Genomic DNA, 65337 nt, shown 5'->3' with positions numbered 1-65337 from the left:
ATATATTAATTTTTGAGACCTGAAATCACCGTTCAAGAGCATCTAAAGATCAACTAAGTCTGCAAATAGATGGAATATTTCAAAAAAAAAAACATAACAAAAGAAAATTTGCATAGTCCAGAAACAAGGGACGTCAACATCATAAGAGGTTCTGAAGATTGTCCGAACATGATGCTCTCCCTCAAAATCATCCTGAACCGCTAACTAGAGCCGAGATCGTGTGTCAATCACTGAAAGATATTCTGCATTTAATTAAAAGAAGAGTACAAGAAACATCGATACATCAAGAAGTACTGATAAATATCATAGGTCAACTAACTTAACAATGTATAAGTAAGCAAGCCAAACAAGTATTAAAGCGATCATAACAGAATTCATAACCAATGATATCATTCAACTAAACACATCATGCATCATCACATAATTACCACTCACATATTTACTTTCACTGACTTTCACACTTAGTTTCACCAAGAACTCATCAACATATAAATTCATCATAAAAAACTCGATGAATATGTATCAATGCATGTATGCAAGATATGCACATCATCTCTTACTCTTCTCAACCTCTTCATCAATATCACATCGTACCAATGCGATACCCGATTATTATTACAACATATCATATTTGTATCGGCGTGATACCCCACTCATCATCACAATATATATTTATACCGATGTGGTACCAGACCTGTCATCGCAACATATCATTACAATTCAAAGAAAATGCAATGCAATCATTAATTACAAATCATGCTAGAAGGCAATCATAAATGTCAAGTTCACAAACAAGCTTAAAACTAAGAAAGTTTAAGTGCTACATTAAAATCATAGCTACCACAGCTCCTTTGCTCAAAGTCACCTTTAATCCACACTTTTGTCCTTTCGATCTCTTTCTTGATCTATAACAACAAGAACATACACTCATCTCAATAATTTTTTTCTTTTTAACTGTTAGAGATCAACAATCACTAATTTTTGCCATAAACTTACCCTATTTCATCATTTTAGGATTTTTTATCTCTAAAACTTCATGAATTCTACTTGTAGTAGCATATACAACCATAATTCTAGTCTCATTAGTGTTTCTAGTCCCGTTAGTGTTTCCTAATACCCTATGATAACTTCATATTGAATATATAAATAATCCTATCATTTTCATTGATTTTCATAAACTAGAATTAAATTCCAAAAATTCATCATTAATTCATTATTTAGTGATTTTCTAAGATTAAATAAAGTAAATTCAAGTTTAAAATGTAATTACTTACCTCTAAAGATGAAAAACTCCGCAAACCCTCTGAAAATCGTCTTTCATATGGCTCTATAGATCTTTTCAAAAAATGGGGAATGATTGAGTTATTTTATTTTTAAAAACTAGAATTTTATTGCAAGTTACCGCTACAGTGGTTCATACCCTTTTTCACGGAGGTTATTGTTGTAGTACTTGTTATCACCGCAATAATACCACTACAGTAGTTGATTTTTCTGAAGCTATGGTTCGAGGTAGAAACTTGGGACCTCTCTTCAGTTTTTCTCACTTTACAACACATACCCTAAATCATAACATCGCAAACCAATCCTTACACTATAAACATTATAATCGAAGTTCTATGACTCTTTTTCAGGTGTTGGAAGTTTCTATGGGCTCTTATGCTCGTTGACTATTCGACTATCGTATCAAACCCCGCTATTACCAATCATATTAATATCAAATTTTGTTCAACTACCACATCCTCAAGAATAAGTCAATCCTAGACTACCCTGAATTTCTCAAAAATTACTCTAACAGAGTGTAACTAAAAATTTTACCTCTTACTTCAGTATAACAGCAACTTAGGTCTTTAGATTAGATTGGCTGGTAGGGTGGGATAGAAAGAGTCCCTATCATAGAGATATTATATGAAATTATCTTATCCCATCTTTTATATGAGATAGCTTATCCCACCATTTATACTAAAATAATAGGATAATAAATCTGAAACTAAATAATACCATTACCAAACGCAAGATTAAACAACCTCATAAAATGTCCCAAATTATTATCCTTTATTCACCAGCCAAACAACCCTTTTTGGTTCGCTAGGATTATAATGCAATGGTTATTTGATATTATTGTAATGATTGATAATGAACTGTTCTATATCTATATTTATAATATATTAAAAGGGTGAAGATCCTTAGAAAATTTATTCAAACTTTTTTTCCTTCATTAAAAGTCTCTCATTTATACAAAATCCTCTTTTTACTATTTTCTCAAATTACTATTTAATTACAATTATAATATTATTTCCTAAAATATATGGGATTAAGAGTTTAAAAGATATGTTAAGAGTTTTTCTTAAATTAAAAGTCCTAAAATATATGATAGGAAATAATTTTAATCAATGTTTAATTTGCCTTACATAAAATTGTATCTTATTATAACTAAACTCATGTGTAGGAATTTACTTTTTCCCTTCACACGAGTAATCATTTTAGGAGTAGAATCTTTACTAATATTCTTATATTCATAATAAAGAAGAGACCTAATTAATATAGGCTTAAAAGAAAAAATAATAATACAATAAGTAGGAAACTTATTATATTAGTATTTATATTAAAAAAAAGGTTTAAAACATTATTAATAGGCTTGATACATAAGCATGCCCTTTAACTTGACATCAAATCACATCTATGACCTCCAACTTTGGGTGTGCACAAGTAGGCACTTAAACTTGTATAAAGTTAAACAAGTAGACACACACGTCCTATGTGACATAATACACGTAGGAAACCATGTAGGACAAGAATTTTTCACGTAGGACGCCACATAGGACATACATGTCTATTTGTTCAACTTTATACAAGTTAAAGTGTCTACTTGTGCACACTCAAAGTTGGAGGTCATGAATGTGATTTGAGGTCAAGTTAAAGGGCATATTTATGTATTATGCCTTATGCCCTTATTAATATTGTCTTTTTCTATTCTCCATTTAATTGATTCTTTCTAACCAGGTGAATTCTTTAAGCTATATTCATATTGTTTTATAACATATGATAATTTGTTCTTGATTTAGTTTATTGTTTTCATTGTTTGATTGAAGAGATACATTTTATTGTGATTTGAGGTAAGTTTTCTAAAATTATAGTATATTCGTGAAATTTACAACAAATAAATTATCATATATTTTTATAGTCAATTGTTAATTGAGAAGTGTTTTTGTGAAATCTTGATATATCTTATGATTGAAGAGACAAATTTACTTGTAAAGGTATGTTTTCTAATATTTTAATTACATTCTTGATAATTACAATCTTGATAGTATCTATGATTAAATAGATGAATTTATTTGTGATTTGAGGTAAGTTTTCTAAAATTTTAGTACATTCTTGAAGTTTACAATAATAAACTATCATGTATTCTTGATCGACAATTGTTTACTGTGAAGGATTATTTTTTTTTTTTGAAATAGTGATGGTATCTATGATTGAAGAGACAAATTTGCTTGTGATTTGAGGTAAGCTTTCTAAAATTTGTTTATTTTTTTATGTTTACAAAAATAAAGTATCATGTATTTTTTATAGACAATTGCTAATTGAGAAGTTTTATTTTGTAATTTTAGTATGTTCTTGAAGTTTAAAATAGTAAATTATCATGTATTCTTCGTAGATAATTGTTAATTGAATTTTTTTTGTGATTTTTGCTCATAATGACACATGTCCAATTATTGATTTGAAATTGACTTATTTACAAATTCAAATAAATTACTTGGACCATTACATTCCGTCACAAGAAATTGGTTAGTCATTTTGATTCTATATAAATTTAATTTTAAAATTTAATTATATGCAACTGTTTCACTTGTAAATAAACTATGAGATCTAACATATTATTATTATTTTCAATAATAGGTTCTTTTGATTGATTGGTACAAGCTATATAAATATGATGAACTTTTTGATTGACGAGAGACACACGTGCAAAGTACGTACACTACTCTTAGAAAAGTGATTCAAGTTTTTTGTCATTCATTAAATGATTTTGCAGTAAACACAATTGTCTTTCACCATTTTTTCTTAAATAATTATTATTACTTATTATATCAAATATTAAAGAATTTGAAATTAATTAAAGTTCTTATTGATTTAGGTAAGAAAGTGAAATTTTACCTTATATAGAAAATAATTTTTACAACCCAAAATAACTATAGATTTAGTCTAAAAATTATTATTTTAAAAATATATATATATATATTTAAATAGAAATCCTAAACAAACAACCATCAAAATTTGCCTAAATTGACTATATTTTAATACAATTCAATTTGGTCTAATACTAAACCCAATAAATTAAAGTTTCAGATTTACCGTAAATAAGGTTAATAATTTATACCAGTTATTTAAAATTTGTACTTAATAATATAATGTACACACATGAATTCTATATATATATATATATATATATATATATATATATATCGTGTCTTTTATTTGGTTTGTATGAATATATTAGTTTTATCTTGAAGTGTTTTTCATATTTCATAAATTAATTAATTTATTTCTTAATTCAAGATTTTTTTTTTTTATCATATCGAAGTGATTTTGTAAACTGAACTCCTTAAAGCAAGATACATGTGTGGGCGCATAAGATAAGACTAGTTATACTAAATAACCTTAAATCAAATGGTTATAAATGAACCACTTACCGTAAACGGGAACTTTTGCCTTCAAATAATTTCGTCTCTTGAAATGAAGTTAATTAAATGACATGATCAATGAGAACGACCAAGCTTATTTGACCTTAAAGCGTTGTAAACAGTTTAATTTCTATGTTAATACACATTCTTATTTCATATTCTTCCTTGCATTTAATAATTGTACATAAGATCCTGCCCAATATACTGCATGTATTATTTAACACCACCAACCCAATATCCTGTTAGTTATATGGTTACTACCAAAAGAAGTTAGGATATGGTGACCTTTTTTTTACTTGGCGTCCAACAAAATACTATATGAACAGTGAAGTTACGCAGGATTTTAGGTTCGAATTGTTGTGTCAACACCACGGTCAAATGAAACTTCAGGATATTGACAACACATACAGAATGGCCATAACAATTACTCCCTCCATTTCATTTGTTTATCTATTTTTGAATTGACAAAAGATTTAAGAAAGAAAATAAAGACGACTTAAATCCCATGGTCATAAACTAAATATGCATTAAATGTACCAAAATACCCTTGTGGTCTTAAAGATGACGCTGACAGAGTACAGAAAATGATTAATTATGATTAGCCAACCCTCTAAATTAGATGATATATGGTCCCATTCTAGGCGCAGATGTGGGTTGAAAATCAATTGCCATCCGAATATTTAAGGCAAACTATTGCATCCTTCATCGATATGTTGCAGTTTCCTTGATCTTATAAATAGTAGCTCAAACAGGAACAATAACATCAATTTTTTAGAGAGTTCTATCACAGCCATCTCAACACTTTAACCAGGCAACGGCAGGGGTTTTTGTCGTCCTTTACAAAGGCATATACATAGTAGGGGAGGGGTAAACAACCCCCTCCCCCTTCCAAAAAGAAAAATTAATTAAAAGGATCTCCAAGTAGGAACAGCACAAGAAACCTTATTCTTATAGTTCCACTCTTGTCGAGAGCTACATTCTCATCCAATGCTTCCGAAGATTAGCTGGCTCGGAGAGGGGCAGATCATTCATTATTCAGTCGCAGCTTTTCAAGTTAAACACATCAAGGAAACAAATAACAAAACAGGTGGTGCAGATTCCGTTTTCTGCAGCAAGAAATGGTGAGCTTATGTACCATTTTCAAAAGTTAACCGCACTCCCGAAACAGACTACTAAAGAGGAACAAGGGGACTAATGTAACACTTTAGGCATGTCGGAAAGATGCAACTAGTCACCTCTCAAGCAAGAAAACTGGGGTAACAAAGTCACTCTTCGAGGATTGCACGACCCAGGTTAGTGGCAAGTGCCAGCCTGACAGAACTTAAGGCATCAGATGGCAAGTCAGCCTCAACAAAATCTGGTCTCAATCTTGCCATGGACAACTCTTGCAGTTTATTCAAGAGAAGCTGAGTTTGAGAAACATTAATCAACGGCCGCTCTTGCCACATCAACAATTTCAACTGCGCAGGAAGAAAAAGAAGGGGAATGAGGTCAAAGATGAAACATGCACCAGCTATTAATAAACATATAAATCTGAAAGCATGGTGAACCTTTCAGCCTGAATTAAATAAGTAGATTGCCAACCCTCCCCCATCACCCCACGTACCCATTTTCTAACCCACTGGTAGACTGTCGTTTGAAAGACTTCAGAACAAATTTCACGCATAATAAATCAGTTCCAATTTGATAGGAACTAAGATTCATGTATTAAGGCCAAAGAATAGGGGTATTATCTACGCAATCAAATGGTAGAAGTGATACCAACGACTAGATTCTCTTTTCTTTTTTTACTTGAGGAAGAATTTAGCACCTAAGCGGAGCAAGAGCAAACTAATATAGAACCGCAATGAAGCATTATTCAAAACTAAAAAGGAAAAGAAATAAGAAGCTACATCAAACTCATAACTGAAAAGGAAAAGAAACAAGAAGCTACATCAAACTCATAACTGAAAACAAAACAACAGAAAAGAGTAACTACACCTTGGAATATTTACTAGCAATCTAGATCCCACTCATAAACATCATCTTCTTTCATGTCAATTTTTTTTAATTGCCTTTAGAAGCCAACAATTTACAACAATCACAAGAATTGCTTGACCAAACATCTGCACAAAGATGGGATATTGAATCTTATATCTTTTAGTACTGGAGCTTCCTACCTTGCATTTCTATGACCTACTTGGTACTATGACTGAGAAAAGAAAAAGAGAATTAATCAGGCAAGTTGAGCAAAGAACTAAATGCAATAATCAGAGAGGTACTCACTGAATCATATAGAAGAGGTAACCAAAAATCTTGTGGCGTGGAAGGATTTTTCATGAGCTGCAGAGTAGAAACAAAATAAATTGACTCAGAGGCAAAACAGAAGGCTTTGTTTCAAAGGTAATAGAGATAGCACACCTCATATCCAAACAACTATTTCAATCCAACCTACATGAACATTCGGGCTGCTAGGTTTCATTAACAAATCTTATGTTAATTTATTCAGTTTCTTAAGATAGCTGCTTAAGTGTAAATCTTATAAATCAACAAGGCCTCGATACCGAATGCAAAATCTTATACATCCGCAAAATGAAATTTTACATCACTCAAATGTTAAATCTTCATTATTATAAGAGGTGTCAGACATACAGAGACGAGAGCTTCAGCTGCACTACGAGCAGCATCAGTGAGCATATCACCGTGACCCTGCAGTAGAGATCTCCTAAAGTCCCTGTACCTGAATAATACAACAACAACAACAACAATTCAAATATTTGAAATGCTCCGACACCGTTTTCAAAGGTGACATCCACTAATTCAAAGTAAGTATTAAGCAATTACTTCTTCAGAAACTCAAGACCGCCAGCAGTTCTAGACTCAGAACCCAGCAACTCTATGAGACCTTCCCATTGCTGCAGCGAAAGAAAAGTAAAATGACCAAAGAGAAAAAGCCACCTATTTCTATAAGAAAGCGATGTCGCTTCAGAGTCAAACTACTAGACTTTGACTTGGAACAAATATCTTACAGAGCAATCAGATTCATGATAATCAAAATAGAGAACTCTAAGTGGTGAACCAATTCTACCAAATAAACTAAATCAACAAGCCATCTTTGGCTATCTTCCTTCTGCTTTACTGTTTCTCTTTTCTTCTTTTTGCTGAGGCTGGATTCACTTTAACCCAGATCCTGAGAAATACAAGCTTAGCAAGATTGGACTTCCACTTTTGAGGTTACTAACATTATAAGAATCACAGCTGGTTAATATTCAAGGGCTTCACCGTCCACTTCCCACATTGCTTAATCTCCTTAATCAAGCACCTGGTCAAGATTGCCCACCACCATCCATACGTCTGCACGTGGAGTACACATGTTTGTCATATAACAACAACAACAACAATCCCAGTGTATTCCCACCTAGTGGGGTCTGGTGGGGTAAGATGTACGCAGTCCATACCTCTACCTCTAAAGAAGTAGAAAGGCTGTTTCCGATAGACCCCCGGCTCAAGGCACGAGATACCACACAAACACATAGTAAAGCACAGAAGCAGATTACATAACATAAATACGGCACCCATAAGTAATATAAAACAGAGGAAAGCAGAGGAAAGCACACAGATTCGTAATAAAACATGGAACACGGAACACGGAATCATAACAGGAATAAACCCCCACCAAGTAATTCCCTACACTAGCGACCCAAACTGGCCCTAGTCCTCTGCCCTAATTCGCGTCCTCCAGACCTTCCTATCTAGGGTCATGTCCTCGGTGAGCTGTAACTGCTCCATGTCCCGCCTAATCACCTCACCCCAGTACTTCTTCGGCCTACCCCTACCCCGCCTAAAACCATCCAACGCTAGCCTCTCACACCTACGGACCGGGGCATCCATGTCCCTCCTCTTCACGTGTTCGAACCATCTCAAACGGGCTTCCCGCATCTTGCACTCCACTGAAGTCACACCAACCTTCTCCCGGATAGTCTCATTCCGAACTCTATCCCCTCTAGTCAGCCCATACATCCAGCGCAACATCCGCATTTCTGCCACCTTCATTTTTTGGATGTGGGAGTTCTTAACTGGCCAACACTCCGCTCCATATTAATAAAAATAATTAATATCTCTTCTATATCAAGAGAATTTACTTGACCGAGACCCAAAAAAGTACCAACCATTCATGTTGAACATGACATCCTCAGAACCCCCAAAAGCCACAGAAAGCCAAATAAATGATAGAGAGCGCCATGAACCAACAGAAACATAGGTAGAAGGTCATACATGTACTGACCATTTCTGAATCACGGATATAAATAGTTGATCTGGTGAGGTGGCAGACAAAGAGGGTGGTTGGCTAAAATTATAAGCTGGCCAAACTGGTTGATAAGCACTTGCTACCTTATCTAAGCGTTTGGTAAACATTCTAAGTGACGTTTGGTAAACATTCTAAGTGCTAATAAAGCCCAAACCAACCAAACTCGTAAGTTGCTCATCCATAAAAGGGCTCATAGACTTAAAATGAAGTCAACTATGACAAGATAAGCATACAACAACAACATACCCAGTGTATTCCCACAAAGTAGAATGACAAGATAAGCATATAACAACAACAACATACCTAGCGTATTCCCATAACGTGAGATGACAAGATAAGCATGTTGATGAATTTAGTGTAAAGAACTAATTATAGTATGCAAACAAGAAAAGACTAATGTAAGTGCAATTCAATATAGAGAAAATGATAATTTTAGTCCTTCATACATACACTAAGGACTATCTCAAGTTCATGTATATAAGGACCAAAATGACCACTTTCTCCATACATTAAGGACCATTTTGATCGTTTTCTCTTTCAATATACAACGAATACTTTTTCAACTGTCTTAGAGAAAAGACCATGATTGCATAGTGTATGCATTCCTCATCTAAAAACAAATCATAACTTTATTATATAAAACAAAATAAAGTCACTACTGTCAACAACTCAAACAACAACAACAAACCTAGTGTATTCCCACATAGTGGGAGGTTCTAAATTTCTTCTAGACTTATATCTAGCCCATCAGATAGCATGTTCTTCATAACGCACATACTTGGATAATTGGGAAAAACGTGGATACATAAAATGCCTGTGAAGTAATTAAAACAGTTGAACCATCTACCAAACCAACAGTCTAAAGAATGTATTCCTTTTGGAGAAAAGAAATAATAAGGAACACACTCAAGCAACATAACCTGCGAAAAATTGCAATTTAGAGAAATGGGTATAAACATGTATTGTTACAGACAGAAGTTAACACAGTTGTACAAGTACTAAGAAAATATATAAGGCACTCAACCACTGTAACCAAGTAATACCAACCTTGAATCCTTCATCAGAAGTCGACTTCCCAACGAAATCAAATAAATGTTTGGCAATTCTGTTTAAACGGAATTCATCACGAGCTTGCTGCAGCCAGAAAACACCAGAGCCTTTTCTCCCATGTTTCCAGTGATGCACACCAGCAATCTAATGAAAAATATGAAACACAAGGTGAAACTGAAGCACTTGTATGTTCGGAATAATCACAAGAATTACAGGGACATCACATCAGAGTAACTTTATTATTGTTCTTAAGAGAGTAACTACCGCTTAGAAGTTAATGATAGTCAATATGAATAAATCATGACATACCCTCATAATGTTTGAACTTACGGTGTCAAGTTCATATAGACGGCAGATCTCTATACTCTGCACAGAAAAGCAAAATTAACCAGGCAAGGATAAACAAGGAACCATTAGATTGAAATAAGGCTGCAGAGCAATATATTAGAGAGCAAAATCATGAGAGCAAGGAATCAAAAGAAAAGCCACCCTGGAAACAGTACCTTTAACAGAATCTGACTATGCTGTACAGGCTGCTTGTACAGCAAATTCTCCAATAATCCAATCCCTTGTTTTATGCATGAAGTCAAGTATATTGGCGCAATCTGAAGGGAAGTGAAAAAACAAAGATCCAAAATATATGAGTAGAAGAACCAAAATCTGAACTGAGTTTTAAGACAACGGTATTGTACTTCTCCACAAAATGAGCTTCCAGTATACAGGCTCAGCAAAAGCAGATTATAAAATTCTATGATGTATCCAAACTGTGTAAGAGTGTTAATAGGTAAAAGCTCTCCAGCATCTAGATATTGTTCCAAGGTTCAACTGAAGCTGTAAGTTATACATTGTCTCCAATCCGGAAACATCAAATTGTTATTTATACATTTTGGGGGACGTAGGATGTACACATGTTGAATCTCACTCATGTCTTTTGTGTTCCTTTACTTAGGGTGAAAGCTGAACCTTATGCACAGGAAGATAAATGAAGTGTTCAAGTAATAGGTTTTTTTTGTTTCTTGGGAAATGAGTTTTAAGTAAATGGTGCAAGTAAAAAAAAACAGGCATTCATTTGCCCAAGTTTGCATCCACACATACTTGCCATGTCAATGCATGAGAAGACAGTACTTGTGCATATACAAGTCTATGCAGTTCTTCTATGCTAACTCCCCCCAGTTTGGAACGCTCTTCATGCAAAAGAATATCTGCGTGAGTGCTCCCAGCTGTCAACAATTCTACAGCATGCGCCATCATCCTTGAGAGATGAAAAAAAGACTTGCATCAGGTGAACAAGCGGAGCACAAAATGCTGAAGTACTCAAGCCACTCATACAAAAAATACACAGAAAGAGAAGATTAACAAACCAGGGGCCAAATGATCTTGAGCACTCTGCTAGAACAACCTGAACATATAGGATATGCTCGTGAGTTCTGCACTACATTAAACATCAACTAAAAGTTAGAAGTTAAATCTTTAGAGTGGTTCACCTCAGTATTTTCTCCAAGAATTCCAAGTATAAGACCAAACAGCTTATGGGGGCTGGAAACTGGCTTTAATTGCATGCACTTCTGAGCAGAATTGTGCATGCTCTCTAGACCCTACAATACAACAATAGAATGTGTATTGTAACGAAAATGTAACAGAAAAAGAATCTTCTTGCTCTCCACTTTTGGATAATTGTGCGACAAAGAGAGAACTTTTTAGTGATTGCGACAAAGTGACTCAACCCAAGTGACCTTAGATGTTTAGATCAATTTGAAAGGGGAACTGACCGCAGTAAATGGCTTAATGTATAAGAAATGGGATATAAAAAGCTCCATCCAGTTGAAAGTTGCATTTGATAGAACAGTAGGATTTCCCAACATGATCTGGATCAAATTTTTCAGCCCTTCTCTCGTCTGCTGGTGATCACATTGAAGCCAGTAGGAACTACAGTCCAGTTTACTTATTTGTGTCCTCCACTTCTCCCAAGCCTAACAGCGAAAAAGGCATTAAATGCTGTCCAGTAAAGGCCACTGATCATTAGCAAAGGCCTAGATTACCTTCATGAAGTCAGGCTTGGTTTTGTAACACTCGCCTAAATTTTCTTCTCTCAGACTAGGACGCATTCTAGGCATCTTGGATATAAGAACAGCAACTGCTTCAACCAGTCCATTCTCCGTCTTTTAAGAGCAAGAATCAAACAGATTAAAAGAGAGAACAGGAAAGTTATAATCATAGTCCAGAGACCCTTTTTAGGGAGACATGGATGCTTCAGAAACTATCTGAGAGAAATCAAACAACATTCTCATGGATCCGCTTCACCAGCTCCCCTATCCGCAAGTGACCAATTGCCTAAACTTTATCTGATATTACAGTCACTTGCACAATCATGGAGAGAGTACTCTACCCACAGAGACTCATCACTTCAGTTGCAAAAAGAAATTATAACGTTGTCAATGCTAAAGATTAGTGATAAAAGGGAGGATAAGAAGTGATCTCGCAAGATGTTAAGAGGTAGCTTATGCAAACTAGAAGCTAAAGAAAGAAAAATGTGATCGAAAAGAAAAAGAAAATCCACTTTATCATCCTAAAATCCACTTTATCATCCTAAATGGCAGTGCCTCCTGTAGTTAGATCTCTCAGGAAAAAGACACAAAGTGATAAGACTTTGGAACTTGATAGAAAAGGTACAAGGCCTAATAAAATGTCAAACTGAAAAGACAAATCATTACTGCATTGATTAGGTATATCAATACAAGGAAGAGGCAAGAACTGTTCCCAAGTTAACTGATGTACAGGTCGTTTAAGAGGGAAAAGTACAAAATATGATATGTGAATTATCTAGGCTGAATAAAGCTATGCTAGATTGCAACTGATCATCACACGTTCAAAACTCTTGCCTCTTCTTTTTTTTTTTTTTTCTCGGAGGTTTAGTTCAAAATTCTTACCTCTCGACTAGATAATTGATCAAACTGGTAAGAGCCGTGCAAACGCAACAATTTTACCTGCAAAATTGGCAATCATAGACTTATGCATGCTCCTTAAACAAAATCACGATATAAGTAACATGAATGCACAGTTATAATGGTTGATATCCACAAATAATATGCTTACCACAGTTTCCAGCCAGCCAACGGCCAACGCTGATGACATTGCATCCCAGTAGTTAGGATCTTCTTCAACAACCTGCAATGAGCAAATCAATTGGAAATGAACACAGAAAGATGGAATGGCTACTCCTTCCATCATAGTTTATTTATCCTTCTTTGTACTATACCAAAATCCACTTCCTACGGGAAACATTGTCGTTACACCACTGATTATTTTTTGAACATCCCACCATGAAAGAAGTATCATTGACCCACAGTTTCATTGAAGAAAATTTCATTCTTCCAAAATGTTAATATTCACTCTACTTTTGAACTCACACCTGCTTAAATACAACTAAATTTTAATCTTTACATTTATAACTATCTCCAGTCAAATTAGGACCACTTAAATAGTGACTAATAATTTCTCCATCAATAATTGTGACAAATAATTTATCCATCAATAGGCCCAACAAATGTGAAGTTCACAGGGATATCAATTGACAGCTAAACCTGTACTACAACAAGTTCCTGCTGAAAATCCACAAGCTTTGAGTGAATAGTTGGCAGAGTTCCCGAGAATAAGGAAGTGTAGTCCTGTTGAATGAAACATGCATTAAGTTAGAAGAATAGTACAGTTTCACAGAAAGTAAGATCTGTGACATCTGGCGGAGAAAATCAAGGAAACTTATACAAAATAGAAAAAGAACATACAGCTAACCAATCTTGCAACCGTTCAGGAATCCAAGATTGAGAATGCTTGTCTATGTAAAATATCTCAAATAGCTCCCATGCAGCTTTCAGACACATTGGCTCTGCAATTTCCTAACAGACACACACAGCCACCAGATAAATACTAAAAAATAGCAAAGGTCAGAATCTGCATACAGCTAAACAAAAGTGTGATGACAATTACTCACAGTTACTATCAACTTGGGATCTTCGATAATTGATCTAGGAGACAGTTTTCGATCACTGAGCAGAGAACTTATCTCTTTGCTGTACTCTGTGACATGCTCCCACCTGATTACACGTAAAATGCAGTAACTGTCAGATAGTGACCCAATGAAAGGACATAACCACCCAGGCTGCCATAACATGGATTAAAACTCTAGCAGATCTCTAATAGAGAAAGAAACTTCAAGCTTCTAGACTTCAAACTCTTTTTTTCGGACAATTTTATGTGACTCAAAACTCCTGGTGTAGAAAGGGAAAAAGAATGTCCTCTGGCTTTCCACCATCAATTTTTCCAGAATTGCAGCACGAGCAATTGGATTAGAAAAATCTGGAAGTTCACAAGTATATATAAATGAACAAGAGGCACTAAGCTTGCAGGAGCACCTAGTCTGAGGTTTGCAAGGTAAAACAGTCAAATACCTTCGACATTTATTTTTAAAAATAAAACCCAATCTACTATATTAAAACATAATCCTTCTAAGTGAAATACCTATACTTAGTTAAGCCATTTCCTAAAAACACAAGAATAAAGAAGACCTTAGGAACCAATGAGCAAGCAAACAAAAAGTAAAATAACTTCAGAGTACATCTGCTTTATTTGGTCATTGAATTTCAAAAGAAGAGGCAAAAAGCAAGAAAGAAAACTGTTTGCTTTTCTTTCGTTAATTTTTGAGGAGGGAAGATGTCCAAAACAAAGCTTAGGGACTACTACAGCAATGAGACAAGACACTCAGTCAATCAACTCTTAGGGTGGTGTGACGTGATTTACTTCTCAACATAAGACTGATCTCTTCATAGGTTCCTACTGGGCACCACTGAAAGAAGTTTACAAACATCCTCAGTCCCACTTTGTCAAACAACAGTTTATTTGACAATTGATTCTCCCGTTTTATAACTATTTTAGATTCTAAAATTGTGGTTTAAAGTATGTTTTATGTAGCTCTCAAATAAACAAATCCAATTTTCAAAAATAAGAGATCAACTCCAAAAATTCGAAAATTCAACCATCCTATCAATCATTTAGGACCTATGGAGTCCTATAAATTCCTAAGGAGTCCTATATCATATTTAAGGTAGGGGCAGAAGTAAGGCTAGCTTCTAAGGTAACACGCGGTGCAAGACAGTATACTGAGGATCACAATTCCAAACTTCTAACAAAGTTTCGAGCATATGGAGAGCGAAATGCACAAATGCAGTGAGGAGGTGTGAGAGGTTGGTCACGATGGGTTTGAGGAGAGGTAAAGAAACGCCGGAGAAGGAGGTTGCTGTGAGGAGATCCTTGTGCTAGTGAAGATTGCTTCCAATGATCGGGAAATCCAAAATACAAAAAACATTGCTATATTTCCAACACTCCGGATAGGCGGAAAGATCTATGCCCATCCCCAACTTCCTTTCAATCCACATCGAAAAATTTAGGCTTTCTCTACTGGGAGTCATCAAAGGAGAAATGGGCATACACTGGTTCGATAAGCCAAGGAAAAACAACCACCGCTTGGTTTTGTTTTGACACTCAAGCGACCCGCCCTGTTGGGGACAGGTGATTGATTAGACAAGACATGTCACACTTGCAGCTTGTCGAGGACATGACCCTAGATAGGAGGATATAGGAGTCGAGGATTGGGATAGAAGGTTAGTAGGTAGCAGACCATTGTCTAGTTTTCCTTATCAAGTAATGTTACTATTATTACTCTCCTATTATCGTATTCTTCGATCCTTACTATTACCTGTTGTTTCCTTTGCTTCGCTTATCGTATTATTTGTTGTTGCTACTGGTCCTTCCCATTATTTTCATTATGGCTTCTTCACTGCATTCTCTTTTCATGTCTGCTATGAAATGTTTTACCTGAGCCAAGGGACAATTTGAAATGGCCTCTCTAACTTCCCAGGGAAGGGATAAGATTTTCTTGTACACCACCCTCCCCAAACCGCACTTGTGGGATCACACTGGATATGCTGTTCTTGTTGTTGTACCGAGTTTTGTGCCAAAAGGAGACAACAGTCCAACAAGCTTTGAGTTTATATGAGGGGAGTATGCTCTGGGATCTTACATTGAGAAGGAACTTTCAGGACCGGGAGATCAGCATAATTTGAAAGTTCACTTGAAATGGTTGATAACCACACTTCACCATTAGAATTCAGGCAGCCAGAATTTTTGAAGGCAGGGTAAGGTGTACAATTCTCAGTAAAGACTACATTGTTAAGCAGTAAGCTGCTTGCCAAAGAGGAATCGGACATCTCTTGTCAATCAATATGTATTCCTAGTGCACCAAGAAAAGTGAAAGTTAGGCACTTTTAGGACATTTTTACAAAGGTTTTAGGACAACGACAATTAGCCAAGTTATCAGAGCAAGGTGGACATTTAAAATGTATATGCTCCAACTTGAGGGACATGTTCGGACGTCAATAGCTATCAGTTGTGCATAAATGCAAATATCAAATTACAGATTTATATAGCAAGCATGATAAGATCAACTATCATAATGAATCTAAAGTTAGATAAGGATGCTAGCTAGATAGAGTTAGTAGGCATTTGGTCACAGATTCCAAATATTTTTCACTTTATTTGGAATTTATGAAGTTGGAGTTGAAGATGGTTATACTTTTTGCAAAGGAGAGAAGAGAGCACTTTTTTCAACAACAACGACAATATACCTAGCGTAATCCCACGAGCGGGGTCTGGAGAGAGTAGGATGTACTTAGGCCTTACCTCTACCTTAGGGTGTAGGGGGCGAACAAGTTTGGAGCACTTTTTCAAATTTAGAATCCAACTCTAAGATTGGATTTGGAAATTTTATAACCAAACACTAATTTTGACATAAAGTGAAAAAATTTTATATCCAAACCAGTGTTCTGGAAAGCGTGATGCGGAAAAATGTGACAAGGCTCTGCATCACACAGTAAGCGAAGCGTGAAGCGATGCGAACGCATCATTGAAGCGAAACACAATCTAAAAGAAAAAAGACTAAGGGCCTATTTGTTTGCACTTAATGGATTCCTGAATCTGAATGATTCAGACTTCAGACCATTAAGTGCATTTGTTTTTATTAAGATTTTAGCTCTTAATAGGTCTGAATGGGTCTTAATCATTCAGATCTGGAACCAAATCTTAATATCATTAAGAGGTATTCTTATGTTGAATAATATTTATCATCACTCTATCCACAATCACCAGTCACTACCACTACCACCTCTGTCACCACCACCACCAACCACTACCATCAACCGCCACCACCAACCACTTCCATCATCACAACCATCATTGACAATCAAAATCGCTACCAACCACTATTGTCAGCCGCTACAAAACCTACCACTTCCATTATTCTAATTATATCCTCCACTATCGCCACCCTAGCGCTAACACCAATTCCAACGCCACCACCATCATCAACCATTACTGGCCAATCCCTACTACCAACCAACTCATCTATCACAACTAGCACCATCGCTAACGAACACTAATACATCGTCAACCTCCACACATTCTTCAGCCACCACCACCATCATTGTCACTGGTATCGTCACCTCTACCACCACTTTAACCACTACCATCTATCTCTAACCATCTACACGATCACAGCTAATGGCATCTCCAACTACCACCAACACATAGTCAAACATCATACATTCATTTTCCAACCATCGCAATCAATACCTCCAAAAACTACCATCAACCAACTTCACATCACAATCACCACCACCGCTACCAATAGTCACCGTCATAACAGTCACTACAATACCAACCATCTTTGCCGTCACAACTATAACCACCAACATTACTAGTCACTAACATCAATCATTACTACCACCACCACCGGTACAAATCATCTGCACTATCACTAGGAAACATAAGTATTTTTTTCAATCAAATAATAATTTTGTTGTATTAATTCAAATATTTTCTTTATAATTAATTTTTTATTTGAATTATATTCTTTATTATATATACAAATAAATAAATTTTGCACATTCAGATGTTGGAAAACAAACAGTCTTACCCATTCAGTTTTCGGATTTGGAGACATCTTAATCATTCAAATGAGCATTCACATTCAGACGTCTGAGTCATAATAAAAACAAATGTAGCCTAAATAAAGCATTTGAACAGCAAGACAGAACTGAAAATAATCAACAATAAAGACAATATATATAAGCAGAAGTTTAAATTAAACATCAAAATCACAAGTTTGAACACCGAAACACCTGTTGCGAAACAAACCAGCAAAACAACACAACACAGACCACAATAGCAAAAACAATTCAACAAAATAGCAAAACTAACCAGAAAACAGAAGAAAAATCAAATCTAAATTTATAATGTTTCAACATCCAAATTTTGTTCTTTTAAAGCAGTGAAGAAGAAGAAGTTGCAGCAGTGGTAGTCCCAACAGTGAAGAAGAAGAAGTAGCAGGAGTGGACTTCAAAGTTAACCCTAGAAAATCACACCAGTGGCAGTCGCAACAGTACTCTTTTTTTAATTTAATTTAAAATGACTAAATATAAAATCAACATGAAGCGACTCCCTTTTTTTAATTTAAAATTGACCCTAAAAAATAAAATCAACATGATGCACTCGCATCGGCTCAATTCTAACATCGGCTCGCATCTCGCATAACACTGTAATGGGCCCGCTTCTCTAAGGTTGGCTCACATCATCCACACGCAGTGAGAGGGGCTCGCATCGCTTCTCATCATCACATTATGCGATGATGCAAGCTCATTCCTGAACACTGGTCCAAACGGCTCCTAGTGTTCCACTAGGAGTAAACTTTCCACTGAGTTTATAAATGTGATGTTGTATGTTGAACAAATCAGACTGGTTGAAAAAAATTTACAAGACATTTTCTCCCCTTTGGACTAACACTATAAAATGATCACATTGAGGAATTATTTTTCTTTTTTTAGGGAAAACCATTCTTATTTACCTAATTGAGGAAGTAACTTCTAATTTACAAATCAAATCATATGATCTTGAAAGTGATAAAGTGGTTGGAAAGGAAGAAAACACTCCCGTTGTACCAACTAAGAAGGCAACGAAGAATCCTTCAATCTCAAACACAAAACAATGAACGAATTTGCTCATTCACATTCCCTGCACTGAAAATTGCTTTGGTGTTGCCTAGTACCTGTTGCTGGTGGGAGGTGGTGGGGGTACCCCATTGAATTAGTCGAGTTGCACTCAAGCTACCTGAACAACACGTTTATAAAAAAAAAAAAAAATTGATTGATGTGGTTTAAGCTCGTGAATGTTTTCCCCACACTAAACACAAGAAAAATTCATGAGGTTATTTCAGGTCTATTTCACCTAAATCAAGTTACAGGTTTACCACTCCGGCATTTACTACTTATCAGAGAAAATAACAGAAAAACTTACCACTCTTCCTTGTAAGGAGTGGTATCCAACGACATTTTAGATGCTGCAGATAAAGAATGTTTCCGGCTCTGAAGAAGAGCGAAAGGAGTCACTGAACTGTACGCTTTTCTCCTCCATCTTGCAGCATCAACTTCCTCATTTCCGCTGTTACTCAGCTGCACCTCCACCACTCTTCCTCCAGCCTCGCCGTCTCCGACCGCCGTTTCCGACTGAGGCTTCTGGAAAACTGAGACTCGGAGAGTATTGCCACAAGCCCATGAAATGGAGAGTCGATGAATTGGGGATTCGACGCCGTGACGGAGAGGGTAGATGACCGCCGGTTGATTGTAAGTCTCCGAAGAGACTGGGACCATTGCGAGGTCATCCAATTTTGACGTCAGCCCTGGCATTTCGCCGGATTGCCGACCTAATATGAATGTTCTAGAAAATGCTTTTTCAGCCTATCTAGGGTTTTAGTTAGAAGGGGTTTATGGCAAAGGGAGGGAATGAGAGTTGAGAAAATTCTCTCTTTGAAATAATTGGAATTGGTAATTGTAAATCTAGTAATTATACAATCAAATAATTATGATGTCTTATAAATGTATTATTGCTATATAAATGTATTTGCCTATCTAATAAGATCTAGTTAATATTTATGAACATTTGAAGTATCTGTCTTTAGTTAGAAACTAGAAATATTTTTCATTATAAATAGAGGAGTTTTATTCGTTGTATTCTCAATTTGATGATACTCTATGTCTCTTCAATCCTCTTTGTCCCTTCATTCTTCTTCTTTTTTGTTTTATATTTTATAACATGTTATCAGCATGAGTCTCTAAATTTTAAAGCAAAATCAGTTGCCTTCTTCCCAAAACCAACATGTCATTGGTGCACAATTGATCGAGTGGAAAGAAAAAACTGGGAGGAAAAAGAGCTAAACTCCAATAAGTAAAGCTAAATACAGGATGTTAAGGTAACAAATTTTTAATAGCTATTTAAATTGTCTAGGTGGCAGATTTGTCATCAAAGTAGAATTAAATTTTATAATTGAAATGGACATCTTTGGAGTATGAAAGGTAAGTAAGACGCCTTAGAAAAATATGACTGAGTTGTTAGTATTGTATTTGCTATTATAGTTATTTGGCTACTGAAAAATAATCATCTAATTGCTTTATTTTCTTTTATGGTTGAACCAAAAGTACTATGATTATTACCTTTATCTTCTTACTGTAAATATATTCATATTTGCTAAAGGCGAGCAAAATCATTCTTATCGTCATCCTAGCAAAGTGAAATTATGCAACAAAAGATACGTAGATTCTTGATTTTACCATACACTTATTTGTATTTATTGGATTAGAGTCTCAATGCATCATGACGAAGATTTTGGGTTTAAGTCCCATCGAGTTATAGCCTAAGACGCTTTTATATGAATAAGATATTGAATTTGAATCTCAATACACCATATTGATAATATTATGATGGCTAAAGCAAAATAATAGGTATTTGGTGAAAAATCATGAAATTCAACCCATTGAATATGCTCTATTCCATGAAGTGAATGTGGTAGCAATATATGATGAGTCTGAAATATGACAACTTATTTCATTTTTGAGGTGTATGTGGTAGCAGCGCATAATATGTATGAAAGAAAACAACTAATTAAATGCACAAATATAAGCGTGGAGGGACAATATGATAATAATCAACAAAAGTGATAATATTTTCACACGTTTATTATGACTATAAGATATGTTAGAGAAAAATTCTCTGCATTATATGTATGCCTCGATTTGTTCTTTGCTCCTGAGTTAGCAATATCATGAAATAGGCTATAAGCTATCATAAATTAATAGCTTTAAGGCACGATTATATTACTTATTAATGCAAACCTGGACTTGATTGTGATGGTATGACAATTCACCTCCGAATGAGGCAGAATAACTGGGAAGAGTTATTTGAAATCTACTTATGGAGTAGTAAATTCAAAAATTTATTCATGTAATAGTAAATTTGAAATTTACTAAAGCAAAAAGGCACATATCATGATAAACTTGGAGTTTACTAGTATAAAAATTCATAAATTGACATAAACGATTGATATATTCTGAAACTATGCATATTGAGTATTAGACATATGTTGAAGAAATAGAAGATTCTTCAAGAGTTGTTAATGTTGCTTGTTCTCATGATAAGTTGGTTAGACCAACTAATGTTGGGATTTGATCCCTTAAAATCCGAAAAGTATAAAGGATGAATATGGGCTCATTCACCTATTATGTGATATATTGAAAAGATGCATCAATAAGATAATCACATGTACGTTTATTGTCAACCTGCAGTTTGACATTTATAAAGTTGCAGCTCAGCAAAATTGAGTTAAGAGCATAACTTTCAGATTGTATAATCAAGATAATTCGGCTTGATGATGATGGTTTAGCAATAAATGCCTTCGATAAATAGCTAAATCATTACTAATGAGAACAAAAACTTCATGTATTGATTTGAATATTATATACAAAAGTAATTGTATGCATCAAATCAATTAGTTATGATTAACTTCCTCTCAAAGTTAGTTCTGAGTCAGGAACTATGCATTGTCCATCTTATAGTTTTGATGTACGGTATATGGTTAATGAATATACCATGATGCACAAAGATGGATTCCTCAAAGAAGATGGAGGATGTATGTTAGTTTTTCTAACATAAGGGGAGATTATAAGCAACTATAAAATATGTTAGAAATTATCATCAAAGCCTTATTCAAAAAATAATTCAAGTCAAATGTCGAAAGTGCTTCTATTTTGTGTCCATGAAGGACAAAGTCTATGCATGCGTGAAACGTGGTAGACCAATTGGTTCCAAATAAATTAATCCTTGAAAAGGATAAGGAGCAAACAATCATAATAAGAAGTCAATGTACTCTCGAAGAGCCTACGACATAACACTTCATGAAACCTTATGAGAGGTTCAGGTACCTGAAAATAAAGAAATGATGACATCTCAAAATGTTATGTCACATTGTGAACCGATAAGAAATGATATATCATCAATATCTTTGATATAATGTTGGCGTAATATTGTGAAAGATCACGAGGATCTGAATTCTACGTTAATTTAAGCATGCTAACGTAGAACCATTTATTAAGTGACATGGAAGGGTGCATCTTGGTAAGTGAAAACTTATTTGATTTGCATTCCACACACTTTAAGACGTCACACATAAAATGTTAAATATTGTCACTTGACAAAATATATCTTGCAAATACTACAAGGCCTGATATGCCTTTTCGATTATTTTGTTAGTAAGGTATAGTTTTTCTCCTACTATGAGACATTGAAATGGATCAAACACATGATCTTATATTATTTTAAAGATTGTAGTCTCGATCTTATTGATTATGCTGATGCTGGATATTTAATTAATCCGCATAAATCTCGATCTCAAATAGGCTATGTGTTCATATGTGGGGATACTGTCATATCTTGGATATATATAAAGTAGTCTATCATAGCCACTTTATCGAATCATGCTAAGATAATAGTTATTCATGAAGCAAGCAGAGAATTTGTATGATTGAGGTCCATGATACATCTCATTAGAGAAAAATGTAATTTGAAATGTGACAATATACCTATAATTTTATACAGAGATAAAGTAACATGCATAGCACATCTTAATGGAGGATTCATAAAAGGAGATAGAACGAAGCACACTTCATCAAAATTTTTCTATACACATGATCTATAAAAGAATGGTGATATTAACATGCAATAGATTCGGTCAAGTGATAATATGATTGATTTATTCACCAAGTCTCCTCCAATTGCAACTTTCAAGAAGATGGTGTACAAGATCGGGATGTAAAAGTTCATTGATGTTCTCATCAGGGGGAGCAAATACGCGTTGTACTCTTTTTCCCTTTCAAGGTTTTGTCCTACTAGATTTTCCTTATAAGGTTTTTAATGACGCAGTCGAAATGCGTATTATTAGAGATGTGTACTCTTTTTCCTTCACAAGATTTTTTTCACTATTTTTTTATAGTAAGGTTTTAACGAGACACATTATCTATCAATTAGACATTCAAGGGGGAGTATTATAAATGTATTTACATTATAGTGAATGTCTATCAAGATCTAATAAGATCTAGTTGATATTTATCAAGATTTGAAGTATCTGTCTTTTAGTCAGAAACTAGAAATATTTTCCCTTATAAAATAGAGGGTTTTTATTCATTGTATTCTCAATCTGATGATCCTCTCTGTCTCTCCATTCTTCTTCTTCTTTGCTTTATATTTCATAACAATTATCATATATTGTGAATGTCTAGTTTACCATATATAATAAAGGCGAAAAAAATACAAATAGCATTCCTTAGATAGAAAATTGCAAGTTATAGCAATACTTTCAACTTTGCAAGTTATAGCAAAAAATCATTTATAAAAGGAAACAATATTTTTTTTAATGATTAAAAATAAGAAAAAAATAATTTTAATATATGAAAAATATATTACATACCCATAAAAGCGGGATTACAGTTATGACAGATATCAATCATCCCTTAATCTTCTCTGAAATGGTTTTGTTTCAAATTGATTAACATAAAAACGATTCTATAAATAAATTACCTTGTCTTCCTTATTGAATGAAGTAAATAAACAAATTCACATTCTCTAACCCCTCATCTTCTTCTTCTTGGTTTCTCTATTTTCTTCATTAATGTTCATCAAGTACACATAGAATTCACAGATTATAACAATTAGATAACAAAATTTTGGTATATCAACTTTTGTAATTATGAATACTGAATGTGAACATTTAGAAGATTCAGTTTTCAATTAGGAGTGCATAATTTTGTAATACACATGCTGCAAATCATTAGCAAGCCATTGGATTTGGTTGACAGATTTGAGGGTTATGGATTGGAAAAAGAAGAAGGAAAATTTTACTTAGAGATGCAAAATTAGGGCCTTAATTATTCGATTTAAAGAAATAATAAAACTAGCAATAGTGTTTTAACAAAACATATATAAACACACTAGTCACATATACAAAATATACAATTACCTTGTCGCATATATACAGTAAAAATATAAAAATGATATTTACAACACATATGATTATGTGGTTACATGCATTTTGCATGTGTATGTTATTGTATATCTAGTGATACATTGAATATACAAATAACATAAATTCGGGATACAATTATTCCACCACCGGCAATGAAAGAGACGAATGTTTGTTTCACGTATGTTAAGTGTATATCTTATATATCACTATACATACACTTACATACACAATATATAAGTACATACGACATTCAATTGTGCATATCACTATATGTTTGTGTATATGTCTTGTGTATATTAATATATGTGAGAAGTATTTCAAATAGGTATGAAGGTCAGAATATGTGTGTATGACATGTAATATATGTATGCATATATTTAGAATATAATTTGAAAGAATCAAAATTTTACTAACTGTAGAATCAAAAATACAATAATCATGTCAAATGTTACTAATTGCATAATCAAAAATTATATAATTTGATGTAGTTAATACCAAATTTAATATCATCTGATGCAACTTAGTTCATATCAATTTCATTCGATGATGTAAAATGTGAAACAAATGTTAAAGTAGCATAATATTATATATATACTACTTAAATACAAAAACTAAACTTCGTTCATACCAACAATCTTAGAAAAACATACAGTAATAACAAAATAATTAAACATCAAAATACAATATATATGTCTATGTATACCTTCACACTTGAATTTTTTGGTTTGAGTAATGGAATCTCATCCTCAAAATCGAAGTCTGACACTTAACACTAAAACAAATGATAACACTAAAACATGAGGAATTGAATAACCATAATAATTTCATTAAAACATGGTGTTAAATCAAAGTTCATGGAGATTAATGGATGAAATCATGATTTAAAATCAAATAACTTAAAAAGATCATAACTTTATAATTTAAAAGGTTACTTCAGCTCCATGGATGAAAGGAATCCATGGATGAACATCTAATATACCTGAGATGATGAATTTAGAAGGATAGATAGAGAGTTCTTGAGAAATTGCCTTGAATTTGAGAGCTAGGATTTCTTGTTCTTGAAAAGAGGATCTTTAATTTTGAAGAAGAATTGAATAATGATGACTAGTTGGAGTGTTTAGGGGTTAAATTTCGTGTTTTAGGTTAATTAGGACCGTAGAAAAAGACAGACCCAAATACCCTTAAACGAATTTAAAAATAAAAGCTGAAAACTGATCATCCCGATTTTTGGCCTTGGCGCAACGCGCCACTATCGCGCCAAGCCACTGGAAAAGGGACAAATAAGAACTAAGGGCATGGCGCGACGCGGAGAAATAGAGTAAACGGACACCTAGTCGGGCAAGCTGATGAACTTCCTGAGCTAACTTCTTCTTACCATCCTCAATATGAGCTACCCTACCTATGAATAATCTACTAAGAGCATCAACCACTATATTGGCCTTGCCCGGATGATACAGAACACTCATGTCATAATCCTTCAATAACTCCAACCACCTTCTCTGACGCAGATTTAAATCTTTTTAAGAAAACACATACTGAAGGCTTTTGTGATCTGTGAACACATCTATATGCACCCCATACAAGTAATGCCTCCAAATCTTTAAGGCAAACACTACAGCTGCTAGCTCAAGATCATGAGTCGGATAATTCTTCTTATGGGGTTTAAGCTGTTTGGAGGCGTAGGCTATGACCTTACCTCTCTGTATGAGGACACAACACAAACCTACTCTGGATGCATCATAGTACACAATAAAACCATCTGAACCATCTAGTAAAATCAAGACTAGGGCTAAGGTGAGTCGAGTCTTCAACTCCTGAAAACTCTTCTCGAAGGAATCTGACCACTGAAACTTAACTTTTTTCTGAGTCAAACTGGACATGGGGGATGTAATAGAAGAAAACCCTTCAACAAACTGATGGTAATAGCCAGCTAAACCCAAGAAACTCCTGATATATGATGGAGAGATAGGTCTAGTCCAGTTTCTCACCACTTCAGTCTCTTGAGGATCGACTCTAATGCCATCATCGAAAATAATATGACTAAGGAATGCTACTGATCTTAGGTAGAATTTACACTTACTAAATTTAGTGAACAACTGATGAGCTATAAGCTTCTGAAGCATTATGCGAAGATGGTTTACATGATCGCTTTCGCTACGAGAATAGACAAGAAGGTCATCTATGAAGACTATGATGAACATATCCAAGTACTGCTGAAATATGCGGTTCATCAAGTTCATGAAGGCTGCTGGGGCATTTGTAAGACCAAAGGACATGACTAAAAATTTGAAGTGACCATACCGAGTTCGGAAAGCTATTTTTGGAATGTCACATTCTCTGACTCTAAGATCATGATAGCCTGATCTGAGGTCTATTTTAGAAAAATAACCGGCACCCTGAATTTGGTCAAACAAGTCATCGATTCTAGGAAGTGGATATTTATTCTTAACTGTAACCTTATTCAACTGATGGTAGTCTATGCACATTCTGAGAGAACTATCTTTCTTATGCATGAATAGAATAGGTGCGCCCCACGGGGAGACGCTGGGTCTGATGAATCCCTTATCTAAGAGATCCTTCAACTGTTCTTTCAGTTCTTTGAGTTCATCTAGAGCCATTCTGTATGACGGTATAGATATAGGCCGAGTATCTGGGAGAAAGTCTATTTCGAAGTCAATTTTCCTTTCGGGAGGAACTTTAGGAAGATCTTTAGGAAATACATCTGAGAATTCTTTTACTACTGGGACTAACTCAACAGTAGAAGTTTTTGAGTTAAAGTTTTTGACCTGCACGAGATGGTAAATACACCCCTTTGATATCATCTTTCTGGCTCTAAGGTACAAAATCAACTAACCTCTAAGAGATGTAGTACTACCCCTCCATTCAAGGACTGGTTCATTTGGAAACTAAAAATGAACTATTCTGTTTCTACAATCAATTGAGGCATAACATGAGTGGAGCCAATCCATACCGAGAATAACATCAAAATCCATCATCTATAACCTCACGAGATTAATTAAAGTGACTTTTTGGGATATTATGATCGGACAGTTCCTGTATACCTATTTGGTTATAATGAAAATACCCACTGGGGTAGACACTGAAAAGGGCTCTGCTAGATTTTCGGGACTGACTCCGAAATTGACAGCTATATATGGAGTTACAAAAGAAAGAGAAGCTCCAGGGTCTAGTAAAGCATAAACATGTAAGTGAAAGACCTGCAACGTACCAGTAACTATATCAGGAGAATTTTTCTGATCTTGGCGGGACTGAAGAACATATAATCTATTCGGAAACTGACCACTGGTAGCATTGGAAGTGGCACCCTGCTAAGTTGGGTGACCGGATAGAACAAACGACTTATGGTATTAGCCCTGTTGGCGCGCATCCCTAACCTTCTGAGCAACTACCCGACACTCCCGAACCCAATGGTCTGGCTTGCCACACCTGAAGCATATATCACTACCCGCTCTACACTTACACTGATGGTGTCTACCATACTTCTGACATAAAGGATTGGTACGAGCACTGCTAACAATGACCTGGGACTTAGAGCCCGGTTCCCTATCCCTATTGTCGTTTTTGAATTTGGGTATCGGGGTACTGGCTGAAAAAGGTACTGGGGCTGAAGACCTATGATAAAACTGAGGACGGTTACAACCTTCTGACTTTGGCTGTTTGAAATTAAAATTATCCATCCTAGCTCTCTTATTTCCTTTCTCTCTTTCCTTAATCTTTTGCTCCTTTATCTGTTGAGCATGAACCATCAACCTAGACAAGTCCATATTACTAATCAGAATTACAGTCCTACACTCCTTGACCACACTATTAGACACGCCAGACACAAACTTACTCATATTAGACCTACTCTCAGCCACCACATGAGGAGCATATCTAGCTAACTGAGTGAACTTAAGAGAATACTCCCTTACGCTCATGTTTCTTTGCCTCAAATTAATAAATTCTAACACCTTAGCCTTCCTCAACTCTAATGGAAAGAATCTGTCCAAGCAAGCCATGACAAACTCTTCTTATTCTATAGGTACTGCATCAACACCTTTACCAACTTTCCACTACTTAAACCAAGTATAGGCTACATCCTGCAATTGATATACAGCCAATTCAGTACTCTGACTAGACGTTACCCCCATAGCATCTGTTACCTTCTGAACCATATCTAAGAATTCTTGTGGTTCCTCTTTAAACTTGGATCCCGTGAAATGAGAAAGATTCATTTGGGTGAAATCCTGAAGTCTAGTTGCAATAGTATTGGCCATTGGATTGGCCTGAATAGCAGCTGGCTGTTAATTTTATGCTGCTACAGAGTTTGCTAGAGTAGTGAACGCAACTCTGAATTCTGTGTTAGAGACATACTCATCCTGAGGATATGCCTGGGTGGGCTGAGGGGTTGGCTGAGTTCTTGTTCTTCTTCCATTCTTCTTGGAAGGCATGTTTTGTAAATGGAAGAAAGAAATGGATTAGACAAGGAGTTTAACTTGAGCTCATGGTCAATCGCACGACATAAATACTGAAAGAAAGGAAACTTTTTCTAAATGCCTTGTAGCCTCTCGTTTATAAGTGTGGCACGCTACACACCCATACACAAGACTCTACTCGACACAACTTTCAGACTTCCTAGGACACTTTAAAACCTTAGGCTCTGATACCAAGTTTGTAATGACCCGAGACTACCCCCTAGTTGTTACACGGTGCTTACAGTTCCAAGAGACCCCAAGCTAGCCCATGAGCTGGTACTTGCTGTGAGCACTGAATAATGTAATCATAAATATAAAAGAATACTGACATGCCATAAGGTTTTAAATATCTGAATTCAAACTGAAATATGAATCTAGGAAAAACAACTGTCTGAATTTGATAAAGTACTGATAAACTGAACAACTAACTGACTGTAATATTTGAAAAGCCTCTAAGACTTACTGACTGCGAGTTGATGGGACAAGCCCCCAACTAACTTTACTGACGACTAAAATAAAGATATAAAATAAGATAGTCTGCCCTGGGGTGATGAGGACTTACCACTGCTACTGTACTGCCGAGAATCTGAAGGACTAAGTGCGATCCAGGAACTAAGCATCAACACCTTTGATATGAGATATCATAGCGCAAAAAAAGGTATACGATCAGTACTTTAAATGTACTGGTATGCTAAATAAGGTAGGCTAACATGCAAGGTTACATGAATAGGAGTAATGATCTATCTAAATACACATTAAAACATGGAATACTGAATAAAGAGCATGAAATCTGTAGATACTGAACATGTATGAAAGTCTGTAAAATACTAAAATACATAAAAATCTGTAGACACTGAGGATGCATAACCAAACATATGACATAAACTGAGTAAAATCTATAAACTGAACTACTGAAATGACTAAAATCTATATGCTTTGGTCAAACAAAACTAAGACTGAATAACTAAACTGAGACTATAACCGAGACTATATCTGAGACTGTGGGAGGTATCATCTAATCGACATTCCCTAATCTGAGCTAATCGGAGTTTAACCTGTAACCCTAGTTGGAAGGATGTTAATACCATTCCACGAGTACTAATGCTGACTGTGTAGATCCACTAAACTGATATAATGTCCAAAGGACTACGGGTGTTAAGCCTGAACTGACGGGTGACCGCTGCGAGATAGTCAAGCCTAATTTGATGGGTGACTACTCATATCCTACACTGGCTACGTAGTTCTGGAGTATAGGGACCGATACTAATGACTCTGCCTATCTGACGGGGAAGCCGTCATTCCTACACTCGCTTGGTGCTAAATCCACTCCCAACTGAAAGACACTGAAATACTAGTCTGTTCTGAGTTTAACTGACTGGTATTTGACTATTCTAAAGTACTCATAGTATATTCTAAAGACTGTTCTGTAATGCACTGAGACTAGACTAAATAAACAGCTATGGATTTTGGGTATTCAATACCCCCAGGACTCAAAATAATAGTAGTAGTATGACACTAAAACATTGAAGGATATAGCATGAAGGCTCTTATTAAATCAATTGCTCTTATAGGCATTTTATCAAACACTTATAGTTCATGGTTTAAAATAATCATAGAATTACTAAAGGACTGGCATAATTGACATGAAATTATTATGGAAAACACTAAGTCATGATTTAATTCAACAAATGATAGCACTAAAACATGAGGAATCGAATAACCGCAATAACTTCATTAAAACATGGTGTTAAATCGAAGTTCATGGAGATTAATGGATGAAATCATGATTTAAAATTAAATAACTTAAAAAGATCATAACTTTATAATTTAAAAGGTTAATTGGGCTCCATGGATGAAAGGAATCCATGGATGAACATCTAATATACCTGGGATGATGAATTTGGAAGGATGGATAGAGAGTTCTTAAGAAATTGCATTGAATTTCAGAGTTAGGGTTTCTTATTCTTGAAAAGGGGATCTTTAATTTTGAAGAAGAATTGAATAATGATGACTACTTAGGGTGTTTAGGGGTTAAATTTTGTGTTTTAAGTTAATTAAGGCCATGGAAAAAGACCTAAATACCCTTAAACGAATTTAAAAACGAAAGCTGAAAACTGACCATCTCGATTTTTGGCCTTGATGTGATACGCCACTATTGCGCCAAGCCACTAAAAAAGGAACAACTGGGAACTGAGGGCATGAAGCAATGTGGAGGAATCGCAGTGCCCTTTTGATTATAAAATTGGAATGTGATACGCCATTATCGCGACAGGACACTGGAAAAGGACAATTGGGATTTTGGCTAATAGCGTAATGCAGTGGTTTCGCTGATCTTCACTGGAAATTGACAATCGTCATTTATGCTGGCTCCGGGACGCGCTAAGGTTAAAAATGATGGTGTTGAACGACTGAAACTTAAAATCACCATAACTTCTTACCCGGTTATCGAATTTAGGTGAATTTCATATCATTGGAAAGCTAACTAAATTTCCTATATAATGGTAGGATCTAAACTAAAAAATAATGAGTGCTTCAAAAAATTTCATATACGAATACTCATTTATTAGGACTTAGATTAAGCTAGGAAAATATGGGGTATTACACTTGGTGTATTTTATTTGCGGATGATGTTGTACTGATTGATGAGACTTAGGAAGAAGTTAATGATAAATTAGAGATTTGGAGACAGACGCCTGAGTTTAAAGGATTTACATTGAACAGAACTAAGACGGAGTACTTGGAGTGTAAGTTTAGTGATGTGTCCAGGAGGCTGGAGTGGTTGTGAAACTAGACTCTGAGGCCATTCAGAAGAGAGAGAGAGTTTCAAGTATCTAGAGTCTATTATTTAGGGCAATGGTGAGATTGACGAGGATATCACGCATCTTATTAGGGCAGGGTGGTTAAAATAGAGGCTTGCTTCGGGAGTCTTATGTGATAAGAAGGTGCCCCGAAGCTTAAAAGTAAGTTCTACAAAGTGGCAGTCCAGCCGGCTATGTTGTATGAACCAGAGTGTTGGCCTAGTTAAGAACTCCCACATCCAAAAGTTGAAGGTGGCGGAGATGAGAATGTTATGATAGATGTGTGGACATACCAGGAAAGATAGAGTGAGGAATGAGTTTATTCGGGATAAGGTGGGAGTTGCTTTGGTAAATTATAAAATGGAAGAATTGAGGTTACGTTGGTTCAGGTACATGATGTGGCGGGGCTCGAATGCTCCAGTGCGGAGGTGTGAGACACTGGCTATGGATGGTTTTAGGCGGGGTAGAGGTAGACCAAAAAAATATTGAAGGAAGGTGATTACGCATGATATGGAGCAGTTAGAGCTTACGGAAGACATAAACCTTGATAGGAATGTGTGGAGGACGCGGATTAGGGTAGAGGGTTAGGGGGTGAGAGTGAGTCGGTAACAGTTAGAGAGCGTTCTTTTATGTCTATAGTTTTTTGTTTGTGGTGTTATGCGATATCTATAATTTCAGTAAGATAGTTCTTAGTATTATCTTGTGGCTGTAGTATTATCTTATGGCTAGCGGTGTTAGTTTATTTTGCATATTGTACTACTTTATATGCACTTATCTTTTGTGTTTGTTATACTGGTATCAGTTCTAAGCCGGGGGTTTATCAGAAACAACCTTTCTACTTTACCTGAGGTAGTGGTATGGTCTGCGTACACTCTACCCTCACCAGACCCCACTATGTGGGAATACACTGGGGATGTTGTTGTTGTTGTTAGTTGATATGTATGTTAGTTTTCCTAACATGAGGTGGAGATAATAAACAACTAAATAATATATTGTGAATTATCCTCATATCTTCATTCAAAAGATAATACAAGTTCAAATGCTAGGTGCATTTTCTGATCCAATATTGATCTCATATTTAGCTGTAAATGCTCTAAATTTAATGTCTCTGAAGGATAAAATATATTGCATGCATGAAGCATGATAGATCATTCGGTTCTAAATGCAATAATTCTTAAAAAAGAAAAAAAAAGCAAATGATCATAATAAGTAGGCATTATGCTTTTGAAAAGCCTACGACATAACGCTTCATGAAACTTTATAAGAAGTTCAGGTACCTGAAAATAATAAAGTGATAAGATGTTAAAATGTTATGTCACATTATGAACTGGTACAAAATAATATATCGCCGATAATATCTTTGATACAATATTGACACAATATTATAAAAGATTACGAGGATCTGAATTCTACATTTATTTAAGCATGCTGACGCAAAAATATTTATCAAGTGACATGAAAGGATGCATCTTGGTAAGCATACATCTTATTTGATTTGCAGTCCAGACAATTGAAGATGTCACACATGAAATGTTGCATATTGTCACTTGACAAAATTTATATGAAAATGTTTTTAAGGATTCAAAATATTTGAAACATATGAAAATTTCTGCGAAACTTATTTACAATCCTTATATTGTATGAGCTTATAGCTTGAAAATTATTGAAATTCTTAGAGAGTTTTCAAAAGCTATATATTATTTGCTGAAATGAAAAACATACTAATTTAGATTTGTTACGAAGTACCATATCTTAGTGTAATTTGTGCACTCATATATCTTACAAATACAACAAGGCCTGATATAGCCTTTTCGATCAATTTGTTAGCAAGATATAGTTTTCCTCTTACCAGGAGACATCGAAATAAGACCAAACATACAAGCTTATTATATTCTAAAGATTGTAGTCCCGATCTTATTGGTTATGCTGATGCTGGGTACTTATCTGACCCGTATAAAACTCGATCTCAAATAAGTTATGTGTTCATATATGTAGGTACTGCCATATCTTGGAGATATACAAAGTAGTTTATCGTATCCACTTCATCGAACCATGCAGAGATAATATCTATTCACGAAACAAGCCAAGAGTATGTGTGTTTGAGGTCCACGATATATCTCATTCGCGAAAAATATGTTTTGAAATGTGACAAAGCATATTTTCTTATAAGGATAATGCAACATGCACAACTCAATTTAAGGGAGGATTCAAGGAGATAGAATGAAGCACATTTCGTTAAAGCTTTTCTATACATACAAGCTATAAAAGAATTGTGATATTAACGTGCAACATATTCGTTCAAGTGAAAATGTGATTGATTTATTCACCAAGTCTCTTTCAACTGCAACTTTTAAGAAAATGGTGCACAAGATCGGGATGTAAAGGTTCAAGGATGTTCTTATTAAGGGAATTTAATACGCGTTATACTCCTTTTCCCTTACGAGGTTTTGCCTCACTGGATTTTTCTTGTAAGATTTTTAACGAGGCGTCCTATATGCGTATTATTAGAGATGTGTACTCTTTTTTCTTCACCAGATTTTTTCCACTGAGTTTTTCTAGTAATGTTTTAACGAGGCAGATTATCTATCAATTAGACATTTAAGGAAGAGTGTTATAAATGTATTATCATATACTATGAATGTCTACTTTACCATATATAATTAATGTCTATTTATGAAAAAGTTAGAAACCTCAAAGTTAGTTTTTCCCTATAAATAAAGAGATTTTCCTTCATTGTAATTCACCCATCAAAAAATCACTCAAAATAAATAATAATCACCCTCTCTTTTCTCCCCACTTTTATTCTTCCTTGCTTTATATTTCATAACATGATAATCTATTTATTTGGCATAATGTAATTGTAATTACAACTGTAATGTTTGGTTGGTTATACAGTTGTAATTGTATGTTGATATTAATTTTTTAAAATAAAAATTATTTATTAAAAATTTATATTAGACAAATAATGATCTTTATAAGTGATACTAAATCAAATTTATCTATATTTATACTATACTGAAAGTGTGAAGGGTCTTATAAATGTATTTACACTTTCTCTTCAATAGACAAAATTATCTTTTTATTATTATTAAAAATTATTATTATTTAATTATTTCTAAAATTTAAGACATTAAAACCAACTAGAATTGGGTTATAGGTTTTAGGACTTTTTTTTTAACCTGATCTTTAGGAGTTTTCTTAAACTGAAATTGGTTTGGGAGCAAAATTCCTATAAAGAAAGTAATTAAAGTATACTTTTCAGGCACTAAAGAGTGCCTTTGTAGTTGAACATGGTGGTTTGTATTAGTAGTACGTATTCTTTATAGGTGATTTCTCTCTTTTTTTTCGGGGGAAAAGGACATGGGATGACCATTTAAAACAAATTGATCATATTTGAAAAGGTGGACATGCTTAGCCAGTCGGCTAAAGTAATACCACTTTTTAGCCATTTGACCTAATTGGGAACATGCAGTCTCTATACTCAATTGATACACTTTTTAAAAAAGAGAAAGGAAATTCTATGCAAGCACATGCAGTCCCTATACCCAATTGCTATTCTTTTATACCACATTAATACACTTTTATACTACATTGATACACTTGCAGTGTTCATATACTCAATTGATACTCTCTTATACTAGATTGATACATTTTTTAGAATGCATATAAAAACTATATAGAGTCGTATAAAATATGTATCTAAATAATAACTGTAGTTAAAAATTGTATAGAATATGTATAAAAATGCTATAATTATTATATAGAATATGTATATGTATATAAACTCTATAATTATTATATATAAATATAATAGACGGATTCGTAATATTTTCTCAAAGTCACGAAATTGGAGTACTTTAATTGAAATTTAATTGTCAGCAAGTTGAGTACTGAAAAGTCAAAGTCTTGGATGACAATAATTTCCTCCAATCCATAGAGAGTGGAAAGAGTTGTCAGTTTCCTCTCACTTTCTCAAAGCAAACAAAGAATGGAAAAAAGAAGACAAAAAAACACGGGCCCATTAAAAATAAAAAATTGGCCCTGTACATAAAACGGAAGGGCCGAATTGTGATGTACCCATCTCTTAATGGCTATTTACTGAGTTTTTAAATTTAGGTGCTAGTTTTGTGGAATTATTTTAATTTTAGGTGTTATTTTTGTCCTTTCCCTTTTTTTTAATAGTTTTTAGGACTTCTCATTTTTCAGGCCATGTATGTAGTACTTTGTATATTTTTTTTATACATTATTTAAATTTTTAAAATTAATTAAAGCCCTTATTTGATTAGTTAAGAAATCATAATATTTAGCGCTTCTAAATCAATTTAATTTAATTTTATATAAAAAAAAAATTCTACAATTCTATTTAGATAATATTTTCAATCAAACTTTACAGAAAAAAATTGTTTCTTTGTTTTTTGCAGTTTCTTCTTATTTTTATTCAAGTCATCTTCTTGCATTTATTATCATCATCCTTTATGTATTTATTTCTTTTAGTTAATAGTTTTAAAAGTATATATGAATTATAGTAATCAACAATTATCAATAAATTCTCCCTTTTTGATAAACTTTTGTATTTTCTTTTTTAATTGAAAATTTCTGATCGAAAAATTGGACGAAATAAGCAAGTTGTGGCCGAATAAAAGTAAATTCTTCAATAATATTACTTTATAGCATGAGACATATTACTTTAAACATTTTGTTCTAGATTTTTGAGTTGATGTGTATAAAAAGATTATAAGAATGATACTTATTGTAAAGACACCGATAATAAAAAAAAATGAAACAAGCAAATGATAGTAATATGAAACTATAGAGGTTGTAAACCACAAGCAATTAGACATTTAGTGTGTATGCTCTTACTTCAATTATAAAAATTCGCTTAGTGGAGTTCATCACTTCTCTATAAGGAATTTGAATGAATTGAAATTGCCTAATACTTTTATAAAAGAATTTATTATACTCTTTATATTTTTTTTAGCTTGTACTCTGCAATCTTTCCAAATGTGCTACTTGACAATCACAATTGGTAATAACTGAGAAATTCATCAGCCGAGGAAGTTTAGAAAAATTGATTTATATTTAACACTTGCATCAAATAAAAAAGAACTATATAAACTCTTGAGCATTTTCTAGCTGAAAGGTTCAAGATTAGACTGCTCAAAAAAATGTTTCATCCATTAATGTTACCTAGATGCCATTTGAAAAAAAACCTAGATGTTGTGATTGTATGCTAATAATCATCTACTTTGAGAATTCACACCTATAAAAAAACATAGATGCACTGCATACAAACTACCGAAATACACCAAATCTTTCAAGAGAATATGAGAACATGTAAAAGCATATTGAAGTATTTTATAATTTTGGGTCTTAAATAAATCATTGAATATCCCGTAAGATAGATTGTTGTGAGTTATATTTGATATTCGGGTATCTACTTTAAAAGAAAATTGCTTTGTAGCATGTGATAATCTTTTTTTTTTTTTTTAAAAAAATTTAAGGACTTAAATAATAGATTTGAAAGATAGTAATTTTGCTAGAAATCAAATTTTAAGTACATATCATACAACCAATCAATTTAACTTTTGTTATAATTTTCTTCAATATCAAATAATCTTTGATTAATGAATAGTTTAATTTTGTAGAGTAAAAATTTCTTAATTGATTATTTTTTTTTTGATATTTAAATTTTGAAATTAACTAACATAAATAGTTGTTAAAGTTTAATTTAAATAATCAAAGACTCACGTGCGAGGAGTGTACGTCTAAACTAATATATATATATATATATATATATATATATATATATATATATATATATCGCGTGTACCTCACTTTAATGAGTTAAATATTATAAAATCACTTAGATATAAAAATCATGAATGTCCTTAAAACGTTGATTGAATTTTCTGTCCTTCATCCAAAGACTTTATAATAGACAAGATTTTTTAAGTAACGTCATGCTTTTAATATAATACTAGTTTAGAATACGTGCTCCGCGCGTGTACCCTCACTTTAATGAGTTTAATTTTATAAATCACTTCCATTTATAAAAGAAAACATGACCTAGCCATCATAGTAAATTTTTTCTTCAAGTACATTTGATACCAATAAATAATGATAATAATAATAATCTAACAAAAATTTATCGGAATGAAATGCAGATACTACAAAAAAAATCATCCAAAATCAATTGGACAATAGTAAAAGGCTAATACTATAACAAAAACAATATTCCTAGACTTCTACGAATATTTGCATTGTCAAACTTTCAAGTTAATATTTTCAAATCGTAAAAATATATTCAATGTAATGAAATATGATTTTTATTTAAACCTTAAGAAAATCAACAGTACTCAAAACTTCGATTAAATAAATAAGACCCACTAATTAAACTCACAACCACACAAACATATGACTAATTAACGTGTGCTTCTGTATTGTAAGTAGTCCAAAAAAACAAATCAATATTGTAAGATTCAATAAAGATTCACCATAGGTTTCTAATAGTTCAATTTTATTCGAATAAATTAACCATTGTTATATTTTGCAATTTGCTATCATTGTTTAATAAAGAGTAAACTACAAATATAAATTAAATTTATACTAACAACATGGCAAAAATAGACTATTTATTGTACTTTACATGTCCTACATACCTAGTTATTTACATTAGAAAAATTGTTTAATGCAAGATACCACATGATAGTGTTCTCGATCTTATTCCAATTCAATTGAGATACGATACTACAATGTTAACTAATATGAATATTATAAATAATAAAAATTGAAACTTAAATAGGCTTTTGCTAAGTTTTCGATCCATCTAGGTTTTATAAAAAAAAACATGACTTTTTGATTTGTAAAGGTCTTTAAAAAAGAATTTTTTTTTTCTAAAAAAGAAATTAATTGTTGTTGGTTTTTCTGTTTTATAAGAAAAAATTTACATAAAATATTTTTCTTCACCATATATGATAGGGCTCCTCATTTTATATTTTTTAGTAAGATATTACAATAATTGAAAAAAATAGTAAAAAAATAATTTTGTCTAAAGTATGGACCATTAATGAAGGGCAAAAAGTTCAAACAACATTTCTAATACCCTTCACACTTTTAATATATTATATAGATATATAGATATAATTTGCTTAATTCAATTTTCATCCCTTTATAAAGTACAATTCAAATATGTTCATACACTTCAGTGTCTTCAATAAGCCGATTGATTAGTGATTGACAATCCATAAAATTTCAAAATTTGACTTGATTTCATCCTAAAAATGGAAAGTTTAACCTACAGATTTTGATCCAAGAGACTATATATTTTTTCCACTACTCTAAATATAAGGATGTTCTTTCCAGCACTTCACCCATAATTCAAAATTTTAGTTTATAACATGGATCAAGAGAAACCATAAAAATAATGTCTTATAGAAAGAAAAATAATTATAATATTTAATATGATTTAATCAAATGACCTACATATTAAAATCAAAACTCTTTAACAATTACATTATGAATGTTATTTTATTTTGTATAGAAAGAAATAATCTCAATTTGTAGACGTCTTAAGACCATGAGATGAAAATGCATTATAGTATATTTTTCATATTTTTTGTTTAAAATCATAAAATTAGAAAGTCTTCTTTACTTTCGGAACCTCTATGACAAGTTAAAATAAGATAAATAAATTAAAATAGCAAGACTAGTCCTACTTTGATTGACCTTTTGTTTAAATCGAATGATATCCGGCTTCATTTGTACAATTATTAATAACATTAGTTGATATAAAATTTATTAAAATAGTGGATTATTTAACCAAACATTTGGTGTGGTGCTTGGTGAAGTTTTGGTAAAAGAAACAATTCGTATTTTTTCCCTTTTTATTATTGATTTTTTACCATATATTTAGCGATTTTTTTTCACGTACACAAAATAAATAACCTACTAACATTAATTCTATATATATTTTGCTCTTATCATATATTTAGGATTCTTTAATTTTCTAATAATTAAAAAATAATTTGAGAAAAAGAGTGAAAAGATAATTTTATCTACTACAGAGTGTTTTAATGAAAGGTAAAAAGTTCGAATAACTTTTGTAAAGGTCTTCACACTTTTAATATATAAATATATACACTTACAAAATCAAATTACGAGTTAAATCAAATATTCTTATAGCTAATATTTTCAATCTAGTATAGTTTAATTAAATTAATCAAAAAAACTTAAAGTACATGATTTTTAAGAACATCATGAAATGCATATTTGACAAAAAGATTAATATTATAGCTATAATGTTATAAAATTATTAAAATATTTGACAAAAAAATAATCTATTAGTTCTAACTAAAAAATAAATGGCTTGCAATATGAAATATCAAGTCAATACTTGTAAAAGAAATAAATTGGATCTAAAAATATAACATAAGTTCAAAATTTAAAATAAATAAATAATATTTCTATGTCAAATTTCAACATAAAGTGCATAAATGATTCACAAGAAAAGAAAAACCTAAGTCTATAACCTTATTCAACAATGAATTCTACATAATTTAAAATTTGGAATACTAACTAAATTACATAAAATAAATAAAAGATAAATAATATGAAAAATTACGTGAAATCACAAGAAGAAAATATTGGTAATGAGAAGGAAATGAAATATAAATAATATAAATAAAAATATTTCTTTAAAATATGACAATAGTAAAAACAAAAAATTTAAAATAATAGAAACTAAAAATAAATTAAAACAAAAAAAAATAGAAATAAAAGAAAGAAAATTTATAAGTAACCAACATCTAATTACACCATGTAATTGCCAGCAATTCACAGCTTCTTCCTGTGAATTGAAGAGTGTAATTATTCCCTATCAATTACACTAGATTACTTACTGGCTAAGTAATTACTTGACCAACAAAATATGTCAGACAACGTAATTACACTGAATTACACCAAATTCAATTACTAGAGTGGCTTTCCAAACAAGCTATGAGTGTAGAGAGACAAATAATTTTTGAAATTAAAATTGGTGACAAGTTTGATCAGTCCAGGTCAATTTTTTTAATTAGTGATTACGTTAAATTGGATGTAAAATGTAAATCTAAAAATTCTTAAACTTTCAAATAATTACAAAAATAACTCAACCCCTAAAATCGAATTTCTCACTGTATTGATTTCTCTTTACCCATTCTTCTCTAATGTTTATCTCCTTTCTCAGAAAAAGTCGATATCCTTAGCTTTAACTCCGTCGTCCTTTCTGCTTCAAATTTGTTGTTGTCACCTTCGTCATCTCCGTCCCCAAGTTAGGTTTTAAATTTTTAAAGGTAAAACTCTTCTCTTTTATTTCACAGTTGGGGTTTCATCAATTTTCAAGAAAAAATTATTGATTTTAGGAATACTCTTTTTTTCCTCACATATAGGATTTCATTCATTTTTGAAAAGAATCAAATGATTTTGAGAACATGTGTTTAGATTCATGGGGTTTTGTAGAGTCCTGTTTTGGGTTTGTTCTTTTTATGAATATGTTTGAATTGAACAGTGAATGCATTTCTTGAAAAGGAAGAACTTTGATTGATTTGAATTTGTAAAAAGTTTTAATTTTTATGAAAAATTGTACTTTGAAATTATTTTTGTTCGAACTTTACACTTAGTTTTAAATCTTATTGCTTTTCAAGATTCTTTATTTGACATGGTAATGAATTATTTAGGATTGAGGCGTAGATAATAGTTTTTTATACGTAAATCGAGTTAAAATAGAATATAAATTTCGAACATATTGTTGTTGTACCTAATAAATGGCATATTTTGTTGTTAGTGTTGTGGATTTGATAAATTTTATTGTTGATGTAGTGCATGAATGTTATTTCTCTTCATGTTTAAAGGAATTGTATTTCTATTTTAAAACTTTTACCACCTCTTTAAATTTTCTAAATGTGCTCATATGAGCTTCTTATTCAGAATAGTAGATGAAAGTGTGTAGGGGAGCAAGTATTGACTATGGATGATTCAGTTTAATAAGCAAATTTTACTTGTTTCTTTTCAGTATGAGTAGTTATATGTACTTAAATCATTTAGTAATAGTAATTGATAGGTAGTGTATAATCTGATCAAAGTCCTATGCCTTGTTTTTATGGATGGTGTTTAAAGTAGAAGTCTTGGTGTTTGGCACTTCAAAATTCTTGAATGCACCTTTATATTCTCTATTTTTCCTTCTTAATTTATGTTTGAGAAGTGCTTTTGGGATGAATTTTCTAATATTGCTTCTTGTTGCTCTTTATTGTTGACTTTAGCTGTCCAATAGAATTGCATGTTGTTTCTTTGAGATTGATTTTGTTAGATTGTTTTATTACACCCTAAATATTTATATATATTGTAGTAAAGATTAGTTAGTAACAGTAACAAAATTTATTAGTAAGAGATGGTTTCTAATTAGTTATTGGTGAAACTTTGTTCCTAACAAGTTATAGGTTAAGCTTTTATTTAAGTTTGCTATTAGATGTGAAGATAGAAGTTGTCAATAAGACTATTGAAAATAGGTGACTATTTGAGTTAGTAGTATTGTTTCTTTTAGTAAACTGGTCTTGATCATTGTGACATGTCTAAGAGGACTTGAAAGACTACCTTTTTGTTTGGAGCATGACTTTCAAACTTGAGTTTGGTTTTTAAACATGCTTCTGCCTCGAATTATTTCTTGAATAAATAGAAGTTAATTGAAGAATCCTTACCATGCTATGTGTTTGAAAATCACCTACTCTTTCTCTAGCCTTACTATATTTTTGTTGTTATTGGTTAAATTCCTTACCATGCTATTTATTTGAAAATCACCTACTCTTTCTCTAGATTACCATGTTTTTTTTTTGTTGTTGGTTTAATTAATTGTTGATTTTTGTTGTCTCACATGGTGTAGATAAAATGGCTCAAAGAAAAGGAAGAACAATAACTGCCATTACTCATTCTAAAAATACTAAAAGAAGAATTAATACACAAAGACAAGCAGAAGAAGAAAAAACACAATGTTGGGGAAGTCTATAGAAAAAGAAGGAAGTACAAGGTTGGAAAAGTCTAAAGAAGAAGAAGAAGAAGAAGAAGAAGAAGAAGAAGAAGAAGAAGAAGAAGAGGAGGAGGAGGAAGAAGAAGGTGGAATAAATTCTTCTTCCACTAATATAGATGCCTCAAACGATAAATTCAAAATTAATGAAAATATAAAAGGTATGGATAGAGGATTTAAGAATAAATAAAGAATGAAACACCAGTATGATACACCTATCGTGGAGGAGGATGCATCTCATACTATCAAGTACTCTCTGTCTAGCCCTTCATCTGACACCCTACTTGTCAAGCCTATTAGGTATTCGGATTACAACTTTGAAACCAAGATTGATAAGTATCCTGGTTTGATGGATTCTGTTAATGTTAAGTTAGGGTTTCTTGAGTTTATAAAGATCTTAGAGGATCAAAAATTGATGAAGCTCTTTAAATATTTCATTTTTGGGAATTACTTACACCTACCTAACAATGTTAATATATGATTTCAAATGAATTTTGTGTACCAACTTCTTTAGTGATAAAAAAGAAAGTTTGGATAAACTATTATAGCATGCGGTTTATTTTGGCATGCCAATTTATTTGGCATGAGAGAATTTGTGATCATCACTGACTTGAATTGTCATTTGTCAGATGTGTATGGTGAAAAAAATGTCAACTAAGACATTGAGGATGAGACAATAAATTATTAATTTGATGGGGAAGACTTGCAACAAGAAGGTGTTGATCAAGCATCTCAAATTCAAGGATATTTGTAAAAGTGTAAAGAAGTCATTATGCTTACTTTATTTTATGCACAATTTTTTTGTGCAAAAAATTTGAAATAAATATTCTGTCTCAATGGGTTTGCTCTCAGCCAATATAGATGCATTTTCTGTCATTTATAGAGTCGTGTAAGTTATGATCTTCCAGTTGAATTGTTATTGAAGGCAGTCAATCCAATGCAAAGATCTCCAATCTTATAGCTTTTCATGGGTTTTCATGCTAAACTTTATTTTATTCAATGTTTGTTTCTTTTTATTATTTTTGTATCCATTTGCAATTTAGATCATATCTCTCTCTCTTTCACACACACACACACACAATGCCTTTATTTAATATAATGTTGGATATTTGAGGCTATTCATTCCCTCTGAAAAAAATTAAAGGTGTTTTTAGAAGAACGATTTTTGCCAAAAATTCTTAGATGGCTTTCGATGATTAATAGCATATTTATTGAGATTTATGAGTTGTTTGAACCCCCAGAGGACTCGTTATGCATCATATTATATTTATATACTCTTAAAATAATAGTAAATGTCTATATATTAATGCATTGTACATATTTCGCTCCCATATATCATATTTGTCTAAATTATTAGACTATTCGTCTCGACTATGTTGTAATCTCTGTGGATTTGGTGGCTAGATTATTGATGTAGATCTTATGAAGATCCCTGTTTCTTAGTGTTTATATGTTTTGATATTTTTTTGGAGTGTTTATTAGTATTCTCTATTTCTGAGGTCTAAAGTTATATCTCAATTTTAGTTGAAGATTTTGCTAGTTTAGCTTTGAAATAGGTGATTATTCATTTAGGGAAGAACTCTGGAGATGGGATTGAAAAGTTGAAAAAACACTCGTGTAACCATCTTTGTAACAACATGGGATATCCTTATCACCAATTTATAAGAATTATATTATGATTGAACATATAGTGAATCTTGTAAACGTGCAAAAATATGACTAACAGAACTTGGATAAATTCTATCAATGTATGTATGCTTAACTCTAGTTTCATCGTTAATGATTCAATCTTTTACTGGTTACACCAAATGCAACAAACAAATTTCTAGTTTAATCTATAATTATCTCAAATGAGCAAGTTGATTGAAAATGCAAATTAGTACCAATTAGCACAATTCCATGCAACATATAAATAATACTAGGCAACATATATAATATGCTTTGTTAAGTTCATCCGTGTTTTTTCGTTATAATTTTTGCTTGAATTTTTATGATATTATTCTCATAATCATATATGTAACAATTCAAATTATTGTTACACTGAAAAAGGGTACACAATTTGCACGTAGTCTTCCCTTAGTCAACTTTTAAAAATTCCAGAGCTAGTCTAATGTTGGACTATTTTTGTGGGTGTTTTATTCAAATAAAATCTTATAGTAATGCGATGGTTAATAGTGGTCTTTGATGTGATAATTAGATAGACAATGAGTTTAGGGAGTCATAACAACTTTCAATACTTAAAACATAGTTATAAAATTTTGATTATAGTGTTTACTATGGAGGAATTGATTTGCAATGTCATAATTCATGAAGTATGTTGTAAAATGAGTATAGATGAAGATCGATCTAGAGTTTCTGCCTTGAACCACTGCAACGGTACCACTATAGCGGAAAAAGGTACCACTGCAACGATAATTTAGCCGTTGTAGCGGTAACACACAGAATTTGACAGTTTTATAAATCAAAACCGTTTTTATTCCCCCTTTTCAAAAAATGCGAGGGAGCTCCTTTAGGCAACTTTTAGAGAGTTTTGAGGTTCTTCATTCTTGGAGGTAAATTATTATATCCTAAACTTGAAATCATTTCTTATAACCTTAGAAAATCATTACAAATGAATTCATGGTTGAACTTGAGGTTTATCCCTAGTTTATAAATGAGATAAAAGTGGTGAGAATGAGCATAAAATAAGTAAATAAAAATTCTACGGTGTTTAGAAAACACTAATGCATGTAGAATTATGATTTTCTATGTGAATTCAAATAGGGTTAATGAGGTTTAAAAAATAAAAGATCCTAAGATGATAAAATAGAGCAAATTTATGTTTTAAATAAGTGGATATTAATCCATGGTATTAAAAGAGGATGAATTATTGAAATGGATATGTCTTCTTTTTGTTATAGATCAAGAACAAGTTGAATAAGAAGAAAAGGGCAAAAATGTGGCTTAAATGTGAATTTAAGCAAGAATTCAAGGTAAGTTATGATTTATTTGTACTAATTAGACTTGCCTAACTGTATGCTCATATGTGAATTGAATGTTTTGATGTCCTCCGAGCACTACTTATGGTTATTGATTGTATTGCATTATCATTCATATTGATATGGTTGAGATATGGTGATGGTGATGATGTTGATATTTAACCCATAATGTTCATATAGTTTTTAATGATTATGATATTGATGAGATGTTATTGATATTGATGAGAACGAGAATAGAAAGTGAGATGTTCATATCGTGCATTCATAAATTCGTTCACTTGCTTTGATTGTTAGTTATGATCATTTTTTATAATGAACTTGATGACTAAATTCGATTAAGTGTAAATGTACATGATTGTGATCTTGTATTCTCCTCAAGTGAATTGCATACTTGATTGACTTGTGTTTGATTATAAGTTCCATGTTGATTTCTTTTCATCTATTCGATTTACTTATTCGTATGGTGTCGGGTTGAGTTGGACTATGATGCCTACTAGTACGTGTTGTTTTACTAATACTATCTATGCTCTTCTTTTATTTAGTGTAGAATATGTTTTGGCATTTGAAACAAGACCTCGTCTTTAGCTAGTAGTTCCAGATTCAACTTCAAGAGTGACCACCATGACTAGAATGTTTTCATCCCTTATTTCAGGATTAAGACATTCTTTCTTATTTCTTGTTTTGGATAATATTTATCTTTTAGGCTTATTTTTCTCTTAGATGTTCTTGTAGGGTGACTTTAGGTCCTAGGATATAATAAATAGAGGTTTTCACACTTTATTAGTTTTTGGATTTTGATGTTAGTTTGATAGTTAGTTTAAGATATAGAATGAACACTCTTTCACATTTGTTTAAATTGAGAATTAATATAAGGTGAACGTGAAAGTAACACTTGAGTTGGTGAGAGTTGATATTAGAATGGTTCTCCCACCATAGGGATGCACTACAACTGATCAAATCATGGGAGGAACGGATTAGGTACTTTCTCAAAGGTATGAATTTAGGGATTCAATTGGCTACCTTATCTATGGCTGTATCTGGAAAATAATTTTAGGAGGTAGTTGAGTTTTCCAAGAAACCAGAAGTATTTGAGAAAAAAGAGAGGTAAAAGTGAAAGAGAAGAAGGCTCGAACCTTAGACCAGTTCAACGGTACTTTCCTAAAGGGGTGTGGTTCTTTTAAGGCTTACCATTCAGCTATGCCAATGTCTGTAGGGAAACATCTGGGGTCAGGTACCAGCCTTCTTGGACCGACAGTTATACACCTTTATCCTCCTCAATTTAGAGGCCTTCTTTAAGTATTAGGTGCCATTAATATAGAGGTTTGGTCCACATCAGAAGGTATTGTCCTAACTTTTTTCTGCAGGTTAATTGACTTAGTAACCAACTTCTACTGCTCTAATTTCACAGGTCATGGTGGTGGAGAAAATGGTAAAGGTCATCCACAAGGTGAGCATGATGGCTAGGGTAGGGATGACAACTATGCCAATTGAGGTAGAGGACATGTTGGTTGAAATGGAGCTTAGGGTGGTAGAGGTAGCAGTTAGGGTGGTGTTAACATATTTCTTTATGCAATTTTGACACGTCTTAAAGAATAATCTTTCGATGCTATGATCGCAGGTACCATTTTTGCCAGTAATTATATGACTTTCGTATTATTTGATCCCAGTTCTACTTTTCTTATGTGTCTATGAATTTGCTATGGTTTGGGACTTATATTGTGAATATTTTGAGGCTTATATGTATGTTCACGCCAGTTGGAGTGTCAGTATGTATTAACTAGGTGTATTAGTGTCTTATAATGTTTATGGGATTTAAAACCCTGGCAGATTTAGTTATTCTAGACATAGATGAGTATGATATTATATTGGGGATGAGTTGGTTGTTGCTTTGTCTTATTGTTCTTGACTATTATGCAAGAACTGTTAATGTAGCAATGCCTGGGATGGAAAAGTTAGTCTGTAAAGGTACTTTTAAGCCTAGTCAGGTGAGGGTTGTGACAACAATCTCACAAATTAGTGAAGAGAGGGTGTAGACATTTTTGGCCCATTTTCGAGAAGCTAAATCTGTAGTTTCTTCCATAAAGTTAGTCTTAGTAGTGTGTCAATTGTTACAGGTTTTTCAGATGATCTTTTATGTATGCCACTAAACCATGAAGTTGATTTTTGTATAATTAGAGCCAGGGACTCAACCAATTTCTATCCCTCCACATCGTATGACACCAATAGAGTTTAGAGAGTTAAAGTCTCACTTATAAGAGTTGCTAGAAAATGACCTTATTCTCCCAAGTGTTTCTCCTTGGGGTGTACCCATTTTTTTTGTGAAGGAAATAGGCATGAGGATGTGCATAGACTACCACTAGTAGAATATGGTGACCATTCGCAATAAATACCCCTTGCCCGGATAGAGGACCTATTTGATCAATTGCAAGGGGCTGCAGGATTATCCAAAATTAACTTGAGATTAAGTTACCATCAACTCATGATTAGAGAAGAAGACATCCCAAAGACTAATTTTCAAACTCGTTATGGGCATTATGAGTTTCTAGACATGTCTTTTGGCTTGACCGACGCCCAGTTGCTTTCATAAGTCTAATAAATGGAGTTTTTAAGTCATTCTTGGATTTATTTGTCATTATGTTCATTGATGACATATTAGTTTACTCTAAAAGTGAGGTAGAGCATGAAACTCTCCTGTGTACAGTGTTGAGGTTGCTTAAGTAGAAGAAACTATATACTGAATATTCTAAGTGTGAGCTTTGGCTTTCTTTAGTGTCTTTTTTGGGACACATAATTTATAAGGAAGGAGTTATGGTAGACCTATAAAATGGTGAAGCTATTAAGAATCGTGCTAAATCGATGAATGTGATCAAAGTTTGCTGCTTTGTAGGGTTGGCCAGTTATTATCATTGATTTATTAAGGGGTTTGCTGCCATTGCCTCTCATATGACCTACGTTACTCAGAAGAAAGTTCCATTTGTATAGGATGACAAGTCTGAAGAGAGTTTTCTAAAACTCAAAACCTTGTTGACTTCATCCCCAATACCAACTCTGCCTACAGAGGGTAAAAATATCATTATATATTGTGATGCATCACATTAGGTTTATGTGTTGTTTTGATGCAGGATCAGAACAGGATTTGCCTATAATAATAGTTACCACTCTAGTATTGACATGACTCTTTTTCAAGCCTTATATGGTAGGAGGTGTAGGTCTCTAATTGGGCGATTTGATGTATTTGAGGTGAGGACTTGGGGCATCGACATGCTCAAGGACTCGATGGAAATAGTGATATTCATACAATAAAAGATTGTAGCATCTCAAAGTCAATAGAACAAAATATAAATAATAAGGTGAGAGATGTGAAGTATGAGAAGGGGAAAATGTACTTTTAAAGGTGTCACCCATGACGGGTATAATACTATTTGGCAAGATAGGCATGTTGAGCCAAAGATATATTGGACCCTTTGAGATTTTGAAGAAAGTAGTGTTTGTAGCATACATATTGGACTTACCTCCTTGTATGTTTAGGGCTCACCTGATATTCCACGTGTCTATGCTAAAGAAGTATTACAAGGATGGTAATTACATCATTTATTGGGACCTGAATTATTTAATAAGTACTAGTCTTATGAAAAGGAACCGATTTCTATATTAGCTAAGGATGCGAGGGATTTGAGGAACTGAGTCATTCGTTGTGTGAAGGTTTAATGAAGGAATCGTAGTATTAAAAAGGCTACATGGGAGATGGAGACGGAGATGCATAAGTGATATCCGCACTTTTTCATTGACCTAAGTACTTTTTATTAACAAGTGGTAAATTGGTATCTGATGTAACAATCTAAATTATCGTTATGCTAAAAGAGGGGACAAAATTTACACTTAGTCTTCCCGTAGCTGATTTTTGAGAAATTCAGGGTTAGTCTAGCGTTGGACTATTTTCAAAGGTGTGTTAGTCTAACAAAATCTGGTTGTAATATGATGTTTGGTTGTGGTGTTTGATGTGTTAATTAGATAAAATGGGAGCTTAGGGATCCATAACAACTTCCGGCACTTGAAACTGAATTATAGATCTCTGATGGTGTTTACCGTGGAGGGGTTGGTTTACGATGTCATAATTCATGAAGTATGTTGTAAAATAAAAATAATTGAAGATAGATCTCAAGTTTCTACCTCAAACAACTGTAGAAGAAAAAGTAACCACTGCAATGTACCCTTGTTTTAAGTCACAAATTTCTATAATGGTAACACACATAATTTGACAATTTTAAAAACCAAAAAATATTTTTCATTCTCTACCTTTTTAAAAAAATACAAGGAGCTCTAGGAAGGCAATTTTTAGAGGTTTGAGGTTTTTAATCCTTAGAGGTATGTTATTACATTGTAGATTTGAAATTACTTCTTATAACTTTAGAAAATCATTAGAAACAAATTCATGATTGAATTTGGAGTTTAGCACTTGTTTATGAAATTGGGGTAAAAGTGGTAAGAATAATTATAAATTAGTAAATATTGAGATTTTAGTTTTGTGGTCATTTGGACTGAGTATTACCTTCGTATTTCCTTTCACTTGATATGGCAGTGTTAGTGTTTTATGTATTTCTTATTGAATGAGTTATTATGAGAAGTGATAGGCTCAAAGGGTTAGCTTGGGTCTACTTGTAGCCCTAAGCACCGTGTGACGTGCTAGGAGGTGATTTTGGATCGTTACAAACTTGATATCTGAGCCAGGTTTTAAAGGAGTCTTAGGGAGTCTAACAAGCCGCGTTGAGTAGAGTCTTGATCATCGATGTGTAGCACACCATATCTAAGAGCAAGAGGCTATAAGAAGTTTTAGGAAAAAGTTGTTTCTTTCTTTCAGATTCTATCGTGCTTACAATTGTCCCTCTCATCTAATAATTCGTGCTCTCTTATTTTAGAAAATGCCTCTTCGAAGAGCGAATGCCTGCAGAAATGATGATGAGCAACTCCCACCTACTGATCCTTTGAATGAGACTATGTCTCATGCTGAGTTTTAGGCGGCCTATCAGGCGTTAGCCCAAGAAGTCACCGCTAATATTCGGGCCAATAACTAGGCCACAGTTTTAAATTAGCAGGGAGGTGATGTAGCTTCTTCTAGGATTCGTGATTTCATGCGAATGAATCTGCTAGAGTTTTATGGGTCCAAGGCAGGTGAGGACCCATAGTTATACCTTGAGGAGGTGGAAAAGATCACATAGGTGATACATATTTCTGAGGAAGAAAGTGTTGAGTTATTGTCTTATAGGTTAAAGGACATAGCTTATGGATGGGTTGTATCATGGAGGAAGAGCAGAGGTGATGATGCTACTCCTATGACTTGGCAAGTGTTCCAAGGTGCATTCTTGGATAAGTTCTTTCCGCTCGAGACAAGAGAGGCAAAGATTAAAGAGTTTATGAACTTGAGGCAAGGCTCTATGACTATTATGGAGTACTGCTTGAAGTTTAACCAGTTGGCCAAGTATGCTCCTGATTTAATTTCTAACACCCGAGCTAGTATGAGTAAGTTCATGACTGATGTTTCTGGGTTAGTACTAAAGAAGTGTAGGACTGTGATGTTTCATAGGGATATGGATCTAGCCAGGTTGATGATGCATGCCCAGCAGATAGAGACAGATATAATTAGAGAGAGATATAGTAAGGGGTAACAAGAGGGCTAGATCTGAGCAACATGAGTTTAGCCAGCCTAGGTTCTATGGAGGGAACCACCCTCAATTTCAGAGAAGTCTGTCTATGCCAGTGCCTTCATCAGCTAGTGCTCCTATACCTACAGGCAGGTAGGAGCAAGGGGGCAGGTCTTTTATGTCTAGGTCGCAGAACAGTATTGGTAACAGGCCCTGTTATCCTTATTGTGCTAAGTGTGGTAGGGATCATCCTGGTGAGTGTTTTGTAGAGTTAAAGGTCTGTTTTGGTTGTGGAAAGCAGGGCCACAGACTTAGAGATTTTTCTAATTCTAGACAGGGGAACAGAGATGCCGTATCTCAGGCACAGGCTACTAGTGCACCAGCTCCTGTACCCTATCCCACCCCTGATCAGGGTACTTCATCTAGTAGTGTTGGCGGTCAGCGCCAGAATAAATTCTATGCCTTACCATCTCATCAGGAGCAGGAGGACTCTCTCGATGTTGTTACCAGTATGCTTCGTGTATTTTGCTTTGATGTTTATGTGTTGTTGTACCCTGGGTCAAGTCTCTCTTATGTGACCCCACTTGTAGCTGTGAATTTCAAAATGAGTACCAAAAAGATTCCTGAGCCTTTCCTAGTTTCTGCACCAGTAGGGGAGTCAGTTGTTGCTAACAAATGTATAGAGATTGTCCTATTACTGTTCTTCATAGAGTCATACTTGCTGATTTGATAAAGTTAGACATGGTAGATTTTGACCTTATTCTGGGTATGGATTCGCTTCATTCTTATTATGTATCTATAGACTATTGTACCCGTGTTGTGAAATTTTAGTTCCCTGATGAGCCAGTTTTTGAGTGGTCCGGGAGTTCGGAATCTCCCAAGAGTCATTTTATCTTCTATCTCAAAGCCAAAAAGCTAATATCCAAGGGTTGCATCTATCACCTAGTTAGATTCAAAGAAACTAAGTCCGAGGCTCCAACTATTCAGTCAGTCAAAATTGTCAATGAGTTTCCAAATATTTTTTCGGAAGATCTCCCAGGGGTACCTCCTGATAGAGAGATAGAATTCGGTATTGACCTTCTTCCCAAAACTTATCTTATTTTTGTTCTGCCATACTGTATAGCACCTGCTGAGCTTAAGGATTTGAAAGAGCAACTCAAAAATCTTTTAGACAAGGTTTTATAAGGCTCAATATTTCTTCTTGGGGCACACCTATTCTATTCATGTAGAAGAAAGATGGTTCTTTGTGTATTTGCATTGATATCTTCAGCTTAACAAGGTCATAGTCAAAAATAAGTATCCTCTTCTGAGAATTGATGACCTGTTTGATCAGTTGCAAGGTGCAAGTTATTTCTCCAAGATAGACCATAGATTCGTCTATCATCAACTTAAAGTGAGGGAATGTTATATTCCAAAGACAACCTTTCAAACCCGCTATGGCCACTTTGAGTTTTTAGTCATGTCTTTCGAGCTAACCAATACCCCAACAACTTTTATGGACCTCATAAATCAAGTGTTCAAGCAATATCTCGATATGTTTGTCATAGTGTTTATAGATAACATCCTTGTCTACTCTTGCAGTGAACATCCTTAGAATTGTCTTGCAAACTCTTAGAGGTCTCCAGTTGTTCGCCAAATTCAGTAAGTGTGAATTTTGGCTAAGGTCTATAGCCTTTCTAGGTCATGATGTTTCAGCCGAAAGTATTAGAGTTGATCACCAAAAGACAGAAGCTATGTGAAATTGGCCTAGACCTACTGTCCATCTGATATTAGAAGTTTCTAGGGTCTAGTGGGCTACTACCACCATTTTGTTGAAGGTTTCTGTTCTATTGCGTCTCCTATGACCCGATTGACCCAAAAGAAAGTTAAGTTCCAGTGGTCAGATTCATGTGAGAAGAGTTTTCAGGAGTTGAAAACTCGACTTACTTCAGCCTCTGTGTTGACTTTGCCTGTTAGTACAGATGGTTTTTTGGTGTATGGTGATGCCTCTAGAATTATTTTGGGTTGTATGTTGATGCAAAGAGGTAAGGTTATAGCCTATGCCTCTAGACAGTTAAAGCTACATTAGAAAAATTACCCAACCCATGATCTTGAGTTAGCTACTGTGGTCTTTGCTTTGAAAATCTTGAGATACTATCTTTATGGTGTTCATGTTGATGTGTTTACTGATCATAAGAGCCTGCACTATGTGTTTACTCAAAGGGAGTTGAATCTTAGGTATAGGAGGTTGTTAGAGTATTTAAAAGACTATGATATGAGTGTGTTGTATCACTCGAGCAAGGCCAATGTAGTGGTGGATGCCCTTAGCAGATAGTCTATGGGTAGTGTTGCTCATGTAGAGAAAGGTAAGAAGGAGTTAGCTCATAATGTTCATTGTCTGGCTAGATTGGGTGTTAGGTTGCTTGATTCAGCTGAAGGAAGTACTTTGGTGCAGAGTAGTCCCAAATCCTCTTTAGTTTCAGAAGTGAAGGAGAAGCAAGATAGATATCCTAGTTTAGTTAGAACTGAAGGAGGCAGTTAAGGACCAAAAGGTAGATCTTTTCTCCTAAGAGGGAGATGGCGTGTTGAGATTGCAGGGTAGATTATGCATTTCGTGTGTTGATGATTTAGGCAGAGGATTATGGCTGAAGCGAATGGCACACGGTATTCTATTCATCCCGACACTACTAAGATGTACCGCGACTTGCGAGAAATATATTGGTGGAATATTATGAAAAAGGATATAGCTGAGTTTGTAGCAAAGTGTGCAACGTGTCAACAAGTTAAGGTAGAGCACCAAAGACCTGGTGGTGTGATGTAAGAGTTTGGTATACCCACTTGGAAGTGGGAGGTGGTGAATATGGACTTCATGACTGGGTTACCTTTTTTGCGTCGTCATCATGATTCTATTTGGGTTGTTATACATAGGTTGGCTAAGTACGAGCACTTCTTGCTCGTGCATACATCTTATACAACGGAGGATTATACTAGATTGTATATCTGAGAGTTAGTTAGGCTATACGGAGTTCTCTTGTCTATCATTTTGATAGGGGTACTCAATTTACTTCTCAGTTTTGGAGGGCATTTCAGCAGGGTCTTGGTACCCAAGTTCTTTTGAGTTCCACTTTTCATCCGCATATAGATGGTTAGGCTGAGAGGACAATTCAGACTCTAGAGGACATATTGAGGGTGCGTGCTCTTAATTTTAAAGGTAGTTGCGATGAGCATTTGCCATTGATAGAGTTCTCTTATAACAATAGTTACCGTGGTAGCATCGGGATGGCACCATTTGAGGCCTTGTATGGTAGAAGATATAGATCACCCATAGGTTGGTTTGAACTGGGTGAAGCTACCATGATTGGGCCTGATGTAGTGTTTGAAGCTATAGAAAAAGTTAACTTGATTAAAGAGAGGTTAAAGATAGCTCAGAGTCATTAAAAGTCATATGTCGATGTGAGGAGAAGAGATCTTAAGTTTGAAGTGGGTGATTTGGTATACTTGAAGATTTTACCCATGAAAGGGGTGAAGAGGTTTGGTAAAAAGGGAAAGCTTAGTCCCCGTTATATTATCCCGTATAGAGTTTTGAGCCGTGTGGGGAAAGTAGCCTATGAGGTTGAGTTTCCCGCAGAGTTGTTAGCCGTTCATCCTATTTTTCATGTCTCCATGCTGAAAAAGCATATTGGTGATTCTGTTGTGGTAGATCCTTCAGAGAGTGCTGATATTCAGAATAGTCTTTCATTCGATGAGATTCCCATTGAGATCCTAGATTTTTAGATCTGTAGACTGAGGAACAAAGAGGTTTCCTTGGTCAAAGTGTTGTGCCAAAACCAGTTAGTTGAGGCCGCTACTTGGGAGGCAGAAGCAGACATGCGAGCCAAGTACCCACACCTCTTTTCAATGAGTTCAGATCGATTCGAAGGTATTATTCTTCCTTAATTCAGCCCTTCTAATCTAAAGTTTAGCTATATATCTATTTTGCATGAGTTATTGCAACTTCTGAGGTATTCAAGAGTTTAGAGAGATTTTGAGCTGTTTAGCAAATTGCTTTAGCTATGTGTACTCTGTTTTTCCTGTATTCCTAGTCTAACTAGAGACATTCAAGGACGAATGTTTCCAAGGGGGAGATATTGTAAGACCCTGCAAAGTTTCCTCATAGTCTGGGCCTTAGAGCGTGTCAAGTGAAGTGTAATTCTAGCCCTAAAAGATTTCGAAGAGACTTCCCAAGTGATTGGTATTTAAACCATATAGAATTTTCTTAAATTTGACTTTTTGTCATGTATAGAATTGAATTAGCTTTCCAACGATACCAATTTCGTCCAAAGTCGGCATCGGGGTAAGAAGTTATGGCCATTTTACTGAGAGTTATCGGAACCGCCCAGGTGCGATAGACTATCTGATGGACCGTCGAGTCTGCGATGGATGGTCGCTCGGACTGTCGCGACCAAGGCAGAAACTCCCTTTCCTGGCCCAAGTGCAATGGCCAGGATGACGGACTGTCAAGGCTACGATGGACCATCGCTGAGACCGTCGTCACTAAGGTAGTGTGGTCTCATCCTAGCCATCGTGCGATGGATAATTTGATGGATCATCAAACCTATGACAGACTATCGATCCGACTATTGCATCGAGGCAGTATGTCCCTTTTCTGGTTATCGTACGACGGACGACCCGACGGACTGTCGTACTTGCGATGGACCATCGCAGACCCCGTTCAGTATTTTTAGCTCATTTTTAAAAAGGCTTTTCGGTCTTTTCCACTCTTTTATCAACCAGATATATTTCAAACAAACTTGATAGCCTCATTATCTCCCAAAACATCAAAATGCTAGAGTTTCTCCCTCAAGAGAAAATCTAAACCCTTTCTTTAAGAAATCCATGAACTCACCATAGATTCTATAAAAATGAATTAAGACTTGAGTTCCCCAAGTTCGAGGGTTGCAAGAACCCTCTCTCAAGAGTGAGAAGAAGAGTTTAGAGCAAGCTTGTTCATCCAATTTCATAATCTAAGGTATGTGGGGTTTTGAACAAGGGTAATCCTTTCATCCTTGTGCCCAAAGGCTTATTTAAACTATGATTTTCTGCAATCTATAAGATTTTACATGAATTTGAATTAGGCTTTTTCATCCATTAATATTGATTGCAATATTTTGATGTTTCCCATGAATTGAGAGTCTAATGGCATGATTTTCACATGTTTTTTTGAGAAATTACAGCTGGGCCTATACCCCATGATTTTAATCTTTGAGAAGTTAATAGTTGAACTATTTAAGATTTTAAAGTATATAAGTATGTTGAAATTTTGAGACAAATTGCTGAAATTTCCAGATTTCTATATGAGTTATGAATCTATATGCTATCTATTATGCTTTTGATGAGTTCTAACTTGAGAATGAATTATAGGTTATTGATCCCTACTTGAGATTTTCAAATTTATGAACTCTTATGCTATAACCACCCATGATTTGAGTATTCTGAGATTATTGAGAAATGTTTGACCTAATGGTCATGGATTTTGAAATCCACTTCACTACATGAGATTACAAATTTGATTATTGGGTTCTTATTGAACCATGAGATTATTTTTAAGTGGATTTTCATGAGATGAGTGAAATAATATAAGGGGAGTAGTATTTAGCACCGAGTTGGATAAGTTACTATGGCTTCTTACCCCAGATCTACGTGTCAACGTAGGTTGGGCTTGAGGTCGAGATGATTTTTGGGCCTAAGGTCGAGATATTGGGCCTGAGGCCGAGATAAGTGATCACTGAACTGAGGTTATACTCCCTGGCAAGAGTATGACACTCCTCCCCAACGTGGGGTATCTTCCTTAGGAGGACAAAATATTGGATTCCATGTAGCTCGCATGGTTTATGTCGGTTAAGAGAAACTCTCTTGATACAAGTTATTTTCCTAATAGTAAAGTTGTGGATTTGCTCTCTAAGACTAAAAGTATTTTCTCTAAAACTATGAGATAAGTTATTTCCCTAAACTAGAGTATCTTTCCTTTAAGATAGAATGATTTCCCTAAAGCTTAAAACGAGATATTTTCCTAAAGTGAATGAAATGCCTTCAAGTATATTTCAAAGTTATATGATTCTTAATTCCAAGTACTTAGTTCAAAAGAGTTATGAGTTCTTAAGTATTAAAGAAGTTTAACTCTTCATGAGACATATGAATGAGTTGAAAGTATTGTTTAAAGTTTTCTTTAGCCTATGGGTAATGAGAATAAGAGGAAAGCATAGATTTTAAATCCAAAGTATAATGACTCACGAGATTTGTGTTACATGCTTCATTCTACATAATTTATGAGCTTTACATTTTTTACTTGTACAAGCCACATAAGTCATTCTTATTCGCATGCATTATTTGATTAAAGAGTATTGATATTGTTTTATCTAAATGCATACACCCCCAACATACTCAGTACATTCTGAAGTGATGATCCATATATATGTCTATGTGCTACATTATCTTATAATGTAGGTTCAGGTGCTCAGTCCCAGTCTCATCAGTGATCTAGAGTACCTTCGTCTACATTTCTATAGTGGTGAGTCTTCATGGTTCGAGGATCTATTTTTAGATATTTCAGTATTCGAGTGTTTATGTTATTACTTTCAGTTCAGTTTGAGTTAGTTGTGGACCTATCCCAACGGCTTTTAAGTTCATAGAGTAGTAGAGGCTTTGTCAGACTAGTTATCAGATTATGGTTGTGTTGAGATTTTAGTTTGTAGTCGTTTGGATTGAGTATTACCTTTGTATTTCCTTTCACTTGATATGACAGTGTTAGTGTTTTTTGTATTTCTTCTTGTATGAGTTGTTATAAGAAGTGCTAGGCTTAAAGGGTTATCTTGGGACTACTTTTAGCCCTAAGCACCGTGTGACGTCTCGGGAGGTGATTTTGGGTCGCTATATAGTTGGAATAGGTTGTATGCTTTAGCATTCCAATCGAAATCCGAGGCATCACCTGATGTCGTTACTAGTACATTACAACTTTTGTCCCATGACGTATATTGTTTGCTTGATATATGGTCTAATCTCTCTTATGTGACTCCTTAGGTGGCTGTATTTTTTGGTTTTAATTTGAAATTTATTTTGGATCCTTTTTATGTATCTACCCTAGTAGGTAACTCAGTTATTGCTAAGAGAGTTTATAGGTGTGTGTGGTATCTATTGGTGGCAAGCAGACCTTTGTGGATCTATTTAAGTTTGATATGGTGGATTTTGATATTATTCTGGGTATGGACTGTTTACACTTTTGTTACACGTCCTTGGATTGTTGGACCTGTAGGGTTATCTTTAAGTTTCCTGCTTATCCGGTTATATAATGGGATGTTGGTTCCTTAGCTCTTAGGGGGAGATTTATTTCCTATCTTAGAGCTCAGAGGTTGATCTCAAAAGGTTGTCTTTGTCACATAGTTTGGGTTAAGGATTCTAACTCTGAAGGTCCTTCTTTTTAGTTAGTTCCAGTGGTTAATGAGTTTCCAGAGGTCTTTTCAAATGATCTTCCTAGTGTTATTCTGGATACGAAAATAGAGTTTGGTATTGATCTAATTCCGGACACTCGTCCAATTTCTATTCCTCCATATAGAATGGCTCCAACTGAGTTAGGAAACTTAAGGATCAACTTAAGGATCTTCTAGATAGGGAGTTTATTTGTCCTAGTATATCTCCTTCGGGGTGCACCAGTGTTGTTTGTGTGTAAGAAGAATGGTTACCTTTCAGATGTGCATTGACTATAGATATCTGAACAAGGTGACAGTCAAGAACAAGTATCCTCTTCGAAGGATAAATGATCTTTTTTACCAGTTATAAGGTGACAAGTTCTTTTCTAAGATAGATCTTTGATTTGGATGCCATCAGCTAAAGATTAGGGAGGTAGATATCCCTAAGATGGCTTTTAGTACTCGGTATGGGTACTTTGAGTTTTAGGTGATGTCATTTGGGTTGAGTAATGCTTCGACAGTGTTTACGGATCTGATGAATAGAGTTTTTTGTTAGTATTTGGATTGCTTCATTATTGTGTTCATTAATGACATTTTAGTTTATTTGAAGAGTGAGGTGGATCATGATAATCACCTCAGTGTAGTGTTGTAGAGCTTAAAGGACACCAATTATATGCCAAGTTCTCCAAGTGTGAGTTTTGGTTGAACGCTATGACTTTCTTGGGTCATATTATTTCTATTGAAGGGATCATGGTGGACCGTAGATGGTTTATGTGGTGAAGAGGTGTCCTAGACCTACGACTCCATCCGATATTCAGATTGGTCAAATGCTTGTGAAGGAAGTTTTGAGAAGTTAAAGGATAAGTTAAACTTTAGCTCTAATTTTGACTTAACCGAAAAGCAATGAAGGGTTTGTGGTTTATTGTAATTTATCTTGGGTAGGGCTTGGTTGTGTGTTAATGCAGCATGAGAAGGTGATTGCTTATGCTTCTAGGCAGTTGATGGTATATGAGATGAATTATCCTACTCATGATTTAGAGCTGTTAGCGATTATGTTTGCTTTGAAAATATGGCGGCATTATTTGTATGGTGTTTACGTGGATATCTTTTCTGATCACAAGAGTCTGCAGTATGTGTTTACTAAGAAAGAGTATAATCTCAGGAAGAGAAAATGGCTTTATCTTTTAAAGTATTTTGATATGAGTCTTTACTATCACCTAGATAAAGCTAATGTGGTTTTTGATGCTCTTAGCAGGTTATCCATAGGGAGTTTGGCTCAAGAAGAGAAAGGAAAGCGGGAACTAGTAAAGGATATTCACCGTTTGGCCAATCTTGGATTTCACCTCTTGGACTCTAAGGATGGTGGTGTGGTGGTGCAAGAAGTAGTTCGATCATCTCATGGTGCGGAGATTAAGGAGAAGCAAGTGCTAGTCCTATCTTGATGAAAATCAGGAGTGATGTTGGTGGGCAAAAGATAGTAGTGTTTAAGATCAGTGGTGATGGTGCTTTACGATACCAAGGAAGGTTGTGTATTTTTGATGTCGATGGTTTACAACAAAGGATTTTGAATGAGGTTCATGAGTCTCGCTATGTTGTTCTTCCCGACTTAACTAAGATGTATGATGATCTCAAAGAGATCTACTGGTGGAATGGTATAAAGAGGGATATGGCTGATTTTATGGCCAAGTGCCTAGTGTGTCAATAAGTTAAGGTTGAGTACATGAGGCTAGGAGGGTTGTATCAAGAAATTAATTTGCCCAAATAGAAGTGGGAAGTGATCAATATGAACTTCGTTACCGGTCTTCCTCAGTCTCGAAGTCAATATGATTTGATTTGGGTCATTGTGGATAGGATGACTAAGTCTGCACGCTTTTTGCTAGTACGGACTACCTTCTCGGCGGAGGATTATGCGGAGCTATAGCTTCAAGAGATTGTGAAGTTGCATGGGGTGGGGTGCCTATTTCGATTATTTTTTATCATGGCATACAGTTTACGTCTCACTTCTGATGATCTTTTTAGAGAGGGTTTGGGACCAAGGTGAGTTTGAGTACTATTTTTCATTTGTAGAAGGATGCGAAAGTGGAGAGAACTATTTATACATTAGAGGATATATTTCAGGCCTGTGTGATTGATTATGGTGGCAATTGGGTTGAGCATCTACCTTTGGTGGTGTTTGCTGACAAGAATAGCTATCATTCTATTATTGGTATGGTCCCTTTTGAGGAATTTTATGGCAGGAGGTGTAGATCTTCTATTAGTTGGTTTGAGCTTGGTGAGGCAGACATGTTTTGTCCCTACTTGGTTTACCAGGCTATAAAGAAGGTGAAGGTGATTCAGGATAGGCTTAAGACTGCCTAAACTCGCATAAAGTCCTATGCGGATATTAGGCATAGAGACTTGGAGTTTGAGATTAGGAGATAAGTTTTTACTTATGGTATCTTCCATGAAGGGAGTAGTGCGGTTTAGGAATAAGGGGAAGCTCAGTCACTGGTATATGGGTCCGTCCTTATGAGATTTTGCAGAAAGTTTGTAATGTACCTTATGAGCTGGAGTTTCCTTCTTTCTTGAGTTTCGTTCATAAGGTCTTTTATGTTTCAATGTTGAGGAAGTGCATTGGTGATCCTTTTTAGGTTGTTCCTTTGGAGGGACTGCATATTATTGATTCTTTATTTAATGAGGAATTTCCAGTTGAGATCTTGGATAGGCAGGTTCATCGGTTGTGGACCAAGGTGCGGACCAAAGATGTGGCTTCAATTAAGGTTCTTTGGTGGAACCATAAGGTGGAAGAAGCTACTTGGGAAGCGGAAGAGGGCATAAAGTCCAAATATTTACATTTTTTTTGCTCTTGGGATTCGTGAGGAAGGTATGTGTCTTCAACACATCTTTTTTTTAGAGTTCGTTAAAGGAAAGATTTGTATCTTTGCCTCTTTTTTTTTGAACTTTGTTCGAGATTAGGAATATGTTTGATAACATAATGCAAATGACTCTAGCATATGGTTACTCCTACCTTGTTCGTCATTCATGGAAGAATATTCCTAGTGGGGGAGACTGAAACACCCTAGTTTCTGGACCTTTGAAAATTTCTTGGAATTCTGATCTTTGGACCTAATACGACTCATGGGTATGAGTCGTATGTTGGGGTACGGATGGTATGGTCTAATCGTATACTAACTAGTGTTGGTTGGTGGGATAGATTTTGGTTACTGGAATGGATACGACTTAGGGATACGAGTCATATTGGTGGTTATGGATTGTTTGGTTCCTTAACTTAATCTAAGACTTTGTTACTTAGGTTTGATATGAGTACTAGTAGCTCACCATGAGCCATAAGCTAGGGTATAAATTGTACCAGGGACTTGTATGGTAGGAGGTATCCAATCCTCCTATTATTTTATTCTGCCAAGGATACGGGTCATGGATGCGGATCTATGTTGTGGTTACGACCTGGTTGGATGATTCATATATTGGACAGTGTTTGATCTAAGGGTTGAGGCTAGGATACAAGTGGAGGACACCAATCGTATCAGAGGGTAAGACTCGTGTGGGTCAATTGTTTCCCTACGATCGGATTTTGGTGCAACTTTAGTGGGGGTATTCTGGACCTTTCCCTACTTATCCTAATAAGGTCCCACAACTTCTAACCTACCTGGAAGGTTATTTACCCTATTATTCTATTCATTAACACTTAGAAACTCTTTCTAAACACTTCATAATTCTCTCAAGAGCTTTTGGGCAAGGGGAGATAGGGTTTCAGCTAAAGGATCAATTTGGGGATTGTCTTGGAGTTTTCTTGCCGTCATCATCTTGGTTTAAAGCATGTTCTCTTACATTATTGTTAATTTTACTTAATGGCATGGTTTATATGAATGTTTTCATGGTTTTACTATTACATAATTTTAGTTTTCAAATATGATTTGGGTGTTTTGATGCTAAATGGTTTGTTATGGTTTCCAATTATTTTAATTATGCTTTTATATGCATTAATGGTGGTTTTGGATGATTGGATTACACAGGAATGGTTTATTGGTAATTGGAATTGGTTTTGGTTATATTATGCCCTCAATGTGTTTGTCAAAATGCTTATTAAGATATGTTAATTGCATTGACATCTTTTAATGGAACTCTTGCATGTTTTAAACTCGATAATAGAATTATGTAGTTTAAATGGTTTGGAAAGGCTAAAGGGTAATTGGTTATGCTTGTGAGGAGCATGGAAGTCTCCCAAGTGGTTTAATATGGTAAATAGAAGGGCACTTGAAAGTCTCCTTAAACCTATAAATGGTTGGCTATGGATGATACTTGGAAGTAAGGGTTGATATGACGATACCAATATCAATGTCCTTGGTAAATAAATGGATAATGGCTTGGTTATTTGGAAATTTGTTTTAATTAGGTAATAATGGCCGGATGTATAGCAAAGCTGTGGAAGAGGGAGGTCCGAGAGAGGGGACCAAAACTGGAAACTCATATTTGCCGATATAAGGTTGGTCTTGGTGACCATGTGCATGATGTCACACTTTATTTTGGCGATGTACTAGTCATCTCAAGGGATACTTCCCTGGTTATGTGGCTACACACACTGGGGCCGTTTTAACAGGGAGAACTGAACCTATATGGCCCGTGGGTGATTTAGGACAACAAAGCTACACATCCGAGGTAAAGGTTTTAAAGGCATGCTAAACCCGGTCCCTTTTCCTGGCATGGTTATATATATATATATATATATATATATATATATATATATGGTTGTGTTCATATGGATAGTTTAACTTTGTTTTATAAATGGTATTATTTTATTCTTACCCTGGGATCATGCTAGCGGCTACGCGCTAACCCCATCTACTAGCGTCTGTATACCCACGCTATGCAGGAACATGCCATTCTACTCCTCCCACATAATGATTAACTCAGGAATAACATTTTGACTGAAGTGGTGAGATTCCATCCTTTTGGAAGACTCCATTTCATGTTATGGATGTTTCTAAACATTTTAGTTTAATTTTGGATATTGGTTTTGGCTATAGTTGGGGGCATATCCCAACCGAATTTTATTACTTTTTTTGGTTAGAGACTTTATGGCACTTTTATGGGTTTGAATGGGTGGGATTGGTATAGGAGTCAGCCTTGACACTGGAATAAGCCTGTGGGCTGACATTATTGGACGATATTATTGGTTGTTCCATCCTATTATATTTTGGGATTAATTATATTATGTTTTGGAACGTCCTTGGTTATGTCCTGGTTTATGTTTGGTATGGTCGGATCATTCGTATGGGATGGATGGACTCGGTTGGGTTAGTCACGGTTGTGACCTATTTCCAAAGTCTTTATGTATGCTGTTACACCATTTTGTTACAGGCTTGGAATTCAGCTAACTCAGGGTAGGCGGTTGGAGATTGGGTTGGGTAACGGGAGTGGTCTTCGGTCCTGGTCAGACTTGGGATGTCCATTATGACAAGGCCCCAGGGCAAGTCGTGTCATTAGATCAAGAATGTTGCTTTTGGGTTTATAGCGCAATTAGTTTGGGCTCTAAGTCTTTTTATTGAGTTTTTATATCTTAGACAAGAACAAGTTAAATTTAGCCTAAAGGGGGGGGGGGGGGTTTTAGGGGTTAACTTGTTGAAAATGACCTATTTTGATAAATTTGATGGTTCTACTGAATCTGAAACAATGAAATTAGCTTAATAAAATTATTAGTTTATTTCTTTAGGGTCCCTAAAGTGTACCAAGGGTCCGACTAGAAGATTTTGAACAATTTTCACTGTAGATGGTTTGCTATCAACTAGTGCATGCAAAATTTCTTTACATTTGTGGGCCACTCTTCACGATCACAGAGAAGAAAATTCTCTGGTCATCATGAATGCAAGGTAGTGGCCATATTTATGAAGATATGTCAAGTGGATCAGGTTGGGTTTGACCATCGCAGTCACGATGCCCACCTTTGGCGATCGCAATGGATTACTTTATGCCAGTCAACTTTAACCCCCGCGATCATGAGGTACTATTCACCTGGACAATATATAATATTCATTTCTTGATTTTTCACCATTTTGAACTTTGGGACCTCTGGATGAACAATTTTAAAGAGGGATTTCAATCGAAAAATTTTGGGTGAGCTTCTAAACTCTATTTCAATTGTCATTCATCAATTTTATCTCAAAAACATCTTCAAAACTTGAGTTGAAACTTTGAATTTTTGGGTTTTCACTCGCTAAAGTGTGAAAATAGTTTTTCTTCAATAGAAAAATCAATTTTAATTTATTTTTGATGTATTTTTTGTATTTAGAATCCTTAACGTATGAGAAACTTGATTGTTAAATAAAAATTTTGATTTTATCTTTTTTTCTTTGGGATCAATTTTTGAACTCAAAATGGAAGTAGCTAATATGGATATCATTAGACTTCTTTGACGTGTAGATTACATTTTTAATAGATTAGGTACGTTCCAAGATGGAGCAAAAAAGGAAAGCTACTAGTTGAAGGGTCCATGGTCGTGTTTTG

The 65337-nt window shown here is 34.4% G+C and overlaps 1 protein-coding gene across 8 annotated transcripts; it reads right to left on the bottom strand.

Moving 5' to 3' along the window:
* Nucleotides 1-5393: 5393 nt before the first annotated feature.
* On the bottom strand, nucleotides 5394-19978 carry LOC107838971 (nuclear pore complex protein NUP85). Of its 8 annotated transcripts, none has more exons than XR_007044020.1 (19): nucleotides 19420-19978; nucleotides 14009-14111; nucleotides 13803-13913; nucleotides 13602-13685; nucleotides 13114-13185; nucleotides 12948-13004; nucleotides 12060-12179; nucleotides 11790-11990; nucleotides 11505-11615; nucleotides 11382-11419; nucleotides 11116-11272; nucleotides 10524-10625; nucleotides 10330-10386; nucleotides 10018-10164; nucleotides 7506-7576; nucleotides 7314-7401; nucleotides 6948-7004; nucleotides 5866-6142; nucleotides 5394-5753 (listed from the first exon to the last, which is right to left on the bottom strand). XR_007044020.1 is itself a non-coding variant. In XM_047395687.1 (19 exons), the coding sequence occupies exons 1-18, from the start codon at nucleotides 19806-19808 to the stop codon at nucleotides 5948-5950; spliced, it is 2160 nt and encodes a 719-aa protein (XP_047251643.1). In that variant the 5' UTR covers nucleotides 19809-19978; the 3' UTR covers nucleotides 5394-5788; nucleotides 5918-5947. The 8 variants fall into 8 exon arrangements, 6 of the variants coding, with proteins under 6 accessions (XP_047251643.1, XP_047251646.1, XP_016537763.2 ...); XM_047395687.1 differs by having other exon boundaries at nucleotides 5394-5788; nucleotides 5918-6142; XM_047395690.1 differs by having other exon boundaries at nucleotides 5394-5788; nucleotides 5918-6142; nucleotides 10351-10386.
* Between the last annotated feature and the right edge of the window lie 45359 nt (nucleotides 19979-65337).

The sequence above is a fragment of the Capsicum annuum genome, chromosome 8, assembly GCF_002878395.1.
Source record: "Capsicum annuum cultivar UCD-10X-F1 chromosome 8, UCD10Xv1.1, whole genome shotgun sequence".
Taxonomy (NCBI): Eukaryota; Viridiplantae; Streptophyta; class Magnoliopsida; order Solanales; family Solanaceae; genus Capsicum; species Capsicum annuum.
Note: the sequence above shows the minus strand (reverse complement) of the source record. Positions and strands in the feature narration are given on the sequence as shown.

Bases quoted from the DNA above. Each gene is read 5' to 3' on its own strand.
- LOC107838971 (XM_016682277.2), bottom strand. From the start codon at position 19,808: ATGCCAGGGCTGACGTCAAAATTGGATGACCTCGCAATGGTCCCAGTC. The intron at 13,914-14,008 runs GTGAGTAATTGT...TGTGTCTGTTAG, and splicing joins ATCCCAAGTTGATAGTAACT to GAAATTGCAGAGCCAATGTG. The intron at 11,273-11,381 runs GTTTGTTAATCT...TCATCTCTCAAG, and splicing joins TCAAGATCATTTGGCCCCTG to GATGATGGCGCATGCTGTAG.